At 42.2% G+C, this 64,482-nt stretch overlaps 1 protein-coding gene across 4 annotated transcripts; it reads left to right on the forward strand.

The window, feature by feature from the left end:
- The first annotated feature begins 1,328 nt into the window (after positions 1-1,328).
- LOC112216088 (msx2-interacting protein) lies at positions 1,329-47,882 on the forward strand. 4 transcript variants are annotated; one of them, XM_024375767.2, is made up of 15 exons: positions 1,329-1,740; positions 4,379-4,699; positions 10,277-10,891; positions 31,627-31,787; positions 35,202-35,402; positions 35,536-35,687; positions 35,797-35,922; positions 36,065-36,178; positions 36,307-36,420; positions 36,544-36,644; positions 36,763-44,584; positions 44,794-45,129; positions 45,298-45,492; positions 45,666-45,824; positions 45,971-47,882. In XM_024375767.2, the coding sequence occupies exons 1-15, from the start codon at positions 1,658-1,660 to the stop codon at positions 46,100-46,102; spliced, it is 10,632 nt and encodes a 3,543-aa protein (XP_024231535.1). In that variant the 5' UTR covers positions 1,329-1,657; the 3' UTR covers positions 46,103-47,882. The 4 variants fall into 4 exon arrangements, with proteins under 4 accessions (XP_024231535.1, XP_024231536.1, XP_024231538.1 ...); XM_024375768.2 differs by having other exon boundaries at positions 31,630-31,787; XM_024375770.2 differs by lacking the exon at positions 1,329-1,740 and adding an exon at positions 5,057-6,589 and having other exon boundaries at positions 4,571-4,699.
- The last annotated feature ends 16,600 nt before the right edge of the window (positions 47,883-64,482 follow it).

The raw sequence follows: 64,482 nt of genomic DNA on the forward strand, positions 1-64,482 counted from the left end.
GGGATCAGGAGTGGACCGGTCACCTCTGCTGAGGCGTGGGAACCCTGTCAATCCGGCTAGGGTGCGGGAACCTGACAGACTGGCTGAGGCTGGGGAGCTTAGAGATCCGGCTGAGGCATGAAAGCCTGATAGGCCGGCGGAGGTAGGGAAGCCTGGCGAGTTGGCGGAGGCAGGGGAGCCTGGCGATCTGGCTGAAGCATGAGAGTCTGTAGCGGTTCCCGGATCTGACGTCTTTCCACTGACACAAAAAAACAAAAAACACTCCCTGATGCTTCCCTTAGTTGAGGCATTATTCTGTAACGATGTGCGCTAAGAGTCGGGAAGCAAGTTCAGGGAGTGAGTGTTTTAATAAATGAACACAACATAATACAAAATAAGAAACACGAACAACGCACAGACATAACACAGACATAACACACGAAACAATAATGCCTGGGGAAGGAACCAAAGGGAGTGACATATATAGGGAACGTAATCAGGGAAGTGATGGAGTCCAGGTGAGTCTGATGACGCGCAGGTGCGTGTAACGATGGTGACAGGTGTGCGCCATAACGAGTAGACTGGTGACCTAGAGGCCGGAGAGGGAGCACACGTGACATCATCGAATATTGTAAGAGCGTTCATTGTCTGCCCCCTTTATTTATGCTACGGTTCTAACTTGATGTACAGGGAGAATACTGTAAGAACGGTCTGTCGCTGTAGTTCACTCATACCAAGGTAGTGGAATTCTACTCTACCAGTAACCATAATGTCCTTCAAGCCAAGGGGTTATTCTGTAGAAAACGATTTGCAGCAGGGTGAAACAATTCCATGACACATTTGAACATTCATCTTTCGTCATAATTAACTCTTTATTTTACATAATGCAATAATAATAAAGGCATGTACAACCGACAATACATAAGCCTACTTAAAAAAAATAATTCAACCTTATTAAGCACGTCAAATTCATGAAAATAATACATGTCTATAAGCTTATAAATTCCATATAAGCTTAGTACAACTGTCTAATAAAGGTTTTATTACTAAATGTGTTGTTTTTGTCATTTGCGTCTTTGTATAGTAACTGCAGTAACCTACAGTTTTCTATGTTTTCTTATCCAATGGATAATACACTATTCAATGTCACAATGTAAAACATGTTTCAATGGCCTGTTGTTGGACTGCTTTCCAGTTGCTGCCTGTGTGTGTGAAAGATTAATTTCATACCCTTCGTCTACCCAAACCCCAAACTCAAGCATTCGATACCCACGCATGCGCAAGACAAACGGCGATCTCAACTGAAAGCGGAAAAAAATAGTTCACACACAGTGCCACGCGTGCGCTGTGTGCGCCTCATTACGAGCAAGGGTGCTGCATCTTTTTAGGTAGCTACAAGCATTATTTCGACAGCCAAAGGTCGCATGGTGTCAGGGACGCGCCTAGTCACGGGAATGGTAATAGACCGCATGCTCGTACACCCAGATCGCGCACAGTAAAGGAAATCAAACAGAGTGCAATAATTGAACCTAATGGTTACATTGGATCAGAACAAACAGTTGATGATCTACGCACAATACTTTGCTGCGCTCAATTTCGCAACGTATTTTACTTTGTATCGGAAAAGATAAGGACATCACAAACTCTTCTGTATGATCGGGGGACAGGAGCGCACAGTATGGTCCGTGAAACCAGACATTTATGGGTGGGAAATTTACCCGAAAATGTACGAGAGGAGAAAATCATTGAGCACTTCAAGCGGTGAGTAAACGATCTTATTCCGAATATTTGATTGAGTAGGTCACAACTGTCAGCATCTGTCTGCCGGATTCCCCTAAAATCAGAAGATGATCAATCCTGGAGCGAATTGCCCAGGCAGTGACAGTAGATAGCCTGGCTAGGCAACTGCCAGCAAACCAGCAACACAAGCTCACAAAACTCGGATGAAGAGTAAGTCGATATATATTGTAGTTAACTAACATGAACGTACAAATTGCAATTTTATGACCCACACCTGCATTTCGCGGTCTTGTAAGCCATGTTTCCCACACCGTGGACTTGGAAATAGCCTAGCTAGCTAATTGCTTTAGCAAAACAGCTATAGCTAGCACCACTGAATACTCTTGCCACTGTAACAGCCTACCGGTTGTGGTGTGTTAAGACAGTGACTTGAATTGGGTTTACAATTTTATGGTTAGCCTAAAACTTGCCAGTTGCGGAGAGTGTCTCGTGCAATGGAATTCTAACTAAGCAAAAACAATTGAGGTAGTTTGTAGTTCCGCCAAGACTCACTGCAACATTGTAGCAAATATTGAGGTGGCTTGTGTGAAGTGATGCAGAGCTGACTCTCGCCAGCAGCATCATAATGTAACTGATATGGCGTCAATTAGCCTAATGTCATTAAATGTCAGTTACTATACCAGTTGACTATCAAAATAAACTGAAATGTTCATTGAATGTTGATTAGTTGTTATTCAGTTGATTAACATAACATTTGGTATAGATTACAGTGATATCCTACAATGTCACTAAGATTTCCTTCCTTTACATTGGTTGCATTCATAGGTTGTGTAAACAAACGACCATATGATGATTATAAACCCTAATGAAACTGCCAACATATAAGAAACACGGCTATATATGGCACGGATCATATTCTCGATTGTAGACTACATGTTGATATAGCAATTTTTAAATAAAAAAAAAACTTTATATAAAAACGGTAGGCTATTGTTGAAAATAATTATTTTTCACTACTGAAATGTAAAGGGCAACATTTTTGCCACATTGTTCCATTACTATTACTTCACATTGTTATCAGTATGTCAAATCAGATTTGACGGCAAAGGCTATCGTTTTTGTGCATTAAACATTTCCCAACATCTGAATACATTTGGTTCTTGTTTCGACGCTGTGTGCGCTCTCTAGCTCCATACTGGCCGCCAAGGAAAAAACAGCCTGCCTATCTTTCGATCTAGGCACGAGGAGTAGCCTAATTAAAAGATGTGACATCCATATTATTCTTTACGTTAGCTGAAGTGCTGCATTCATGTAACATTATGGCTGTCTATCCTGTGTTGTAGGCTAAATGGCGTATGTATTTCTGCTACGATTTCAAGCGCATTGTTTGCTATGCAGTGTATGTAGACAATATTCATCAGATCATTATGACTTCAAGAGTATCCTACAAAATACAGTCCGAAATGACGTTTATTTAGGCATACTTTCCTTTAATGTAATCCTTAGCCTTTGATGGTATTGTCAGATGCATGGCTTATGATAGCCTAACTGTTTTTCAAATCTTGCGGGGCATTTATGTCATGCTTATGATTTTAATGCATTGGTTACGTCATAAGAATTTAATATGCTTAGGCTATAACACGTATAATAAGACAAACGTTTTGGACAATTGATCACATACATATTGTTTTGACTTTTGAGGATGAAGCATTTTGTTGAGGGGAATGAGTGCGCGTGGGAAACACATTTCGGGGTAGTCTACTTACTCACTGCTCTTCAAGCAGTCTTTAGTTAAAGCTTTTGTAACAAGAAACAGCCAGCGTATGCAGGTGCATGACAGCTACATTTGTGATTGGAGTCCTTGAAGATGGGGGACGGCAGAATGAGGAAGCAGTGTGAACGGTTTTCTAAAATGGCGTCGGAGGGTATTCAATGTGGGAACTGGCATGACAGAGAGACTACACTTATGGGCATTCTCAGGGTGTCTTTCGGAAAATAAGCAGAAACAGATTTATGCTCTAGTTTTCATTGAATAGAAAAAAAAGTGTTGCATGGAGCTAAGCTCTCCAAGACTGCCAAATAACCCCAAACACAATTTTCTTTCTCCAGTTGGTTTATAAATGCCATAGGCTATAATAAAAATACATTTTCAGGCAGTAAACCATTTTAATTATAGGCTACATTCAAGGTAACGATTGAAATCATCACTTTTTTCCTGTATTTCTCTTAATCAAGCCTTTTTGGAATGCCATATTGCATAAAACATATTGCACCCACAAGTAAGAGGAAACCAGGAAATGTCACGTGTAGTTATGCTGCATTGTGCAGACCTCATCAGAGTTCCATCTTTGAATAGCTAGAAGGAGGAACTTTTCTCATAACTAGAATACATCCTCTATTGAAAAATGTATGTATAGTGCTATCTGCTTAACCAACAATGCATTATGAAAAAGAACGAATAATGTGTCACAAAGGGATGAGAGAGATCTGACTAGGTTTTCCCTTCCATTTCAATATTATAAAACACATATATGGTGAACAGTAGGGTCCTTTACCCATTGACTTGTTTCCATTTCCAATTAAATATGGCATACACCTTAAATCAATTAATTATTTGTTGCTGATCTCTTTTCCTTATAATTCCCCCTTTCCTCCATAGATATGGACGTGTGGAGAGTGTCAAGGTCCTTCCAAAGCGGGGGTCAGAAGGTGGAGTTGCAGCCTTTGTTGATTTTGTGGACATTAAAAGTGCCCAGAAAGCTCATAATTCTATCAACAAGATGGGGGATAGAGACTTGCGCACTGATTACAATGAGCCAGGCACAATCCCTAGTGCCGTGAGAGGGCTGGACAATAGCCTGTCCTTAGGCTCTCGTGGGCGGGATGTTTCAGGGTTCACAAGGGTGGCAGGGGACCTGGTGTATGTGCCCCCTGCATTGCTCCACAGCAGAGAGGGACGCTATGAACGCAGACTAGACGGGTAAGTGGACAAAGTTTCTCTGAACGCAGGGGGAATTTGGTTTCTTGTAACGCCTTACCTCCAAGCATATTCCACAATCTATTAATTTACTTGTTTGGGGGTTAAAGAGGAGAATGAGGGGGAAATAAAATAAGTTCATACGCAGGAATAAATCTGTAGGCATCCCTTCCAAAGTCCTCAGAGCGTCGCCATCGCTCATGGATTGATATCGTAGACACCAAGATAAACTGTAAATGAGCATGTATGTACATCATGCACACAATTGTATTTCTATGTGTGTAGTAAATAGCGTATTTGCTGTTGAGGATTATCTTTGTAAACTTAAACATTCCTGTGAGGTGGATATCCCATTTGCAGAGAGTATGGGGCATATTGGATATCGTAAATCTCCCGGGATTAATGGATGCTGGAGAGAGTTTGTTCCAGCGGCCTTCCCTGGAATCACCCTGATCTGGAGTACCATGCCCTCCTTGGTGGATTAATGGGTCATTTTTGTATAACAATTCAACCAAGAATACATATTGGCATATTAAAGACGCATTAATTAGTTTTTGGATTAGTAGAAATTGGGTTCTCGATCATTCTGCACCCATTCCAGTGGTGTTTTCAAATGCATCACTTCCCTTGTGGTCCGGAGTCATGTGGATAACCTAAACCGGATATGTATTCCCGTTGGATTAAAACTGGCCAATCACAAAAGGATATTCTATCATTCAATAAAGTTGTGGGTTTTCCGGTTTTGTGTGGGATTATGTTTTGTTTCAGGTTTTAAGAATTAAATGCTGGGAGACCTCTACTGTTGATCAACTTTGTAGAGAAATTACAGAAATGTTGAGCAAATTACAAACACTTTTTTTGAATTCTAACTTAATTTTGTTGGTGGTTCAAATTATTATTTTTAAATATTTTTGCTCTTGAAAGAGTGAGACTGTCCAATGGATGTAGGGGGAAGCATTAAACATAATTTAGAAGTTTGGACTATTTTTGGATCATACAAATCAATACAATTACATGGAAATATGGGGCTACCTGTCTTCTGGCATTGGATTACCTGCCTCCTGAATGTGGAAGTACATCTGTCCATCCTTGGATACAATTATTCCCAGAATCAGAACACATATCATCCTGTCAACTTCTTCCCAAAGAATAAACCTACTGCCTTTAAGGGAACTGTACATGTTCGGGAGAATCATTGGGTGAACTGGATTATTTCTGACAGGTAAACTGTGTTACAGTCAGATCATTTTTGCTTCAATGGATCTAGTTGGACTATTGCTCAATTTTGCACACAGAATGTGGCGGACTATTAAATATGAAGATGAAAGACTTTTCCATAAAATCGTGTGCTATGATGTTCCAGACTCATTGCTCATGGGGTATCAATAGAGCACTTTTTACAGAAGCTGGACAATTGGATATAATTTCTTGATTTGACTGGACTCTGTAGCCTAATTTTCCATGATTTTATTTTTATCAGTTATGTTTTATGTAACCATTTTTGAAAGGTTAGTTTAGTCCTATGACTATTTTCCACCACATCAAAATCTTGTTACAATTGGATTTGATTTTTGGATTATCTGATCAAAGCAAGTGAGGATTCCTGCCATACTGACGAGGATTACTATTTTGAACATAAACCTACCTATACTGTGTGCTTTTCTCTGTGGATATATTTTTACATTGACTCTTTTTGGAATTAGCGCTGCAAACATCTGCTTGGAATAATTTATTATCTTGGCTGCAAAGACTTTTGTTTGAACATAAACCTACCAGAATGTTTTTGATAAATTTTTATGCCCACCCTATTGGTTTTTCCTTTTTTTGCTCACAAAGTTCTGTCTCCCTAGATTGTATTTGGAATTGTAGGTCGGGTTACCGCTGTCTCAAAAGGTTGGTATATCCTGCCCTGTATATTTTAGCTGTTCTCTCTAACCCCTAGTTTGAACCCCTGTCTCTCTCCATATTTTTCACTAACAGAAGTAGCTGTTAAACATACGGTTTAACTGCTTGTTGTTATTTGCAGACTCTTTACTTTTTACATGCTGTCTCCCCTCACCTTGAACCTACCCTGCCCACTTCCCAGCTGCTAATCCCTGCTCTCCCTAGTCAACAGTACCACTTTGCTGAGGCATTTTTCACATTAAAGTGAAAAATGTAGATACAGGCCAGATCATGGTAAACAAAGAAGGAATCATGCACCTCCTCTGAATGCTTTTTAAACCATGAACAATTACGTCAGATTTAATAGTTGTATCAGTTAATCAAAATCGGATTATATTCAACCCAATTTTAATTGCTATTGTATTTTACATTTTACTGTCAGATTTGCCACCACTAAAGGGTTTATGCCAATGTTTAGATAGCTAGTCTCTCATTTGGTCTTGCTACATGATCGTTAGTAGCCTAACCTTGGAAACTTGTGGTCAAGTCCTTTTTTCTTCTGAGCCCAAGAGCAGGATAAGTCCAGGAACAGATTCCTGATGTAGAATTTATACTGAAAGCCAAATTATCCATTGGCTTCAGCAACCCTAATTGTCACAATGTTGCATGTAAAATCAGAGAACTGCGATTATTATAATTTTTTGTTGATCTAGTAGGTAGCATGACATATTCACACTAACCTCACAGTTTTTACATGATACTGGCAGCCACAAAGTAGCTAAAAATATGTCAGTGCCAAAGAACCGTTATTCCTTATGGCTATGGGCAGTGCATGCACTTGACAGCCACACACCTACTACAGTAGCTAGCTAGCAATCCGTTCGCTGTATACAGTACCAGCATGTGATGATAACAAACAATTATAGATAAAAATCTTGCCTTAATAGGTTGATTTATTTTACGATTCATGAATAATTCAAATTCCATGAGTGTCAGGACAATGGAGACACTGGCATTGTACACACATTTGAGATTCAAATATTCAGAAAGTCCCAAAATAGGTTAACGCGGTTCTGTCCAGATTTGGACTAAACAGCATAGTTTCAAATATCTACATGGAGGAGTTCACAAAAGTTTGCGTCCAAACCATAGAGCAGGGATCATCAACTAGATTTTGCTGTGGGCCAATTTAATTGTTGAGTGGATGGTCAGCGGGCCGGAACATCATTTCAAATAATTTGTAGACTGCAAATTGACCGCAAGAAGCCCAAAAAGATATAATATGATATTTTACTAAAACATAATCATTTTAAATCTTGCTTGCATTTGTATATGATTACGAGTCTCTGTTATGCTTGGGAATAATTGGGAACACATTTCCAACATTTAAACCGCTTGGGGTTGATTTCCCGGTGTTTTTAAAGTATTTTATGTCCAATATTAAATAAATACAAATATTTGCTCAGCAACTTAGGGTGGGGGCATATAGAGAATGATATAGGCCTCTAGTGACCATAAGGCTGTATTAGCATGGGCAGCGCCATTGAGGGCATCCACCATTTTAATTTAGTCAACTGGTTGGGACTTACAAATTCATTGACTGATCCCTCATGGTAACCTTGTTAGAGTCATGTCTAAACATGTCATCAGGAGGGATCAGCCAATCGTGAAGAAGAAAATATACTACTTCAAAATAAAGATTGCATGTGCAGCACCATTGAGGATATCACAGATGGTATAATGACACAGATACAAAGAGGATTCCTCTATATAGCTCTATTGTCCAACATGAAAACATAAATATGTATGCATTTGCTAACAGAAAAAATGCTAGTGGGCTCGATTGTTAAGTAATAGCTTATTGCAAATAAATGATAGGTATATTGGCCCTAAACCACAAACCCCAGAGGTGCCTTATTGCTATTATAAACTGGTTACCAACATAATTAGAGCAGTAAAAATAAATATTTTGTCATACCCGTGGTGTACGGTCTGATATACCACGGCTGTCAGCCAATCAGCATTCAGGGCTCGAACCTCCCAGTTTATAATTTCAATTAGATTGTATATTAGTTATACTTTGGTTTCTTTGAGATTGATAGACTCAAGCAAAGCAGAAGTTACACCGCCAGCCCCTTTTATACTGCGTTTCAATAAGTCACAGATTAATCTCATACGTATGAAAAAGGGAATTAATCATCTAAGTGTGTTTGCTACATTGTAAGCTGTTCCATTTTTAAGTAGACATGAATTGGGCTTTTTTATTCCTCTGCCCTAATTCACACCATTTTTAAATATTTGTTGATAATTCACCACTTCGCTAACTCATGCATTTTTTTATGGACCCCGACTGCCTCCTTATTGAGGTGGTGGTGTACCTGCTATAAGAACATAACTAATGAATAGAATTGTACTAATTTATCAGAGCAGAGGATATAAATCAATTTCAGTGTACCTAAAATCTTTCGATTGGTGTTTTAGACCATTCTGACATAGATGAAGGCTGTCACACCTTGACAAGCTACCAGTTAGGAGGTCTGGTGATTTTCTACTTTAGATAGCAAGTTGCAGTATCTTGCAGGATAATCCTCAGAAACTTCTGCATTGTACTGATTACATAATTGATTATGAATAAGCGCGGTATCTTTCTAGCTAGCAGCTACCCCTGTGAATTTAATTAAAAGATAACATAACAAATTGTGCAATAACATTATGATCTTAATTGCACAATACAGTGAAAACCATGTAATTGCGATATTTTAGGGTTATCATAATATCAAAATCTAATCCTGGACATCCCTAATGACAAGCTAACATGCGAGCTCAGTAGATTAGTATTGAACTATCAACTACTTGTCTAGTGCCTGAAATGCTCCTCAGTTCCATTTAAGAATGTATTCCATACTTTGAAATAGCTTCTCGTCAATAATATTTGTTGTATTGTTATTAGGGTTGCAAAATATAAACTGGAGCTAACCATCTTTGATCTGTCTGATCCTGCCCTATTAATGTACGGCTGTCCAGAATAGGAAAAATATATATTTTTAATAACGTTAGGTTTTAGCACTGCATCCATTGAAGTCTCCAGACTTTTGTTTTTCCACATCCGGTTGTGCTCTCTATTGTGTGGGTCATGAGAATTATATAGAAACTAGTTTTCTTTTCATTCTGCTTTTCTGTCGAGCACATGTAATTCCATGTACAAAATATCTACTCCTTTTATCTAGTTTTCATGACATTTTCCAATTGCGAAGATTTGGATGTTTGTCAAATACTAGGGGGAATCACAAACAAGTGAAAGATTAATCGCCATGCCTAGTTAGTAATTGTTCAATTTAATTTAGATAGAAATCAGAAAGTATCTGCATAAAAGTGACATTCTGCAAAATATAATGAGCCATATGAATTAATGAGAAATTTGTACAAATATCTAATAAGTAAAGTATGATATCAATTGATATGTTTACTGTATATTTTGAGTCTCAAATAAACAGAAACACCCTTTGAACACTCAACTTGACTGCTGTCTTAGTTATTTGATAGCCTGACACTTTTATTTACCACCTTGTAAAGCTCAACTAGTTGATTACTAATTAGTGTCAAAAAGCATAACGTTTCTCTCTCTCTCTCTCTCTCTCTCTCTCTCTCTCTCACTCTCTCCATTTTCCTCCTTCCATCCCTCTCCCTGTCACTCAGGACTGCTGAAAGTCGGGATCGAGCATATGATAACAATGCCTACGGACATCACGAGCGTGCTGGCAGTAGCTTTGACCGGCAGCGTCACTACGACTCAGACTATTACAGAGATACCAGGGAGAGAATGCTTAACACTGGCTCTGGCACTGCCAGTGGAGGTGTTGGGGCTGGCTCTGCAGGGGTCGGTGGAGGAGGTGTAGGTACTTGCGTCAGTGCCTGTGGAACAGGTGGTGGGGCTGGGACTGTGGCTGGAGGAAGTGGAGGATCTTCATCGGTTGGTGTGGGATATTATCGTTCACATAGCCGGAGCCCGAGCCACTTTGATACACCAGAGCCTCAATATGATACTCGTGCCAGAGAACCCTTTATATTGGGCAGCATAGATCACAGGGATCTGTACCAAGAAGAGCAGGGACGACATGGAGATCGATCTTACCACGACAGTCGCAGCCTGTCTCCACACTCTTCACATTCACGTAACCTCTCTCCACAAAGGTTCGCGAGTCCAGTATCCTGGCCTCCCCGCTCCCACAGTGGCACCGGCTCTCGCAGCCGTTCCTCCAGTTCCAACTCTGTCAGCAGCGTCAGCAGCACCAGCAGCAGCACCAGTGGCAGGTAGGTAGAGCGAGTTCTCATCAGTTTCACTGTCATGCATTCTGTCCCCTGTAGTTTATCATATGGTGTCTCTCAGTAGCGGCTCGTCCATTAGAGGAGGCGCTCCACTTGTGATTGGTCAAAAAAGTACAAATATATACAGTACCAGTCAAAAGTTTGGACACAACTACTCATTCAAGGGTTTTTCTTTATTTTTACCATTTTCTACAGTGTAGAATAATAGTGAAGAAATCAAAACTATGAAATAACACATATGGAATCAAGTAGTAAACAACAAAGTGTTAAACAAATCCAAATATATTTTATATTTGAGTTTCTTCAAAGTAGCCACCCTTTGCCTTGATGACAGCTTTGCACGCTCTTTTTTTCATTATTTATTTAACCTTTATTTAACCAGGTAGGCTAGTTGAGAACAAGTTCTCATTTACAACTGCGACCTGGCCAAGATAAAGCAAAGCAGTGCAACACAAACAACAACACAGAGTTACACATGGAATAAACAAACATACAGTCAAAAGAAGTATGTACAGTGTGTGCAAATGAGGTAAGGGAGGTAAGGCAATAAATAGGCCATAGTGGCGAAATAATTACAAATTACCAATTTAACACTGGAGTGATAGGTGTGCAGAAGATGGATGGGCTATTTACAGATGGGCTATGTACAGGTGAAGTGATCTGTGAGCTGGTCTGACAGCTGATGCTTAAAGTTAGTGAAGGAGATATGAGTCTCCAGCTTCAGTGATTTTTAAAATTATTTTTTATTAATTTGCAATTCGTTCCAGTCATTTGCAGCAGAGAACTGAAAGGAAAGGCGGCCAAACAAGGAATTGGCTTTGGGGGTGACCAGTGAAATATACCTGCTGGAGCATGTACAACGGGTGGGTGCTGCTATGGTGACCAGTGAGCTGAGATAAGGCGGGGCTTTACCTAGCAAATACTTATAGATGACCTGGAGCCAGTGGGTTTGGCGACAAATATGAAGCGAGGGCCAGCCAATGAGAGCATACAGGTCGCAGTGGTGGGTAGTATATGGGGCTTTGGTGACAAAACGGATGGCACTGTGATAGACTGCATCCAATTTGCTGAGTAGAGTGTTGGAGGCTGTTTTACAAATGACATCGCCGAAGTCAAGGATCGGTAGGATAGTCAGTTTTACGAGGGTATGTTTGGCAGCACGAGTGAAGGATGCTTTGTTGCAAAATAGGAAGCCGATTCTAGATGTAATTTTGGATTGGAGATGCTTAATGTGAGTCTGGAAGGAGAGTTTACAGTCTAGCCAGACACCTAGGTAGTTGTAATTGTCCACATATTCTAAGTCAGAACATTCCAGAGTAGTGATGCTGGACGGGCGGGCAGGTGTGGGCAGCGATCGGTTAAAGAGCATGCATTTAGTTTTACTTGCATTTAAGAGCAGTTGGAGGCCATGTAAGGAGAGTTGTATGGCATTGAAGCTCGTCTGGAGGTTAGTTAAGTGTCCAAAGAAGGGCCAGAAGTATACAGAATGGTGTCGTCTGCGTAGAGGTGGATCAGATAATCACCAGCAGCTAGAGCAACATCATTGATGTATACAGAGAAAAGAGTCGGCCCGAGATTTGAACCCTGTGCCACCCCCATAGAGGCTGCCAGAGGTCCGGACAACAGGCCCTCTGATTTGACACACTGAACTCTGTCTGAGAAGTAGTTGGTGAACCAGGTGAGGCAGTCATTTGAGAAACCAAGGCTGTTGAGTCTGCCGATAAGAATGTGGTGATTGACAGAGTCGAAGCCTTGGCCAGGTCAATGAATACGGCTGCTCAGTATTGCCTTTTATCGATGGCGGTTATGAAATCATTTAGGACCTTGAGCGTGGCTGAGGTGCACCCATGACCAGCTCAGAAACCAGATTGCATAGCAGAGAAGGTACGGTGGGATTTGAAATAGTCTGTGATCTGTTTGTTAATTTGGCTTTCAAAGCCCTTAGAAAGGCAGGGTAGGATAGATATAGGTCTGTAACAGTTTGGGTCTAGAGTGTCTCCCCCTTTGAAGAGGGGGATCACCGCTGCAGCTTTCCAATCTTTGGGGATCTCGGACGATACGAAAGAGAGGTTGAACAGGCTAGTAAATAGGGGTTGCAACAATTGCTGCATATAATTTTAGAAAGAGAGGGTCCAGATTATCTAGCCCAGCTGATTTGTAGGGGTCCAGATTTTGCAACTCTTTCAGAACATCAGCTATCTGGATTTGGGTGAAGGAGAAATGGGGAGGTTGCTATGGGGGTGCAGTTGCTTGGGTAAGTTGCTGTGGGGGGGTGCAGGGCTGTTGACCGGGTTCGGGGTAGCCAGGTGGAAAGCATGGCCAGCTGTAGAAAAATGCGTCGATTTATCGGTGGTGAGTGTTTCCTAGCCTCAGTGCAGTGGGCAGGTGGTACTCTTATTCTCCATGGACTTTAGAGTGTCCCAGAACTTTTTGGAGTTTGTGCCACAGGATGCAAATTTCTTTTTGAAAAAACTATCCATTGCTTTCCTAACTGCCTGTGTATATTGGTTCCTAACTTCCCTGAAAAGTTGCATATCGCGGGGGCTATTCGATGCTAATGCAGTACGCCACAGGATGTTTTTGTGCTGGTGAAGGGCAGTCAGGTCTGGAGTGAACCAGGGGCTACAGTGGGGCAAAAAAGTATTTAGTCAGCCACCAGTTGTGCAAGTTCTCCCACTTAAAAAGATGAGAGGCCTGTAATGTTTATCATAGGTACACTTCAACTATGACCAACAAAATGAGAAAAAATATCCAGAAAATCACATTGTAGGATTTTTAATGAATTTATTTGCAAATTATGGTGGAAAATAAGTATTTGGTCACCTACAAACAAGCAAGATTCCTGGCTCTCACAGACCTGTAACTTATTCTTTAAGAGGCTCCTCTGTCCTCCACTCGTTACCTGTATTAATGGCACCTGTTTGAACTTGTTATCAGTATAAAAGACACCTGTTCACAACCTCAAACAGTCACACTCCAAACTCCACTATGGCCAAGACCAAAGAGCTGTCAAAGGACACCAGAAACAAAATTGTAGACCTGCACCAGGCTGGGAAGACTGAATCTGCAATAGGTAAGCAGCTTGGTTTGAAGAAATCAACTGTGGGAGCAATTATTAGGAAATGGAAGACGTACAAGACCACTGATAATCTCCCTCGATCTGGGGCTCCACGCAGGATCTCACCCCGTGGGTTCAAAATGATCACAAGAACGGTGAGCAAAAATCCCAGAACCACATGGGGGGACCTAGTGAATGACCTGCAGAGAGCTGGGACCAAAGTAACAAAGCCTACCATCAGTAACACACTACGCCACCAGGGACTCAAATCCTGCAGTGCCAGACATGTCCCCCTGCTTAAGCCAGTACATGTCCAGGCCCATCTGAAGTTTGCTAGAGAGCATTTGGATGATCCAGAAGAAGATTGGGAGAATGTCATATGGTCAGATGAAACCAAAATATAACTTTTTGGTAAAAACTCAACTCGTTGTGTTTGGAGGACAAAGAATGCTGAGTTGCATTCAAAGAACACCATACCTACTGTGAAGCATGGGGGTGGAAACATCATGGTTTGGGGCTGTTTTTCTGCAAAGGGACCAGGATGACTGATCCGTGTAAAGGAAAGAATGAATGGGGCCATGTATCGTAAGATTTTGAGTGAAAACCTCCTTCCATCAGCAAGGGCATTGAAGATGAAATGTGGCTGGGTCTTTCAGCATGACAATGATCCCAAACACACCGCCCGGGCAATGAAGGAGTGGCTTCGTAAGAAGCATTTCAAGGTCCTGGAGTGGCCTAGCCAGTCTCCAGATCTCAACCCCATAGAAAATCTTTGGAGGGAGTTGAAAGTCCATGTTGCCCAGCAACAGCCCCAAAACATCACTGCTCTAGAGGAGATCTGCATGGAGGAATGGGCCAAAACACCAGCAACCGTGTGTGAAAACTTACAGAAAACGTTTGACCTCTGTCATTGCCAACAAAGGGTATATAACAAATTATTGAGATCAACTTCTGTTATTGACCAAATACTTATTTTCCACCATAATTTGCAAATAAATTTATAAAAAATCCTACAATGTGATTTTCTGGATTTTTTCCCCTCATTTGTCTGTCATAGTTAAAGTGTACCTATGATGAAAATTACCGGCCTCATCTTTTTAAGTGGGAGAACTTGCACAATTGGTGGCTGACTAAATACTTTTTTTGCCCCACTGTATATCTGTTCCTGGTTCTACATATTTTGAATGGGGCATGCTTATTTAAGATGGTGAGGAAAGCACTTTTAAAGATTAACCAGGCATCCTCTACTGACAGAATGAGGTCAATATCCTTCCAGGATACCAGGCCAGGTCGATTAGAAATTAGGGTTGTACTTGGTAGGTTCCTTGACAATTTGTGTGAGATTGAGAGGTTGAACAGGCTAGTAATAGGAGTTGAAACAATTTTGGTGGCTAACTTTTTAGAAAGAGAGGGTGCAGATTGTCTAACCCAGTTGACTTGTAGGCTCAAATTGTCGGACGGCCTGGGTGTTAAGCATATCCCAGTTTAGGTCACCTAACAGTACGAGCTCTGAAGATAGATGGGGGGACAACCAATTCACATATGGTGTCCAGGGCACACCTGGGGCAGAAGGTGGCCTATAACAAGCAGTAACGGTGAGAGACTTGTTTCTGGAAAGGTGGATTTTTTTAGAAGTAGAAGCTCAAATTGTTTGGGCACAGACCTGGATGGTATGACAGAACTCTGCAGGCTGTCTCTGCAGTAGATTGCCACTCCGCCCCTTTGGCAGTTCTATCTTGTCGGGAAACGTTATAGTTATTTCAGGATTTTTGGTGGCCTTCCTAAGTCAGGATTCAGACACGGCTAGGACATCCGGGTTGGCAGTGTGCTAAAGCAGTGAGTAAAACAAACTTAGGGAGGAGGCTTCTAATGTTATGGACCAGAAATCTGCTCCTTTTAAATCAAATCAAATCAAATCAAATTTTATTTGTCACATACACATGGTTAGCAGATGTTAATGCGAGTGTAGCGAAATGCTTGTGCTTCTAGTCCCGACAATGCAGTAATAACGAGCAAGTAATCTAACTAACAATTCCAAAAAAAAAACTACTGTCATACACAGTGTAAGGGGATAAAGAATATGTACATAAGGATATATGAATGAGTGATGGTACAGAGCAGCATAGGCAAGATACAGTAGATGATATCGGTACAGTATATACATATGAGATAAGTATGTAAACCAAGTGGCATAGTTAAAGTGGCTAGTGATACATGTATTACATAAGGATGCAGTCGATGATATAGAGTACAGTATCAACGTATGCATATGAGATGAACAATGTAGGGTAAGTAACATTATATAAGGTAGCATTGTTTAAAGTGGCTAGTGATATATTTACATCATTTCCCATGATTAAAGTGGCTGGAGTAGAGTCAGTGTCATTGACAGTGTGTTGGCAGTAGCCACTCAATGTTAGTGGTGGCTGTTTAACAGTCTGATGGCCTTGAGATAGAAGCTGTTTTTCAGTCTCTCGGTCCCAGCTTTGATGCACCTGTACTGACCTCGCCTTCTGGATGGCAGCGGGGTGAACAGGCAGTGGCTCGGGTGGTTGATGTCCTTGATGATCTTTATGGCCTTCCTGTAGCATCGGGTGGTGTAGGTGTCCTGGAGGGCAGGTAGTTTGCCCCCGGTGATGCGTTGTGCAGACCTCACTACCCTCTGGAGAGCCTTACGGTTGAGGGCGGTGCAGTTGCCATACCAGGCGGTGATACAGCCCGCCAGGATGCTCTCGATTGTGCATCTTATTAACATCTGCATTTTATTCTCTGTCCCCAACGCTCTAGGCGACCAGTTTTGATAGCCTTTAGCCGCACCCTCATTCTACTCCTCCTCTGTTCCGTGGGTGATGTGGAGGTAAACCCAGGCCCTGCATGTCCCCAGGCACCCTCATTTGTTGACTTCTGTGATCGAAAAAGCCTTGGTTTCATGCATGTCAACATCAGAATCCTCCTCCCTAAGTTTGTTTTACTCACTGCTTTAGCACACTCTGCTAACCCTGATGTCCTTGCCGTATCCTGGCTCAGGAAGGCCACCAAAAATTCTGAGATTTCCATACCCAACTACAACATTTTCCGTCAAGATAGAACTGCCAAAGGGGGAGGAGTTGCAGTTTACTGCAGAGAGAGCCTGCAAAGTAATGTCATACTTTCCAGGTCCATACCCAAACAGTTTGAACTACTAATTTTGAAAATTACTCTCTCCAGAAATAAGTCTCTCACTGTTGCCGCCTGCTACCGACCCCCCTCAGCTCCCAGCTGTGCCCTGGACACCATTTGTGAATTGATCGCCCCCCATCTAGCTTCAGAGTTTATTCTGTTAGGTGACCTAAACTGGGATATGCTTAACACCTCGGCAGTCCTACAATCTAAGCTAGATGCCCTCAATCTCACACAAATCATCAAGGAACCCACCAGGTACAACCTTAAATCTGTAAACAAGGGCACCCTCATAGACATCATCCTGACCAACTGGCCCTCCAAATACACCTCTGCTGTCTTCAACCAGGATCTCAGCGATCACTGCCTCATTGCCTGTATCCGCTACGGAGCCGCAGTCAAACTACCACCCCTCATCACTGTCAAACGCTCCCTAAAACACTTCTGTGAGCAAGCCTTTCTAATCGACCTGGCCCGGGTATCCTGGAAGGACATTGACCTCATCCCGTCAGTTGAGGATGCCTGGTCATTCTTTAAAAGTAACTTCCTCACCATTTTAGATAAGCATGCTCCGTTCAAAAATGCAGAACTAAGAACAGATACAGCCCTTGGTTCACTCCAGACCTGACTGCCTTCGACCAGCACAAAAATATCCTGTGGCGGACTGCAATAGCATCGAATAGTCCCCGGGATATGCAACTGTTCAGGGAAGTCAGGAACCAATACACGCAGTCAGTCAGGAAAGCTAAGGCCAGCTTCTTCAGGCAGAAGTTTGCATCCTGTAGCTCCAACTCCAAAAAGTTCTGGGACACTGTGAAGTCCAACAAGAGAGAACAAGAGCACCTCCTCCCAGCTGCCCACTGCACTGAGGCTAGGTAACACGGTCACCACCGATAAATCCATGATTATCGAAAACTTCAACAAGCAATTCTCAACAGCTGGCCATGCCTTCCGCCTGGCTACTCCAACCTCAGCCAACAGCTCCGCCCCCCCCCCCCGCAGCTACTCGCCCAAGCCTCTCCAGGTTCTCCTTTACCCAAATCCAGATAGCAGATGTTCTGAAAGAGCTGCAAAACCTGGACCCGTACAAATCAGCTGGGCTTGACAATCTGGACCCTCTATTTCTGAAACTATCCGCCGCCATTGTCGCAACCCCCATTACCAGCCTGTTCAACCTCTCTTTCATATCGTCTGAGATCCCCAAGGATTGGAAAGCTGTCGCAGTCATCCCCCTCTTCAAAGGGGGAGACACCCTGGACCCAAACTGTTACAGACCTATATCCATCCTGCCCTGCCTATCTAAGGTCTTCGAAAGCCAAGTCAACAAACAGGTCACTGACCATCTCGAATCCCACCGTACCTTCTCCGCTGTGCAATCTGGTTTCCGAGCCGGTCACGGGTGCACCCCAGCCACGCTCAAGGTACTAAACGATATCATAACCGCCATCGATAAAAGACGGTACTGTGCAGCCGTCTTTATCGACCTTGCCAAGGCTTTCGACTCTGTCAATCACCATATTCTTATCGGCAGACTCAGTAGCCTCGGTTTTTCGGATGACTGCCTTGCCTGGTTCACCAATTACTTTGCAGACAGAGTTCAGTGTGTCAAATCGGAGGGCATGCTGTCCGGTCCTCTGGCAGTCTCTATGGGGGTGCCACAGGGTTCAATCCTCGGGCCGACTCTTTGCTCTGTATATATCAATGATGTTGCTCTTGCTGCGGGCGATTCCCTGATCCACCTCTATGCAGACGACACCATTCTATATACTTCCGGCCCGTCCTTGGACACTGTGCTATCTAACCTCCAAACGAGCTTCAATGCCATACAACACTCCTTCCGTGGCCTCCAACTGCTCTTAAACGCTAGTAAAACCAAATGCATGCTTTTCAACCGTTCGCTGCCTGCACCCGCACGCCTGACCAGCATCACCACCCTGGATGGTTCCGACCTTGAATATGTGGACATCTATAAGTACCTAGGTGTCTGGCTAGACTGTAAACTCTCCTTCCAGACTCATATCAAACATCTCCAATCGAAAATCAAATCAAGAATCGGCTTTCTATTCCGCAACAAAGCCTCCTTCACTCACGCCGCCAAACTTACCCTAGTAAAACTGACTATCCTACCGATCCTCGACTTCGGCGATGTCATCTACAAAATTGCTTCCAACACTCTACTCAGCAAACTGGATGCAGTTTATCACAGTGCCATCCGTTTTGTCACTAAAGCACCTTATACCACCCACCACTGCGACTTGTATGCTCTAGTCGGCTGGCCCTCGCTACATATTCGTCGCCAGACCCACTGGCTCCAGGTCATCTACAAGTCCATGCTAGGTAAATCTCCGCCTTATCTCAGTTCACTGGTCACGATGGCAACACCCATCCGTAGCACGCGCTCCAGCAGGTGTATTTCACTGAACATCCCTAAAGCCAACACCTCATTTGGCCGCCTTTCGTTCCAGTTCTCTGCTGCCTGTGACTGGAACGAATTGCAAAAATCGCTAAAGTTGGAGACTTTTATCTCCCTCACCAACTTCAAACATCTGCTATCTGAGCAGTTAACCGATCGCTGCAGCTGTACATAGTCTATCGGTAAATAGCCCACCCATTTTTACCTACCTCATCCCCATACTGTTCTTATTTATTTACTTTTCTGCTCTTTTGCACACCAATATCTCTACCTGTACATGACCATCTGATCATTTATCACTCCAGTGTTATTAATCTGCAAAATTGTAATTATTCGCCTACCTCTTCATGCCTTTTGCACACAATGTATATAGACTCCCCTTTTTTTCCTACTGTGTTATTGACTTGTTAATTGTTTACTCCATGTGTAACTCTGTGTTGTCTGTTCACACTGCTATGCTTTATCTTGGCCAGGTCGCAGTTGCAAATGAGAACTTGTTCTCAACTAGCCTACCTGGTTAAATAAAGGTGAAAAAAAAAATGTTAACATGCATGAAACCAAGGCTTTTACGGTTACAGAAGTCAACAAATGAGAGTGCCTGGGGAATGGGAGTGGAGCTAGGTGCTGCAGGGCCTGGATTAACCTCTACATCACCAGAGGAACAGAGAGGGAGTAGGATAAGGTTACGTCTAAAAGCTATAAGAACTGGTCGTCTAGTGCGCTCGGAACAGAGTGTAAAAGGAACAGGTTTCTGGGCGCGGAAGAATAGACTCGAGGCATAATGTACAGACAAGGGTATGGTAGAATGTGAATATGGTGGAGGTAAACCTAGGCATTGAGTTACGATGAGATAGGTATTAGAGACATCATTTAGACCAGGTGAGGTCACTGCATGTGTGGGAGGTGAATCAAAAATGGCTAGCTAAGGCATATTGAGCAGGGCTGGAGTCTCTACAGTGAAACAAGACAATAATCACTAAACAAAACAGCAATGGACAAGACATATTGACATTAGGGAGAGGCATGTGTACCTTAGTGATCACGGCGATTCAGACAGCTAGCGGGCCGGGGCTAGCAGAAGCGCCTTAGGGGGGACGTCGCGATGTAAGAAGTTTGTTGAAGCCCCCTCAGACGGTTACGTTGGCAGACCAGTCGTGTTGGATTGGCAGGGCTCCATGTAAGCAGTAAAAGGGTCAAGGCCAATTAGCAAAATAGGTATTGTAGCCCAAGAAATTGGCTGATGGTCCTCTTCAGCTAGCAGTTCGATATGTTCTAGACAGCTAGCAGGCTAGCGGATGGGCCTTCAGGGGACATTGAGATGGAGGAGCCTGTTGACACACCTCAGGCGGATTACGTCGGTAGACCAATCGCAGTGGAATCGTTGGGGCTCCGTGTCGGTAGTAAAAGGGGTCCAGGCAAATTGGAAAAATATGTATTGTTACCCAAGGAGTGGCTGGTGGACCTCTTCAGCTAGCCAGGAGATGGGCCTAGCACGAGGCTAGTTACAGGCTCACTGGTGCTTTCTTTCGGGACAGAGACATTAGCCAGGGGGTAGCCACTCAGATAGCAGCTAGCTAGCTGCGATGATCCAGGTGAAAAGGTTCAGAGCTTGCAGTATGAAACCCGATATGTGGAGAAAGAGCAGTCCGGCATGCTCTGGGTTGAAACACGCTGTGCAGACTGGCAGGAGTTGACCAGGCTAAGGTTTGCTGATGACCGTTAGCCATGGCTAACTGACTATTAGCTAGTAGCTAGTTAACTGTCTAGCTTCTGTTGGGGATCCCGGTTAGAAAAGTATAGAAAATAGCAGATCCATACCACATTTGGTGAGGCGGGTTGCAGGAGAGTATGTTGATACTGAGGTTGAAATATTTAAAAAATATATACAAAGGAAGAAAGAAAATATATATACACGGGACATGACGAAGACAAAGACGTCTGAACTGCTACACCATCTTGGAGACAGGATTACAGGTCACAGCAGAAAGTATAGTGCATTCGGGTAGTATTCAGACCACTTTTTCATGTTTTGTTACGTTACAGCCTTATTCTAAAATGTATTTTATTTTTCTAAATCCTCTTCAATCTACACACAATACCCCATAATGACGAAGCGAAAACAGTTCCAAAAAAAATTTGATCCCAGTATTCAGACCATTTGCTATGAGACTCGAAATTGAGCTCCGATGCATCCTGTTTCCATTGGTCATCCTTGAGATGTTTCTACAATTTGATTGGAGTCCACCTGTGGTAAATTCAATTGATTGGACATCATTTGGAAAGGCACACAACTGTGGGACCTACAGTTGAAGTCGGAGGTTTACATACACTTAGGTTGGAGTCTTTAAAACTCGTTTTTCAACCACTCCACAAATTTCTTGTTAACAAACTAATGTTTTGGCCAGAATGGTTAGGAAATCTACTTTGTGCATGACCCAACACATTTTTCCAACAATTGTTTACAGACAGATTATTTCACTTATAATTCACTGTATCACAATTCCAGTGGGTCAGAAGTTTACATACAGTAAGTTGACTGTGTCTTTAAACAGCTTGGAAAATTCCATAAAATTATGTAATGGCTCTAGAAGCTTCTGATAGGCTAATTGACATCATTTGAGTCAATTGGAGGTGTACCTGTGGATGTATATCAAGGCCTACCTTCAAACTCAGTGCCTCTTTGCTTGACATCATGGGAAAATCAAAAGCAATCAGCCAAGACCTCAGAAAAACATTTGTAGACCTCCACAAGTCTGGTTCATCCTTGGGAGCTATTTCCAAATTCCTAAAGGTACCAAGTTCATCTGTACAAACAATAGTACGCAAGTATAAACACCATGGGACCAGTAAAACTAGTCCTATATCAACATAACCTGAAAGGCCGCTCTGCAAGGAAGAAGGCACTGCTCCAAAACCAGACTACGGTTTACAACTGCACATGGGGACAGAGATCGTACTTTTTGGAGAAATGTCCTCTGGTCTGATGAAACAAAAATGGAACTGTTTGGCCATAATGACCATCGTTATGTTTGGAGGAAAAAGGGGGAGGCTTGCAAGCCGAAGAACACCATCCCAACCGTGAAGCACGTGGGTGGCAGCATCATATTGTGGAGGTGCTTTGCTGTAGGAGGGACTGGTGCACTGCACAAATAGATGGCATCATGATGGGGGAAAATTATGTGGATATATTGAAGCAACATCTCAAGACACCAGTCAGGAAGTTAAAGCTTGGTTGCAAATGGGTCTTCCAAATGGACAATGATCCCAAGCAAATTTACAAAGTTGTGGCAAAATGGCTTAAGGACAACAAAGTCAAGGTATTGGAGTGGCCATCACAAAGCCCTGACCTCAATCCTATAGAACATTTCTGGGCAGAACTGAAAAGTGTGTGTTAGCATGGAGTCCTACAAACCTGACTCAGTTACACCAGCTCTGTCAGGAGTAATGGGCCAAAATTCACCCAACTTATTGTGGGAAGCTTGTGGAAGGCTACCCAAAAGGTTTGCCCCATTTTAACCATTTAAAGTCAATGTTACCGAATACTAATTGAGTGTATGTAAACTTTTGACCCACTGGGAATGTGATGAAAGAAATAAAAGCTGAAATACATCATTCTCTCTACTATTATTCTGACATTTTACATTCTTAAAATAAAGTGGTGATTCTGACTGACCTAAGACAGGGAATTTTTACTAGGATTAATTGTGAAAAACGGAGTTTAAATGTATTTGGCTGAGGTGTATGTAAACATCCGACTTCAACTGTATATAAGGTCCCACAGTTGACAATGCATGTCAGAGTAAAAACCAAACCATGAGGTCGAAGCAATTGTCCGTTGAGCCCCGAGACAGGATTTTGTTGAAGCAAAGATCTGGGGAAGGGGACCAAAACATTTCTGCAGCATTGATGTTCCCCAAGAGCACATTTGCTTCCATCATTCTTAATTGGAAGAAGTTTGACTGCCCGGTCAAACTGAGCAATCAGGGGACCAGGGCTTTGGTCAGGGAGGTGACCAAGAACCCAATGGTCACTCTGACAGAGCTCCTGAATTCCTCTGTGGAGATGGGAGAACCTTCCAGATTGACAACCATCTCTGCAGCACTCCATCAATCAGGTCTTTATGGTAGAGTGGACAGACGGAAGCTTCTCCTCAGCAAAATGCACGTGACAGCCCACTTGGAGTTTGCCAAAAGGAACCTAAAGGACAGGCCATGGGAAACAAGATGATCTGGTCAAATGAAACCAAGATTGATCTCTTTTGCCAGAATGCCAAGTATCACGTCTGGATGGAACCTGGCACCATCCCTACGGTGAAGAATGTTGGTGGCAGCATCATGCTGTGAGGGATGTTTTTCAGCAGCAGCGACTGGGAGACGAGTCAGAATCGAGGGAAATATGAACCTGTTAGAGCTTGAGATGATCTGCAGAGAAGAATGGGAGAAACTCCCCAAGAACAGGTGTGCCAAGCTTGTAACGTCATACCCAAGAAGACTCGAGGCTGTAATTACTGCCAACGGTGCTTCAACAAAGTACTGAGTAAAGGGTCTGAATACCTATGTAAATGTGATATCAGTTTTTAATTTTTTATATATTTGCAAAAATGTCAAACCAGTTTTTGCTTTGTCATTATGGGGTATTGTGTGTAGATTGATGAGGGTGAAAAAATAAATAATTTTAGAATAATAATCAATCAATAATCAATTTTAGAATAAGGCTGTAAAGTAACAACATTTGGAAAAAGTCAAGGGGTTTGAATACTTTCCGAATGCACTGTAAATGGGCCGCTGAAATGAGCGCTCAGATCTTCTGGACCAGGTACTCAACAGATGGTGCTTAAATTGGAATTGACAGTGTTTTAACTACTTGCAGATATGAAACAAACAGATATTACATTACCGTGTAGTTTTAATAATAAAATGGTCTGACGGTGATGTGGACATACTCTGTATTCATATCCCGAAAGAAAGAAATGATCTCACTACAATAAATGTTAATAGAAAGTTAGCAAAAAATAGATAATATCTTGCTATTTGTGGAATAATCACCATGATTTAACTCTTTAGTCATATCCCAGTTTACCTATTTACTTATGGCCTTGCCTAGTGACATGTTTTTAAAATGTTCTATTATTCTATTTTATTTGGAACGGCAAGCCACACAAAATTAAATGGGCCTATTTATGTAATGAATATGAATTCGGAGAACAAAAATATTAAAATATTAAAGCATTAGACCTCTCACTAAAGGATTCAGTCATACAAAAGTTAGAATTAAATCTGAACTGGCTCTCTAGCAGATTAGTAAGTACAGTGCCTTGCGAAAGTATTTGGCCCCCTTGAACTTTGCAACCTTTTGCCACATTTCAGGCTTCAAACATAAAGATATAAAACTGTATTTTTTTTGTGAAGAATCAACAACAAGTGGGACACAATCATGAAGTGGAACGACATTTATTGGATATTTCAAACTTTTTTAACAAATCAAAAACAAAAAAATTGGGCGTGCAAAATTATTCAGCCCCTTTACTTTCAGTGCAGCAAACTCTCTCCAGAAGTTCAGTGAGGATCTCTGAATGATCCAATGTTGACCTAAATGACTAATGATGATAAATACAATCCACCTGTGTGTAATCAAGTCTCCGTATAAATGCACCTGCACTGTGATAGTCTCAGAGGTCCGTTAAAAGCGCAGAGAGCATCATGAAGAACAAGGAACACACCAGGCAGGTCCGAGATACTGTTGTGAAGAAGTTTAAAGCCGGATTTGGATACAAAAAGATTTCCCAAGCTTTAAACATCCCAAGGAGCACTGTGCAAGCGATAATATTGAAATGGAAGGAGTATCAGACCACTGCAAATCTACCAAGACCTGGCCGTCCCTCAACTTTCAGCTCATACAAGGAGAAGACTGATCAGAGATGCAGCCAAGAGGCCCATGATCACTCTGGATGAACTGCAGAGATCTACAGCTGAGGTGGGAGACTCTGTCCATAGGACAACAATCAGTCGTATATTGCACAAATTTGGCCTTTATGGAAGAGTGGCAAGAAGAAAGCCATTTCTTAAAGATATCCATAAAAAGTGTCATTTAAAGTTTGCCACAAGCCACCTGGGAGACACACCAAACATGTGGAAGAAGGTGCTCTGGTCAGATGAAACCAAAATTGAACTTTTTGGCAACAATGCAAAACGTTATGTTTGGCGTAAAAGCAACACAGCTCATCAACCTGAACACACGATCCCCACTGTCAAACATGGTGGTGGCAGCATCATGGTTTGGGCCTGCTTTTCTTCAGCAGGGACAGGGAAGATGGTTAAAATTGATTGGAAGATGGATGGAGCCAAATACAGGACCATTCTGGAAGAAAACCTGATGGAGTCTGCAAAAGACCTGAGACTGGGATGGAGATTTGTCTTCCAACAAGACAATGATCCAAAACATAAAGCAAAATCTACAATGGAATGGTTCAAAAATAAACATATCCAGGTGTTAGAATGGCCAAGTCAAAGTCCAGACCTGAATCCAATCGAGAATCTGTGGAAAGAACTGAAAACTGCTGTTCACAAATGCTCTCCATCCAACCTCACTGAGCTCGAGCTGTTTTGCAAGGAGGAATGGGAAAAAATGTCAGTCTCTCGATGTGCAAAACTGATAGAGACATACCCCAAGCGACTTACAGCTGTAATCGCAGCAAAAGGTGGCGCTACAAAGTATTAACTTAAGGGGGCTGAATAATTTTGCACGCCCAATTTTTCAGTTTTTGATTTGTTAAAAAAGTTTGAAATATCCAATAAATGTCGTTCCACTTCATGATTGTGTCCCACTTGTTGTTGATTCTTCACAAAAAAATACAGTTTGAAGCCTGAAATGTGGCAAAAGGTCGCAAAGTTCAAGGGGGCCGAATACTTTCGCAAGGCACTGTATGTCTCATCCCATGTTCAAGAATGGCCTTTTTCCCTTTATTCAGATTTACAACCTCTAACTTTCAGTTATTTGAAAATGAAATAATCTCCAAAATATTGCTATTTTTAAAACAAGTCATAAGGTTTGTTGCAATTCCAGTTTAATCCACCAGAAATGACAAAACAAATAATAAAACAAATATTATGGTTAGACTCATATACTAATTGATTAAAAAAACATTATTTTCTGAAAAAAAGAAAAGGTCTAATCTTTTCAAATTATATCATAAATAGGACTGCTGGAGTTATGTCACACAAAATATATGCAAATGTCTGCTAACCAAAATTACAACCAACTAATTTGCAGCCTTACCACAAAAATTGAAGAGGCATGTGGAAGGGGGAGAAGTAAGGAACTTGTCTGTCGGCCGTGCATTAAAGACCAAAATTGGTTAAAGAAAATTGTGATGAATAAAAAAGTATACCATTTTCATTTAAGGACAAAAAACAGCTGTGCCTAACTCTGCAAATAGCACTGCTTTTGGAAAGTCATAGTCAATCGATCAATATTCTAATAATACTTTTAGAAAAAATGGTTACATTTACAATCTGTAGAAGCTATGAGAATAGAAAGGTTCTGAAATTTTGTGAAACATCACAGCACAGTTGAACAATATATGGCAAATAGAAATAAAAAATGGATGGTGTTAAGAGAGATGGGAGGGGGGTTGAGTGGAGCTGAAGTGTGGGACTTAAAACAACAAGATAACTAATGTAAAATATACTGTCTGTAAAATGTATATAGGTTGAACTTTTGTTAAACACCACAGTTAAACATATATGGCAAATAGAACTGAATGGTCTTCAGCGATAGATGGGAGGGGTTGAAGGTAGCTGAATGGGATTAAAAACAACTATTGTAAAATATATTGTGTCTGTAAAATATATATAGTATGTATCAGTTGGAAATAGAAGCCTAAGTGTTCTTGTCCATTAGTTTACTCCAATTAGGATAGGGGTGGTAGGGTTAAGGGAAAATAATATGTATATTTATTTACCAAAAGATATATGGTGAGTTGAGAATGATGCAGACAATTAAATTGATGGAAGCTACAATCTATTTGCAATATTAAAGAAAAAACAAACCAACAATCACAAAATTAATAAAAAATATCAAATTCCCAGTTCATGCTTCAAAATGCTTAAACCTCAACTTTAAGAGGTTTAAAAATAGGTTATATTTGATTTAACATTCCAATGACATACACTAAGGCATTGTTGGCAGAATAGATCGATGCAGTTCAATGCATGATTAATATAATTCACCAATACATTTATTGGAGTCCAAAACATATTGCTTTCAGGTTGTAAATCACATCTGGCCTGGTACATTGTTTGCTGCCTCCATTCGTGATGCACTGTTTCAGTTTCAATAACTCAATATTTTGGACATAAACAGACTAATGTAACTTTAAGGATTGGTATGTCAATACAATCAAACTAGCAAGGACTAACAAGTCAGTCATAACGTGGTTAATAGGCTAGCGTATGTAAGAATTTTCACCTCAAATCTAACTGCCTGTAGCTCAGGACCTAAAGCAAGGATATGCATCTTCTTGATACCATTTGAAAGAAAACATTTTGAAGTTTGTGTAAATGTGAAATTAATGTAGGAGAATATAACACATTAGATTTGGTAAAAGATAATACAAAGAAAAAAACATGCATCTTTTTAAATTTTTATTTCATCAAAAAAGGCCAATATATGACTTAAGAATCTAGGCGCTATTTAGATTTTGGCCACTAGATGGCAACAGTGTATGTGCAAAGTTTTAGACTGATCCAATGAAGCATTGCATTTCTGTTCAAAATGTTGCCCAAATGTGCTTAATTGGTTTATTAATATATTTTCAAGTTCTTAACTGTGCACTCTCCACAAACAATAGCATAGTATTATTTCACTGTAATAGCTACTGTAAATTGGACACTGCAGTTAGATTAACAAAATGTCTATGTCCTGGGAAATGTTCTTGTTACTTACAACCTCATGCTAATCACATTAGCCTACGTTAGCTCAACCGTCCTGCGGCGGTACACACCGATACTGTAGAAGTTTTAAGCAAAGTTGCTATTCCTCATTAAAGTTATTGGAAATGTTATTAATTTTTTTCCTTTGTTTCTCCTAAGTAAAAAGTTAATAGGAAATGGGATTCTTGAAAATAATGTTTTAAGATTTCTTCGTGGAAAACTACTTAACTTTAGGACAGCTAAACCCTTGTCTTGTGACAACTGGATACTTTTGCAACCGTGAACGTTTTCTTGCGCCACTGCCACAGACAGTCTGCTTCCGAACATTTAAATACAGCAAGAAAATGAATTAAACGCGCATTATCTAACTAGCTAGTAATTAACAATATATTACAATATTCTAGAAGCGTTAAATAGCTAGTGTTAGCTCGTCAATTTGTAAAGAAGAACTTGGCTAACTCAACTAGCTAACTTACCGGTCACGCAGTCCCTCTACCACTGTGACTCCTTTCATGGACAACACCTTCATTCCAGCTGGTCCACATGAATGGTCGATTACCACCCCCCCACCCCCGACGGGAGAGACAGACTCGGCCACTTTCACCCATCCTCTCTTTTTGGTCTCTGCAGTGACTCCGCAGTTATCGAGTCTCCCCAACAGCAACCTTTTCCTGGCTGCTATTTCCTCCACCATTAATTCAAGCTCTTGTTTGCTGAAATTGTGTGCTTTTCTTGGTTATCCATATTTGTTTTTGATATAACTGTGACATTTTTTTGTTTGAAGGGTTTGCGAGCCACCTAAAAAATGTATATTCTCGAGACATAAAGCAGATAAATAAATGTAATAAAATTGAAATATCAACACTTTATTATAATGGGCCAAATCCTATCATCCCTGTCACAGGTTTATTTATTGATTTCAAGCACGTCACAAATGTCAATGCCACATGAGAAGATATTTACAAAGTTCTTAGGAAAGATATTTACGAAGTTCCTAAGAAAACTATGAATTCCTAAGAACATTAAGGAATGCACTTACGAGCTATCATATGAACTTCTTATTTTTTTCCATAAGAAACTTCTTACGTTTTTTCTTAAGTAGTGTTTTGTGAATCTGGCCTCAGAGCCCGATACTATGAATCTGTTTTTTGTATTTTTGTATTTAACCTTTATTTAACTAGGCAAGTCAGTTAAGAACAAATTCTTATTTACAATGACGGCCTACCCCAGCCAAACCCGGACAACGCTGGGCCAGTTGTGCGCCACCCTATGGGACTCCAAATCATGGCCGGATGTGATACAGCCTGGATTCCGAACCAGGGACTATAGTGATGCCTCTTGCACTAAGATGCAGTGCCTTAGACCGCTGCACCACTCGTGGAGTTAGTGAGGTAACTTTGGTCAACTCGTTATAACTGCTGACACGAAAGTGGCTCACCTTGTAGCCAGATCAATTTCTATGGCAACAAATCCTTCAGAACTAACCTGCTTCGGGGCAGGCTAACTCTACTTATCCTGAATGAAGTGTGTGAGCCATGAGTTGATGACCAATCAAAGTAGATTCCCTTCCTCTCGGAGAGTGGGTCATCATCCCTTCATTCTTCGGACTATATTTGAGGAAGATGACGGATTTAAATATTTTATTAATCAAATGTTCTTGTGTGTAATTTAATTGGTTTTTTTTTATAAATAAATATTCAAATACATATCACACAACACATTTAGTAATGACAGGACTAGGGTTGCAAAATTCTGAAAACGTTCAATAAATTCCCTGATTTTTGCTATATCCCGGTTGGATGATTCCCGGAAACAGGAGGGAATAAGCATGATTTCTGGAAAACCAGGGTGTGCACTCAGCTGCACATGTGGTTTCAGGGAGAAATGCTACAGAGAATGTTTGGAGATGGCTGGTGCATTTTCTCACTGCCTACCTCTGTGTATGGGTGATAGCTCCCCCCCTCCGTGAGATCCAGTTGGAACTGGACATTTCTGGTCACTGCTGGCTCTCTGCCCACTCCCACAGGCCAGGCTCCATTAGCAGCACTCCGGGAGTGTTTAAGAGAAGGAGGAGGAGCAGCAGGAAACAATTGACAGGGAGAAGGCTGGAAAATAGAGAAAGGAATATTGGGGTGTACTATTAAGGGGAAATTCAGAAAGTATTCACTCCTAGACTTTTGTGTTCTAGCCCGATTATTTTGTAATTTATTTTTTTATTTATTTTTTTAAATTGACATTTTTTGTCATTGCCCTACACACGATACCACATAATGTCAAAGTGGAGTTGTTTTTAGAATTTTATTCAAATTAATAAAAAATTAAAAGCTGAAATGTCTTGAGTCAGTAAGTATTCAACCCCTTTGCTATGGCAAGCCTAAACAAGTTCAGGAGTAAAAATGTGCTGAACAAGTCACATATTAAGTTGCATGGACTTTCTGTGTGCAATAATAGTGTTAAACATGATTTTTGAATGACTAACTCATCTCTGTACCTTACACATACATAAGGTAAGGTCCCTCAGTCGAGCTGTGAATTTCAAACACCGATTTCACAGCACAAGCAGTCTTCTGTCCAAATTGCTCTCTATTTCCCCTATTGTAGTAGTTCTATGCTACTCTCCCAACCTTGGTTGTTAGTCAAGGTGATTTCATTCAAATCCATATGGGCATGACCTGCTGAACATTTTGAGAAATTGGAACAATGGTGGCCAATATTTCAAGCCTTAATGCACTCGTGGGATAATTTGTATATTAACCTGTGAATGGTTATGCAGAATATTCTGCTTCAACATATGAATAGGAAAAAACCCTGTATCAAAACAGATTTAATTTCATGTTGATGAATTGGGCCGATGACAGTGCCACTGCAAGACAAATAATGGTATTCCATATCTTCATGTTAGTTTAACCTTAAGTATTTCCAACCTCATACAGATGGTTGTTCAAACAAACCTGATTGTTGAGTGTGTAATGGATTGATGATGTTTATGATATACATCAGATCTGTGAGCTATATCAAAATATTTTGTATTTGTTCAGACAAAAGTACACAATTTCTGAATTAGAGTTCTTTACAGAGATTTACTCCTCTTCTTATGTCTGAGGTTCTGTGACATTCACAGTATGCTATTTTCCACTAAGCCTCTGTTCCTCTCTGGCAGCAGTGATTCCAGCAGTAGTTCGAGTGATGACTCCCCAGCACGTTCAGTTCAGTCTGCTGCCGTCCCTGCACCTTCAGCTCTGGCTTTATCTGCCGTTGACAAGGATGAGCCTCGAAAAAGTTTTGGTGTCAAGGTTCAGAATCTTCCTGTGCGTTCTACAGGTGAGGATTTGACCCCTTTTCTGCTGTCTATATACCATACATTGTCTAGTCTAGACTATAGGGTCAATATACTGTTAGGTTTTGGCAATAATTACATTTATTGAGTTAATGACATTGTTGTTGAGGCTCTTTGTACTGCAGATATGAATTAGTCACTATGTACAGTGTATTTGTAAAATATTCAGACCCTTTGACATTTTCCACGTTTGTTGTTACGTTACAGCCTTATTCTAAAATGGATTAATAGTTTTTTCCCTCATCAATCTACATACAATACCTCATAATGATGAAGAAAAAACAGTTGAGACATTTTGCAAATGTATTTAAAAAGTATATATATTACATTTACATAAGACCCTTTACTCAGTACTTTGATGAAGCACCTTTGGCAGCGATTACAACCTTGAGTCTTCTAGGGTATGATGCTACAAGCTTGGCACACCTGTATTTGGGGAGTTTCTCTGTAGATCCTCTCAAGCTCTGTCAGGTTGGATGTGGAGCGTCACTGCCCAGCTATTTTTAGGTCTCTCCAGAGATGTTGGATCAGGTTCAAGTCCAGGCTCTGGCTGGGCCACTCAAGGACATTCAGAGAAGCCACTCCTGCATTGTCATGTCTGTGTGCTTAGGGTCATTGTCCTGTTGGAAGGTGAACCTTCGCTCCAGTCTGAGATCCTGAGCGCTCTGGAGCAGGTTTTAATCAAGGATCTCTCTGTACTTTGCTCTGTTCATCTTTCCCTCAATCCTAACTAGTCTCCCACTCCCTGCTGCTAAAAGCATCCCCACAGCATGATGCTGCCACCACCATGCTTCACCCTAGGGATGGTGCCAGGTTTCCTCCAGATATGACGCTTGGCATTCAGGCCAAAGAGTTCAATCTTGGTTTCATCAGACCAGAGAATCTTGTTTCTCACGGTCTGACAGTCTTTATGTGCCTTTTGGCAAACTCCAAATGGGCTGTCATGTGCCTTTTACTGAGGAGTGGCTTACGTCTGGCCACTCCACAATAAAGGCCTGATTGGTGGAGTGCTGCAGAGATGGTTGTCCTTCTGGAAGGTTCTCCCATCTCCAAAGAAGAACTATAGAGCTCTGTCAGAGTGACTATTGGGTTCTTGGTCACCTCCCTGACCTAAGCACATCTCTCCCGATTGCTCAGTTTGGCTGGGCAGCCAGCTGTAGGAAGAGTCTTGGTGGTTCCAAACTTCCTCCCTTTAAGAATGATGGAGGCCATTGTGTTCTTGGGGACCTTCAATGCTGCAGAATTGTTTTGGTACCCTTCCCCAGATCTGTGCCTTGACACAATCCTGTCTCGGGGGCTCTAAGGACAATTGCTTTGACCTCATGGCTTGGTTTTTGCTCTGACGTGCACTGTCAACTGTGGGGCCTTATATAGACAGGTGTGTGTGCTCTTCCAAATCATGTCCAGTCAATTGAATTTACCACAGGTGGGCTCCAATCAAGTTGTAGAAACATCTCAAGGATGATCAAAGGATATTGGATGCACCGGAGCTCAATTTTGGGTCTCATATCAATGGATCTGAATACTTACAGTTGAAGTCGGAAGTTTACATACATTTAGGTTGGAGTCATTAAAACTCGTTTTTCAACCACTCTACACATTTCTTGATAACAAACTATAGTTTTGGCAAGTCGGTTAGGACATCTACTTTGTGCATGACGCAAGTAATTTTTCCAACGATTGTTTACAGACAGATTATTTCACTGTTTCCCAATTCCAGTGGGCCAGAAATGTACATACACTAAGTTGACTGTGCCTTTAAACAGCTTGGAAAATTCCAGAAAATGTCATGGCTTTAGAAGCTTCTGATAGGCTAATTGACATATTTTGAGTCAATTGGAGGTGTACCTATGGATGTATTTCAAGGCTTACCTTCAAACTCAGTGCTTCTTTGCTTGACATCATGGGAAAATCAAAAGAAATCAGCCAAGACCTCAGAAAATAAATTGTAGACCTCCACAAGTCTGGTTCATTTTTGGGAGCAATTTCCAAATGCCCGAAGGTACCACGTTCATCTGTACAAACAATAGTAAGCAAGTATAAACACTATGGGACCACGCAGCCGTCATACCGCTCAGGAAGGAGACGCGTTCTGTCTCCTAGAAATTAACTTACTTTGGTGCGAAAAGTGCAAATCAATCCCAGAACAACAGCAAAGGACCTTGCGAAGATGCTGGAGGAAACAGTTACAAAAGTATTTTATATCCACAGTAAAACGAGTCCTATATCGACATAACCTGAAAGGCCGCTCAGCAAGGAAGAAGCCACTGCTCGAAAACCTCCATTAAAAAAAAGCCAGACTACGGTTTGCACATGGGGACAAAGATCGTACTTTTTGGAGAAATGCCATCTGGTCTGATGAAACAAAAATAGAACTGTTTGGCCATAATGACCATCATTATGTTTGGAGGAAAAAGGGGGAGGCTTGCAAGCTGAAGAACACCATCCCAACCATGAAGCACGGGGGTGGCAGCATCATGTTGTGGGGGTGCATTGCTGCAGGAGGGACTGGTGCACTTCACAAAATAGATGGCATCATGAAGAGGAAAATGACGTGGATATATTGAAGCAACATCTCAAGACATCAGTCAGGAAGTTAAAGCTTGGTTGCAAATGGGTCTTCCAAATGGACAATGACCCCAAGCAAACTTCCGAAGTTGTTGCAAAAGGGCTTAAAGACAACAAAGTCAAGGTATTGGAGTGACCATCACAAATCCCTGACCGCAATCCTATAGAACATTTTTGGGCAGAACTGAAAAAGCGTGTGCAAGGAGGCCTACAAACCTGACTCAGTTACTTACACAAGCTCTGTCAGGAGGAATGAACCAAAATTCACCCAACTTATTGTGGGAAGCTTGTGGAAGGCTACCCAAAATGTTTGACCCAAGTTGATCAATTTAAAGGCAATACTACCAAATACTAATTGAGTGCATGTAAACTTCTGACCCACTGGGAATGTGATGAAATTAATAAAAGCTGAAATAAATCTTCTCTACTATTCTGACATTTCACATTCTTAAATTTAAGTGGTGATCCTGACTGATCTAAGACAGGGAATTTTTACTAGGATTAAATGTCAGGAATTGTGAAAAACTGAGTTTAAATGTAATTGGCTAAGGTGTATGTAAACATCTGACTTCAACTGTATGTAAATACATTTTTTTTGTTATATATATTCTTTAAACATTTGCAGACATTTCTAAAACCTGTTTTCACTTTCTCATTATGAGGTATTGTGTGTAGATTGATGATAACAAATGTTTGAATCCATTTTAGAATACGGCTGTAACGTAACAAAATGTGGAAAAAGTGAAGGGGTCTGAATACTTTCCGAGTGCACTGTATGCACCTGAAAGTATTTAGTCAAGCTTTTATATGGTCTTTTTTCCCTCTTTCAGATACAAGTCTGAAGGATGGCCTGTTCCATGAGTTCAAGAAGTATGGGAAGGTGACTTCTGTGCAAATCCATGGAGCTTTAGAGGAGCGCTATGGACTTGTGTTCTTTCGCCAGCAAGAGGACCAGGAGAAGGCCCTTGGCGCATCAAAGGGGAAGCTGTTTTTTGGCATGCAAATTGAGGTCATCATCTGGAATGGCCCTGGTGCGTCCACAACTGGTATATAAAGTGGCTTGAGTTTTTCCTAACCACTTAACCCTACCAGGAAAATCTCTGTGCTCTACCTTTTTAAACATGATTTATACAGGTTTATGAAAACATGAATTTCTCTTTTTAGAGACTGAAAGCGAGAATGAGTACCGGCCTCTGGATGAGAGGATAGACGAATTTCACCCCAAAGCCACACGAACTCTGTTTATTGGCAACCTGGAAAAGACCACCAGCTACCATGACCTTCTCAATATCTTTCAGCGTTTTGGGGAGATAGTGGTATGTAAAATACATTCTGCATGTTGCAGAGGAGATTTTGTGAGGAGGAATTGCCTAATTCAACACTGCCTCTATAAATTTAGTGTTGCCTTCCTTTCCATTCACATAGGATATTGACATCAAGAAAGTTAATGGTGCCCCTCAGTATGCCTTTCTACAGTACTGTGACATTGGCAGTGTTTGTAAGGCCATAACGAAGATGGATGGAGAGTACCTCTGCAACAATAGGCTAAAGGTGAGGACAGCATTATAACTCTCATTTTACACAAAACACTTATTCTGAATGTACAACTGAGATTGTAGTTGTTGATAGTAGTGACAGGAGTATTGCCAACAGGATAATATTGTTGATATGTTATTTATCCCTATTTTTACAGCTGGGATTTGGAAAAAGCATGCCCACAACTTGTGTTTGGTTGGATGGTTTAGCCTCCAACATCACAGAGCAGTATCTCACTCGTCATTTCTGTCGTTATGGACATGTTGTCAAGGTAAGCCTGCTGCTTATTCCTGTTTAAGCCATTTTCTCATGACACATTTAATTTCATTCCACATGTTAGCTAAAGGATCATATAGTTTTACCAAATTTATGTCATACTTCTCTCCCCTCCCACCACAGGTTGTATTTGACAGACCCAAAGGAATGGCCCTTATCCTGTATAAAAACATTGAATATGCACAGGCCGCTGTCAAAGAGACCAAGGGTTGGAAGATTGGTGGCAACAAAATTAAGGTCAGCAGAAAAAACATATTTTGAACTAGAATGCCTGTCGTTGGGGGGAATAGGCCAGATGATTGAAGACCATAGTCCAAACAATAATTGTTGTCCGCCTTATCAATTTCCATGTGTTTGCAGGTGGACTTTGCCAATCAGGAAAGTCAGATGGCTTTCTATCGCTCAATGCAGGCATCTGGGCAGGACATTCGCGACTTCTATGAAATCCTATCTGAAGGAAGGTTTGTATAATTTAGCTCTAGTTTTCTTTTGTCACAGATCCCCATTGAAAAATAATGATATAAATGATATATAAATAATGATTTTGGTTCCTGCTGTGTATATTTTTGTGTTTTTCAGTGATGAACGCAGGCCTCAATATGAGTTTGCAATTGAACGGCCATTCTTTGACAACAATGTGCGAACACCTGGAGGAGCCTTAATAGAAGACCCCCGTCGCAAGTTACCTGCCAGGAGCCGCGAGTCCTACACTGAATGGGACCCATACCAGGGAGATTTCTATGACCCACGTTACTTTGATGACCCGCGTGAATACAGAGATCACAGAGACCCCTATGAGCAGGACATCCGCAAATACAGTTACTTGCAGAGGGAGCGTGAGAGGGAGCGCTTTGAAACAGACCGTGAACGTGACCATGGGCGGAGGACAATTGAACACAGCCAGAGCCCTTCTCACCCTAATCGCCCTGTCAGTCCTACAGTGTCCCCCTCTCTCTCTGAGCGTCTACCAAGTGACTCTGATCGCCGCATTTGCTGTAGATCCTCAGAGCAAAGTGGCAGCTGCAGTTCACTCTCACCTCCAAGATTTGACAAGCCTGACAAGGAACACCCTGACCGGTATAATAAGAGTGATAAGCCAGAGAAGGAGAGATCCTTTGAAGTTGAATGTGGTATTGGCGGTGAAAAGGAAAGGCGGGCCGGGCGCAAGGAGAAAGGTGAAAAGGAGAAAGGCGAGAAGCTGAGGAAATTTAAGTTGCTATCTCCCAGTATTCCATCGCCTGAGACGGACCCTGAACTTGAAAGAGAAGGTAGTCCAGGCCTTCGAACCAAAGTCAGCAAGTTTCCTCCTAAGGAAAAAGAAGGCTCGGGCAAAGGACAGCTAGACCTACCACCTTGTGTGGTGCAGCTAACGCGTGTGAAGGAGAAGGAAGGAAAATCGCTTGGTCATGCTGTCCTAGAAAAACAAAAACGTGGGAACGACAGTATTCGGCTTGAATCACCCTCAAGTGACCAGAACAGTCCTCCCTTTCACATAAAGCCTCAAAAAGGAGCTATAATCAAGCATAGAAAGGTGCCCAAAGACAAAAACATGGCAAGACTGGTTGAAGTTGTAGAAAATGATGTTAAAATGAAAGCCAAAATACATATGAAAGCTGGCCCTGGGTTTGATGGTTCTAACTCTTTAGATGTTGAACGTCTAGCTGCACGAAAGAGGCGTTTTGAAGAATCCATGCTGAAGACCGATCGACTGAAGAGGGCCAGTCAGAAAGAGGAAGAGTGTGGTAGATTGGGACTCAGGAAGCCAGCTGAGGAGGAGAATGAGGGTGACAAGAGCCTATTGCAAATAGGGGTTCATAAGAAAGAGCATTGCAAGGCTAAATCTGAGAGACTTGTTACTGTTTTCAGTCCTAAAGATAAACAAGAGTCTGATATTGTCTCCATGGGAATGGGCCTTGGACTCAGTTTGGAACTTCAGTCACGACTTGGAGAGCCAACAGAAGATGACACCGATCCATTAGACCCACCCTGTCTGAAAATTGAGTTTTGGGGATCAAAAATCCAGAGGAGTTCAAGTCTCATGAAAATCTCTGATGATGGGAGTCTTGACCAGGACGCATTCAAGGTACAGCCGCAAGAAGACAATGGTGGGCAGGGTGTAGGACTATACAAAAGCAGAAGGGAGACTGAGGAACGACTTGCGTCTGACATTGACCACTCTCAGAGCTGCCAAAAACAAATGGAACAGAGCCAATGGCTTTGGCAGAAGCTAGAAGAGCCTGACAAATCAGATAAAACTGAAAGCCCACAAGGCAGCAACACAGAGGACTTTGAACGTTGCAGTCTGTTGCATGTGGTAGGAAAATCACGTCAAGATGTCACACATGATTCTCCATCTAACAAACGTAAGAAATCTGATAGTTTTAACTTTGACTTGCTAAGTGCTAAGAGAGAACGGCACTACAGGTCTTCCCAGGAATTAAATGAAGACCTTTGCCGGAGTGTCACAGCCTTTTCTGGCTCTGGTCACTTTCCCTCAAATGAAGTGTATGCTTCCCAGTTATCACAATCAGTTACCAATAAAGAGACTAAAGACTCTCCTAAAAAAGAGGACAAAGTCTACTCGCATGTAGATTCATTGAAATACAGCTTGGACGTGACACCCAATAGTCTCAGTTCCCCGAACACAGAATTTCCTAAGTCTAAGACAACATTGCTTGGGTGTGATGAGGAGCTACTTCAACGATGGGAGAGCGGAATCAAATCTGACTTCCTCAGAATGGACATGACCTTCCCCAGTAGCATTGTGAAACGTGAAAGCATTCGCAAACGTCTTGTGCGTGAACTAGAGCCTGGAGAAGTACAGTCAGATTCAGATCATGATGGGGAGAACAAAAACCACTCCACTAAGCCCAACACTTCACTGTCCTCTATCCTCAGAGAACGTGAAGAAAGGTTGACAGACCTGAATTTCTCAGGCTCCCTGGAGAAGAATAAGTTTTATTCTTTTGCATTAGACAAGACTATAACTCCAGACACAAAAGCACTTCTTGAGCGAGCTAAGTCATTGTCTTCCTCAAGGGAGGATAATTGGTCCTTTCTTGACAGAGACTCTTGCTTTGCAAGTCTTCACAGTAGATCAGACAAAGAAAAGGCAGAGTCTGCACCACGACCTATCCCGTCTTGGTACATGAAGAAGAAGAAGATTCATACTGACTCTGAAGGTAAACTGGATGACAAAAAGGAGGACCCCAAAGCAGAGGATCAGCAACGGCAGGAGCTGTTTGCCTCTCGTTTTCTTCGTAGTTCAATCTTTGAGCAAGATTCACGGCGATTGCAACATCTTGAGCGCAAAGATCCAGATCCTAAGTCGGGATTTGGTAGACATCTTTCCAAACAGGATTCTGTCGAAGGACAACCTGAGCCAGGAGGAGTGGACCTTCAAGAGCCCATAGTGCTTTTTCATAGCCGCTTTCTAGAGCTTCAACAACGGAAGGAGACCTCAAGGGACCACTTTCCACCAGAAATTGAAAACGTTGATGTGGTTGATAAGAGTGAAGGAGAAGTTCAGAATGAACAACAAGAAGGGTCTTCCAAAGTTTCAGAGTTCATGCAGAAGGCTGATATTAAATCAGTCGGCTCTTCTCTCATTCTACCAATTTCATTGTTTCTTCCTTCACCCAGAGAGATATTGCCACAGCAGGAGAAAGAGGCTGTTTTAACTTCCTCATCTGAACAGACTGTCTCACCAATTAAAAAGGAAAAAGTGGAACATAATTGTGATTTGTCCCCACCCCAATCTCCTCCACTAGTAGAGATCCAGCTACCATCCTCGATTGTAATCACACCCCTACAGTCTGTCCTTTCAGAGGCTGAGGTTAAAGTTGAACCTAGAGAGGAACTATGTGAACCCAAAGTTACAACTGAGAGCAATATTACAGTGGATCATGCGTCTTTCTTTGATGAGAAGCTTCCCACTCCTGGTGCCTCATTAAGTTGTTTTGATGCAGAGGCTGCCGAATTCCCTTGCTCTGCTTCCCCTAAGTTTGAAGAGAATATGAATATGGTAAAGATGGAGGTCCAATCACAGAAACCAGATTCTAAGTACTTTGATACACCTCAGAAATCTGATGCTTCCCATGAGGTTCACATGCCAGTTTCAGAGGCTGAAATGAAACCAGCAAAGCCAAGTCGCAAACAACCCAAGAGTAAAAGGGCTAAGCCAAATGTGTCCGAAACACAAATCCTGAAGCCCCCCGAAACAGTTGTCTCTGAGAAACCAGTTACCCGAAAGAGTGAGCGAATTGACAGAGAGAAACTGAAAAGGTCTTCATCTCCACGAGGAGAAATATCATCAGAGCCTATAACCAAGTCACCAGTTCATGTCCTTGACCCTGAGAATGAATCAAGCCTATTCCTCGGAAGGACTAGACGCCGAAATGTTCGGTCTGTTTATGCCACACCATCTGAAGGGGAGGCCCAGCCACCAGGTAAAGAGGTGGTGGAGTATTCTCGCGCCACACGTAAACGTGGTGTTGACAAAGAACCAGTGCAGCAGCTGCAGCAGGACACATTGAACACATCTACTAACACAAGGCGAGGTCGCCCATCCAAGTCACGCAGGCGAGGGGAAGATATGTCACCAGTGAAAGGAGACACACAGAAAGCAACCGAGGAAGACATTGATATCAAAGAGCCTGTGAACACTGGAGAGGGTTTAAGAATGTCTGAGGAGTGGCATTCACCCCGTATGCAGAAAGTGCAGACCACTAAAGTGTCTTCACCTACTGGAACCTCTGTTGGCAGGAGAGCAAGTAGAGTAGACAAACAATCTGAGAGTGCAACATCAACAGGAGAGAAGTCGGGTGATAATACTGAAGAGCCTGAGCCCAAAATAAAAGATGAGTCTGAAGAAGCAGGGACATTATTAGAGGAAGCAAAGCAATGCTTGCCAACACAAAAAGACAAAGATCTAACTGATCAAATCGCAAAAAAGTTATCTGAAGGGGACATTGAGAGGATAGAATCTACCCATGTAGAGAAAAGACAACAATCTGAAAAGAGTGGGAAAGTAAAAGCACCAATGTTGACACAAAATGCCAAATTGGTGACAGAGGATAAATCGCATTGCTTGAGAAACTTTGAGATTCGTGTAAGCGTAGATGATGTGAAAGGGTTGCTTTGCTCTGGGGAGGATGAGTCGGAATCTTTTGAGACCACTGTTAAAAAGGCCAAACCAGGAACACCAGATAAAGAAGAAACAAGGACTCAGTATCTGAAAGAAGCAGCAGGACTCAGCCCAGAGGAAAAGGAAGTTCTATTAGACCCTGAACCACCGGTGGACCCAGCAGCCGCTCTTTTGGCACGTCAGATGGAACTGGAACGGGCAGTGGAGAATATTGCCAAACTTACAGTTGAGAAACCTATTCAACCCTATAAGGAACCACCTGCAGAGCCACGTACCCTACTGCCCCCTGTCACTGTAGAAATGGAGGGGGAGAAGTCTGCTAATCCTGCCAGTGAAACCGAACTGGCTGCTGCCATTGATTCCATTACTGCTGAAGACATACCTACTGATACAGATGGGTTCACAGCTCCTCCCACTTACACTGCACTTGTTCCTACCCCAGAGCCCCTGGTCTCCCCCTCTGCCGATTATGTTTTGGAACCAGAAAAACACGTTATTGACCCAGACCCAGAGATGGGAGTTCTGATTCCCAGTGTCAAGCCCTTGATGCCAGATGTTAAAGCCTCTGAATCATCTGTTTCTGGGGCCTCTGCCCAAGATGATTCCCCTTCACCAGAAACACCCAAGAAAACAGGGAAAGCAGTCAGAGCTAAGACTCCAAAGAGGTCCAGGGGACGAAAGGCTTGTATCAACAGGAAGGGAGAGACTGCTGAAGATGTACCAGAAGCTGAGACCTCCCCTATCAAGCCAACAGAGTCCATTCCTGAAGACATGGAAATAATCAACTCTAAGGCAGCTACTGCTACAGCAACAGTGGATGTCACATGCACCATGACTGTGGACACCCCTAAGGAGGCAGAACAACCTGCTGTGGAACAACCCGTACCTGAAGAATCTGCCTTTCACGCTAGCACCAAGAGTCCTCCTCATTTCAAAAAGTTACAACTATCAGCAGTAGCCCCTGCTCTTTCTTCATCCCTTGCGCTCAAACCATATCCAACCCAATTGAATGTCCCTCCACCCCGCCCCGGCACAATGCCTGTTTCACCAGACTGGCTTCCCAGATCTGAAGAAAGTAGAATTCATGCTACTCCTGCAATTCAAGTTAATGTAGTCACTCCCTCTGCACAAGCAGTAACTGCACTTGGGAACCAGTCAGCAAATCCACCCATGCCTCCTGATACTAAGGCATCGGATATTGACCCTAGCTCCAGCACTCTAAGAAAGATCCTCATGGAGCCCAAATATGTATCAGCATCAAACAGCAATGCCATCCCTACTACAGTCTTAACAACAACGCTGACAGACATTCGCATGTCAGAGAATGAGAACTCGTCTGACACTATGACCGCTTGGAACAAGCATCTTAAAGACAGAACTTCGCCTTTGATACCACATCCCACATTTCAAAAACCTTCCCCGCTCACAGAGACCCAGCAGAACTTTGGAGAGAAGATAGTCCATTCAGTAATTTCTTCACCTACTACCTCTGTCATTAGCCGGATTCCAATGCCCTATGATACTGAGGAAGCACCTCGAATCTCCCTAAGTAACCGTAATGCTGGCCTATCTTTACCCAAACAGAAATTCGGATCAAGTATGAACGAGAACAATCGTTACCATGGAGTGGATGCGGCAGAAGATTTGAACAGCAGAGGATGGTCTGTAGTTGAGAGCACACCCTACAACACAGACTCCAGTCCTGGCCTCAGGGTGAATACATCACAGGGTGTGGTAGTACTAAGTTACTCAGGGCAAAAAACAGAGGGACCTCAACGGATCAGCGCCAAAATTAGCCAGATCCCACCAGCCAGTGCAGTTGACATAGAGTTCCAGCAGTCTGTCTCTAAATCTCAGATTAAGCAAGAACCGCTTACCCCATCCCAGCCTTCCACCCCCAAGGGACCCCTGACACCCACAGGGTACGGACACCCTGGGGTACTCTTAACTGGCCAGTCATACAATTTTCAGCCTGTCATCTCCACTATTAAGCAGGAGAGTCCTGGTTCTGACAAGTCAGAGTCATCATATCACACTGGACTTCAGGGTAGCACAGTAATGATGATTCAACCAAAGATGATTCAACAACCGGTCACAAGTCCTCAAGTATTGATGTACAAGAAAGGACTTGGAGTAGAATCTATACCAATGCTGGCAGATATGGCAAAGGCACACCAGACATCCAACCTCAGTCCAATCATGAATCCACATCACCCATCTTTGACTGGAAACCGTATGAGTCCTAGTCCCAGTACCCCAACTGATCAGTCAGTCCCACACCTCAAGCAAGAGCCCTATTCCCCTCGAACAACAGGCCACTCAACATTTGCCAAAGTTTGCCCTCCCAGCAACTCAATGTCCCCCCATGGCAGCTCTATGGTTTTGCATCCTGGTATGCCTGAGATGTCTCTGTACATCTCCCATATGCACCACCCCCACCCAGAGCAGTCTGTTATCATGACCCCAGTGTCGCATAGCGTCACCCAGTCAGTGTCTATGGGTCGCCTCTCTCACGGCGAGGTCAGGATGAACACCCCACACCTTTCTGGAATGAATTACAGAAGACGGGCGGGTTTCCTACCATCTTCCCACACTGGGCCCCCTCAGCGCTCCAACATGCCAGCCGTGATCAGAGACATGGTGGTGCAGTCCCACGTGGGTCTCACTCGGGGAGCCTCAGACTGCAGCGTCGAGGAGGACATAAGGCACTACCACCAGGGGCTGTGCAGATCCTCTACACCCCAGCTCCAGTCAGATGTGATGATGATGCAGGCAGAGAAACGGAGAGGGCTGCATCACGCAGGTCTACGTCTGGACCAGTACAGCATGGCCTCCCGAGACATACGGGACATGCGCATCCTGATGCACCATCAGCTAGGAGAGCACACCATCGCAGAGGGACGTCAGTCACAAACTCCTGAGGCAGGAGCAACCTCAATTACCAACATCTCTGCTGCTTCCAATAGTCCCTTGGTTGGAAAAGGCATGACACAGATGGGGAAGGAGACTCCCAAACCATTGGAAGCAAATATGTCTCACCCACCTCATACCGAGAGCAGCAGGATCATGGGGGTCCATTCATCCGTCCCTGTTATGGTGTCTCCTCATCATCATCCTCAAGGGGTTCAGCTGATTCATCCAGGTGGCGCTGGCTCCTTCCCAGTGTATAGGGATATGCGGGGCTTCCACTCCCAGTTTTCCAGTCACTCTTCGATGGGATTTAACCTGGCTTCCCGTGGCATTACACCTTCCCAGGTCAGAGAACAATGCATTCATGCTTACATTTAGTTCATTAGTTTATAAGCTTTCATCTGTTCAGTGTTTTTGCCAAAGTGTTTTCAGTTAGGATTGACTTTTACTATTACATTGTTTCTCTCATACATGGTTACTTCTATGCATGCAGCACTGTAGTCCTATTTGTTACTTATGTTTCTAAACATCTAGTTTTTTATTTGTTTCCTCAGGATGCTGATCTCAGCCACAGGGGCATGCTGTCTCAGTCACTATCTGCTGGGTCACTTGGTGGAGGATGTGAAACCAAATCGGACAACTCCCACCTCCGTCACACAACCTCCATGGACCTATCCCACATGCCCCGGATACAGAGGGACACCATTTCACCCTCTTATACATCTCCCATGGCTCTCTCCCGCAAGCAAGAGCTAGTTCTGCAGAAGGGCCCACCAGTCTTCATGTCGAGCCCTCCAGCAGCACCCCTCTCAAGTTCCTCGGAGTTGTGCCCTGAGGGTAAACTGGGGCACTCAGGATACCGGTCCGTCGATATGGTGCAGCTTTTAACGGTAATGAGGCTGATCATGGGAATTAGAACAATTACTAGAGGGGCAATACTGAAGACATTCAGTTGTCATTTGTAAGATTAGAATAATAATCTGTTTACGTAATATTGCTTGTTCTTAAGATTTAACCTATTTATCTGACCTGTCTTTGCTCTACTTTTGTTTGTGCAGACATACCCCATAGTGTGGCAAGGCCTGCTGGCACTGAAGAGTGACTCAGTTGCCGTGCAGCTCCACTTTGTCTCTGGCAACAATGTGCTGGCTCACCACTCACTGCCGCCCCTGGAGGGAGGTGCCCCACTCCGCATTGCACAGAGGATGAGACTGGAAGCGTCACAGCTGGAGGGCGTGGCTCGCAGGATGATGGTGAGATGCTAGCTGTTCGCCATTAAAACAATGCATTTTTATCACGATTCTTAGGACGCTCATTGGTGATATTTTCTTTTCAGGCAGCTAGTTGTCATTACAACTGTGAATGTAAACATGCTTAATATTTCAGTAGAAAAGCTCAACCGATTTGATTGGGTTGTTGTTTACAGGTGGAGAATGACTACTGCCTCTTGCTAGCTCTGCCATGTGGACGAGATCAGGAGGACGTTCACAGCCAGACCCTTCTCTTGAAAGGAGGCTTCATCACCTACCTACAGAAAAAACAGGCAGCGGGGATCATCAACGTCCCCAACCCCGGCTCTAATCAGGTATGTTGTGCATTGACTGTTATGCCATGTAAGCATCCATTTTCAAACAGACCTGTCCTTTCTGTATTCAAGTAAACATTAGTTGGAGATGGGAGTATGCTACTGGACTGACTTCAAACCATGTGTTTTGTCTATTCCTTCCCCAGCCGGCATATGTGGTGCAGATTTTCCCACCGTGTGAGTTCTCAGAGAGCCACCTGTCCCGGCTTGCCCCCGACCTTCTCAACAGTATCTCCAGCATCTCCCCTCACCTCATGATTGTCATTGCCTCCGTGTAATACCTCTCCATAAAAAAACTAAATTTTCTTGAACCCACCAGAACCAAGCCAACACCAGCCTTTTAGGACTTTCATCCAGTTTAGAAAACTGGAAATGCCTCAATTTGGATGGGTTTAAACATTTTTTGTTTTTAAAATATGTTTTTCTCTTCACCGAGTCCTTAAATCATCCTACCACCTCTGATTCCACAAATCTCTGCCTTTACTGAGAGCATACGGAAGGGTGGATTAGGAGTTTTGATGATCAATTCTATGATCATCCATTTCGCTTTTGCCATTGAAGGTTAACTGGATTGCGTCTTGATTTTCTAAGTATTGAAGGGGACAAGGGAACTAAATTAGAAGGATGGCTAAGGGATGTTTTTACTCTTATCTAAATAATGTTTGATTTTTTATTTTTTTTGCAGAATGACTGGTCGGAATTGTTTTCTATGTTGAGAAAACAAAATCAATAAGTAAATCAAAAACATGATATTTTTACAGATTGAGAAAAAAAGGACACATATAATAGACATGCTCCAGTGACCAATCTTTTGTACTGCTTTTATTCTTCTACCATCTGCCAATTTAATTTCCTTCTACTTCATTTCCAGTCAGCTTTCCTCAATGTTCCCCAGGAAGCTATATGGGAACTTTGAGTTGTACATGCCTCAACACGGGACTAAATATATATTTAAAGAATATAGAATTTTTATTTGCCTCCTTTTCAAGTCTAATGTTTAAAGATTAAAAAGATTTAGGGAGACCAAGTGGATTACATGACAGATTATCACTTTTAAAATTTTAGGGAGGGGGGTGGCAACTGACAAGGACACCAACAAAACTCAGTTCAGTGACATTTATGAACCCTTGTTTTTAGAATTGATTATGTGCCAAAATGTATTTTTCAAAGGGAAAATCACCACAATGTATCTAAATAATCTGAACCTATTTTCATACTTGAATTTGTATTCATCACTCAGATCTACTGTAATAGCCTCTGTTTTTGATTATATTTTCTTCATCAGCCCAACCTGTTACAGCCTACTGCTACTCCATTGTGAAATCATGTCCTCATTTCCATTGAGTACCATTAACAGTTCTATTTGATGTTGAATTGTGGATACAGTTTAGCAAACTAGTAAACATAGTCCTTCTCTCTCCTTGTGTCCTCCACTGCCCCCTACTGTTCCCCTGAAAATAATCCTGGATACCAATATATGTTCCCAAAGTCAAAAAGCAAATTACTAAATGACAGCTGTAGCATGCTTAACTTGAAGAAGTAAAGGGGAAACCAATCCATGAGGCAACAAATGTAACTTAAACTTTAAACAATGCCAGGAATAGATGTGTAAACTGTCCATCTCTCTTTCCTTTCTCTGAACTAGTGTCTCCCTGAGCCAATGCTGTAAATACTCATGTTCCCAATCTGTGCTCTTGTGTACTTTCCCGTATTACTGTCTCCGTTCAGGGTCCTCATATTCTGATTTGTGTGACAAAACAAGGCAGTCTGAAAGAGACGCAGCTAGTTGTGAACCGATGCAGAAAGTAAACCACGATTCTCAGTTTTTGTGCTGTAAATATTTCAATTACTGCAGGCTGAATACACTCATGGTAATGTTGAAGGCACTTAATTTTGATATACAAATGACAACTAAATACAACAAAAAAATCTTAAACTGTCTTTTGATCAAATCTTATTTCATAATTTGTGTATTTTGCTGTTCCTCTATGAGGACATTTTAAACTGTAAAATGGTTGTTTAACATACTTACAGATCATTAAATGGTCTGTCACTCTCGATTGGCGTTTTCTTGATTGTGTCAGTTGTCTTGGTATGGCTTGTTCCACTATAGATACATTACTGTATGATAATATAATGCCAACAGTTTATCATAATGTTATTACTATATGTTACAGTGCACCTTGAAGTCACAAGATGTCAGCATAGGCATTTTGTGTGTGTCTGTAGCCTAAAACCTACCATGGCCATTTTATGTTTTGAGTCTGAGTCCTGTATCTGCACTCGTAGTTCACAATCCTAGTTTATGTGGGCAAATGCCTCTCATAAATTTGTTTTTTAAGAACTGTCACAAATGTATACACAAGGCAACTGCTGTAACAAAATCAACAGTACATGCATAGGAGAGAGCGTAGAGAAGTTGAATTCTTAGTCTTGCAAGTCAGACATTTGTATCTGATAATCTGTAGCAATATTTTGAATTTATGTGAAGCAGTTTGAAGATTAGTGACTGGAAAAATTTCTAAATTGGGAATCGGCACAAGGGAAGGGCAGTTAAAGTTGCACTTTTGTACTTATCCTCCCCGAGGCCATAGGTCTCCATGGTTTGGAGAATTTTAAGACCCGTGCCTGAAAATGTGGGTTTCCTGCTGCTCCTGTAACATTCAAAAGCAACTGGAGAATCCTCTGAGGAATGTCAATGGTGAGATAGTGGTGAGATATTACTTACGGAAATGTTTGGCAGTCAGGCCTGCGGGGGACTCATATTTGGAGGTACTGAAAAGGGGGAAATTAATGGGGGACTGCCTGCAGCAAAGATCCCCAACTGTACTTCATGGTTTTATAGCCCTCAATTTCAGCCTACAAGGATGTTCTATATTTCCTAAATAATGGCTTCTTCCTGAATTGTCAACTGTGGTTTCTGGTAATTGAAACACTCATCCCCCATGCCTAATAAAATAATACAGAACTTTTCATAACAGTATATTGTATCAGAGCGAAAAGGGTGACAAAGAGATGTAGAAGGGCTGAGGTTGTGAAAATGGAGGTTCTCAAAATACATTGAGGTTGCCACTGGATATCTGAGGGAGTGCACGCCTCTGCTCTTTCATCCCATTATCAGCCTCAAAATGCCATCCTGTCATGTACCCTATACAGTAAATTCAGAAAGTATGCAGACCCCTTGACCTTTTTCCACATTTTGTTACGTTACAGCCTTATTCTAAAATTGATTAAATTGTTTTTCCCCTCTCCAATTAACACACTACTCCATAAAGACAAAACAAACAGGTTTTTATAACTTTTTGTAAATGTATAAAAAACTGAAATAACATTTACATAAGTATACAAACCCTTTACTGAGTACTTTTTTGAAGCACCTTTGGCAGCGATTACAGCCTCAAGTCTTCTAGGGTATGACGCTACAAGCTTGGCACACCTGTATTTGGGGAGTTTCTCTCATTCTTCTCTGCAGATCCTCTCAAGCACTGTCAAGTTGGATGGGGAGCGTCACTGGACAGCTATTTTCAGGTCTCTCCAGAGATGTTCAATCGGGTTCAAGTCCAGGCTCTGGCTGGGCCACACAAGGACACTGAGACTTGTCCCGAAGCCATGCCTGCGTTGTCTTGGCTGTGTGCTTACAGTCATTGTCCTGTAGAAGGACAGTTTTCGTCAAGGATCTCTGTACTTCCGTTCATCTTTCCCTGAATCCTGACTAGTCTCCCATTCCCTGCTGCTGAAAAACATCCCCACACCATTCTTCACCGTAGGGATGGTGCCAGGTTTCCTCCAGAAGTGACGCTTGGTATTCAGGCAAAAGAGTTCAATCTTGGTTTCATCAGACCAGAGAATCTTGTTTCTCATGGTCTCAGAGTCCTTCAGGTGCCTTTTGGCAAACTCAAAGCGGGCTGTCATGTGCCTTTTACTGAGGAGTGGCTTCCGTCTGGCCACTCTACCATAAAGGCCTGATTGGTGGAGTGCTGCAGAGATGGTTGTCCTTCTGGAAGGTTCTCCCATCTCCACAGTGGATCTCTGGAGCTCTGTCAGAGTGACCATTGGGTTCATAGTCACCTCCCTGACCAAGGCCCTTCTCCCCCGGTTGCTCAGTTTGTCTGGGTGGCCAGGTCTTGGTGGTTCCAAACTTCTTCCATTTAAGAATGATGGAGGCCACTGTGTAATTGGGAACCTTCAATGCTGCATAAATGTTTTGGTACCCTTCACCAGATCTGTGCCTCGGCACAATCTTGTCTCGGAGCTTTATGGACAATTCCTTTGACCTCATGGCTTGGTGTGTGCCTTTCCAAATCATGTCCAATCAATTGAATTTACAGCAGGTGGACTCCAATCAAGCTGTAGAAACCTCTCAAGGATGATCCTTGGAAACAGGATGCACCTGAGCTCAATTTTGAGTCTCATAGCAAAGCGTCTGAATACATAAATGAGGTATGTCTGTATATAAAGGTATGTTTTAAAAAATATATATAAATTTGCAAACATTTATAAAACCTATTTTCGCGTTGTTATTATAGGGTATTGTGTGTATGATGAGAAACAAAGTAATTTAATCAATTTTATAATAAGGCTGTATTGTAACAAAATGCAGAAAATGGGAAGTGGTCTGAATACCTTCCGAAGGCACTGTATATACAAAAGTATGTGGACACCTCTTCAAATTAGTGGATTCGGCTGTTTCAGCCACACCTGTTGCTGACAGGTGTATAAAATCGAGCACACAGCCATGCAACCTCCATACGTAGCACCATCATACAGTAGGAGGCCACCTTTCCAACAAGTCAGTTCATTCGATTTTTTCCCTGATAGAGCCGCCCCGGTCAACTGTAAGTGCTGTTATTGTGAAGTGGAAACATCTAGGAGCAACAACGGCTCAGCCCCGAAGTGGTAGATCACACAATCTCACAGAGCAGCAACGTCAGCACAAGAACTGTTCGTCGGGAGCTTCATGAAATGGGCTTCCCTGGCCGAGCAGCCACACACAAGCCTAAGATCACTATACACAATGCCAAGCGTCGGCTGGAGTCGTGTAAAGCTCGCTACCGTTGGGCTCTAGAGCAGTGGAAACTCGTTCTCTGGAGTGATGAATCACGCTTCACCATCTGGCAGTCTGACAGACGAATCTGGGCTTTGCGGATGCCAGGTGAACGCTACCTGCCCGAATGCATTGTGCCAACTGTAGTTTGTTGGAGGAGGAATAATGGTCTGGGGCTGTTTTTCATGGATCGGGCTAGGCCCCTTAGTTCTTAGTGCTACAGCATACAATGACATTCTAGAGGATTCTGTGTTTCCAACTTTGTGGCAACGGTTTGGGGAAGGCCCTTTCCTGTTTCAGCATGACAATGCCCCCGTGCACAAAGTGAGGTCCATACAGAAATGGTTTGTTGAGACATTGTGGGAGAACTTGACTGGTCTGCTCAGAGCCCTGACATCAACCCTGATTTGTAACGCCAACTGCAAGCCAGGCCTAATTGCCCAACGTTAGTGCCTGACTTCACTAATGCTCTTGTGGCTGAATGGAAGCAAGTCCCCAGGAAAGCCTGCTCATGATTTTGTAATGAGATGTTCGACAAGCAGGTCTCCACATACTCCTCTTCATCTTTTCCCATTGGCTGGAATGTATTGTAATAAGCATCAATAGGTTGACAAATATTTTCCCATTGACTGTAAATGTATTGACATAAGCATCAATTGGTTGACATGTATCTTTTCCCATTGTCTGTGATGTATTGACATAACAATCAAGCTTGTGACACTCATCTTTTCCCATCGAATGCAATGTATTGACATAAGCATCAATTGGTTGACACCAGAGGTCTTCTTTGGTTAAAAGGTTTGACCCGGACCCGAACAGACCCAAGGACAATCAGACCCAGAACCCGAATGGACCCGACGACAACTAAACCAAGACCCAACCCAGACCCAGTCTACAACAGACCGGATTGGACCGGAGTGACGAAAAAATTAGGTTTATCAGCCAAGTTGTTATTTTGGTTAATGAATAGGATTTTAGATGTTGGTTAGGCCATATATAAGTCAATAAATTAATCTTATTTGGGTCCACTCGGTCAATCAACGGTAGTTAAATAGACCCGAGACCCGATGACAATCAAACAGGACCCAACCCGGAACCGAAGCAAAAGTTAGAATTTTGGACCTGGACCCGCTCGGATCCGGGTCGGGTATTTGGTATTCGGGTTTGGGTGGACCTGTGAAGACCTCTAGTCGACACTCATCTTTTCTCATTGAATGCAATGCAACCCTGTGACACTCTTCTTTTACATTAAATGCAAGGTATTGACATAAGCCTCATCCTTGTGACACTCATTTTTTCCCATTGAATGTCATGTATTGACAGTCATAGTTTCCCATTGACCATAAATGTATTGACATAAGCATCAACCTTGTGACAATCATTTTTTCCCATTGACTGTGATGTATTGACATAAGCATCAAGTGGTTGAGGCTCATCTTTTCCTATTGGCCCCACAAAGCCTGCTGGGAGCATGGCTAATTGACATAAACATCAATTGTTTAATGCAAAACTTTTTGCAAAAACATGACACGATGACGTTTTCTCTTATTATAGAGGAAAAAGGGAGTGTGACTACGAAAAGACGTGAAGCACAAGCAATTTATAGTGCCTAGACAGGCTAAGACAAGGAATGTTAATTAAGGCCCAGCATGAGAAGAAGCAGAGACGCTGTGCTGAGACACAGTGTGAGGGGAGGACACAAAGCAAAGTGGAAGCTTAAGATGCTGCTCCTCTCCTCACCCCCCTCCTAACAGCAGCTATAGTACAAAGGATACAAGTTATGCGTCCTTAATGCTTGCTCAACCAACTTCTATCCTTTCAGTCTCTCTTGAATGCTTAGCCCAAAACATTACATTCCAAAGGCCAAATGTAGGTATTAAAAGAAAATACAAAGAATGTTGAAAATGCTGGTTTGGGCTTTTTCTGACACTGATAAGTGTTTGTTTTCTTTTTTTGGCTTGTTGCTATGACATTCCATGCAGGTGTTGTTCTGAATGTATTATCCACAGACACATTTCAACACATGATAAACAAAACTAGACAGGAAGAATTACAATTATGGAATGCATTTATGAAATGCTTTGGGCCTCTGGGTCTGTAAGAGATACCCTGAAGTTACATTATGTAGGGGTAAACTCACTTCATCTACCATCAATGTGGACCATCCTCCTGGGTGATGCAGGCATCCATTTTATGACTGAATGATCACCTTACCTAATCAGGTTCCGTCATGCAAAGGCATAAAAATAAAAGAATGGGATCAGTGGTTCTACAGCATTGCTGCTTAACAATCTGTGAATGTGACTCTGGATGCAACAGAAAATAATCCTTAAAACCACTGGAGAACTCAGATTGACATTTTAATTGTCTGAACAATAACTGTTGCAAGACCTAGCCTGAACCATTAGGAAGAGGTCTAGAGTGGGGGCAGCAAATGTGCTCTGGAGTGAATTGTGACCCCAAATGATGAATGGGATGTTCATTGTTCAGTAAGCTCTTCATTTGGGGGATCAGACCAAAGCAGCCTGCGTTTTACATGTTTGACTTGTGGATACTCTGGGATGGGAGATTTCAGCGGCATGGCTCACCCCTCCCTTGACTGTGTGTGGGAGGACTTGATAATAGGGTGGTATGGAGAATTCCAGGTCCCTGTCTAAAACGGAGTAATTTGAGGGAGTATGTTTTAAAAGAACACCCCCTCACTGCGCCTTTGTGATAGCATGAGCACGGCTAACACCACAGCTACATACAGTCATTAAATCCAACTTTTGTGAACAATGGTAGTGGAGAAAATAAATGTTATGAGTAAACACTGTTGGTGGCAATTGGTCCCCGGGCTCCCATAGTGAAAAAGCTGAAATTAAGTGTTTTAACATTTTATTTTCAGGACAACCAGGGCTACAAGTAGAACACAAAACAATTTGACATAAACAGTTTCATTCATGAGTTTAATTGACAAATGTCAATATACAAATAAAGTTTGCCATGAACCTGATAAAAATGCATTTATAACAATGCTGCAACTACATACAGTGCCTTCAGAAAGTATTCAGACCCCTTGACTTTTTCCACATTTTGTTACGTTACAGCCTTATTCTAAAATGGATTAAATAAAACAAATCCTCAGAAATCTACACATAATACCCCATAATGACAAAGCGATAAATGATATTTTTTTATAATTGAAAATGTATTACATTTTGTTTCCATTGATCATCCTTGAGATGTTTCTACAATTTACCAAAGCATTTCTGCAGCATTGAAGGTCCCCAAGAACACAGTGGCCTCCATCATTCTTAAATGGAAGAAGTTTGGAACCACCAAGACTCTTCCTAGAGATGACCGCCCGGCCAACCTGAGCAATCAGGGGAGAAAGGCCTTGGTCAGGGAGGTGACCAAGAACCCAATGGTCACTCTGACAGAGATCTATAGTTCCTCTGTGGAGATGGGAGAACCTTCCAGAAGGACAACAATCTTTGCAGCACTCCACCAATCTGGCCTTTATGGTAGAGTGGCCTGATGGAAGCCACTCCTCAGTAAAAGGCACATGTCAGCCCATTTGGAGTTTGCCAAAAGGCACATGAGAAACCAGATTCTCTGGTCTGATGAAACCAAGATTGAACTCTTTGGCCTGAATGCCAAGCGTCATATCTGGAGGAAACCTGGCACCATCCCTAGGGTGAAGCATGGTGGTGGCAGCATCATGCTGTGGGGATGTTTTTCAGTGGCAGGGACTGAGAGACTAGTCAGGATTGAGGGAAAGCTCAACAGAGCAAAGTACAGAGAGATCCTTGATGAAAACCTGCTTCAGAGTGCTCAGGACTTCAAACTGGTTCACCTTCCAACAGGACAATGACCCTAAGCACACAGCCAAGACAATGCAGGAGTGAATTTTTTATTTTACCTTTATTTAACTAGGCAAGTCAGTTAAGAACAAATTCTTATTTTCAATGACGGCCTAGGAACAGTGGGTTAACTGCCTGTTCAGGGGCAGAACGACAGATTTGTACATTGTCAGCTCTGGGATTTGAATTTGCAACCTTCCAGTTACTAGTCCAGCACTCTAACCACTAGGCTACCCTGCCGCCCCAATGTCTTTGAGTGGCCCAGCCAGAGCCTGGACTTGAACTCGATCGAACATCTCTGGAGAGACCTGAAAATAGCTGCGCACTAATACTGTCCCATCCAACTTGACAGAGCTTGAGATGATCTGCAGAGAAGAATGGGAGAAACTCCCCAAATACAGGTGTGCCAAGCCTGGAGCGTCATACACAAGAAGACTTGAGGCTGTAATCGCTGCCAGAGGTGCATCAACAAGGGTCTGAGTACTTATGTAAATGTCATATTTCAGTTTTTTATTTTTTATACATTTGCAAAAAATTCTAAACTTGTTTTTTGTTTTGTCATTATGGTATATTGTGTGTAGATTGATGAGTAATAAAAACATTTACTCAATCCCATGTTTCATGAGCTGAAATATAAAGTCCCAGAAATGTTCCAAAAGGCTTACTTCTCTCAAATTTTGTGCACAAACTTGTTCACGTCCCTGTTAGTGAGCATTTTTCTTTTGCCAAAATAATACATGCACCTGACAGGTGTGGCATATCAAGAAGCTGATTAAACAGCATGATCATTACACAGTTGCACCTTGTGCTGGGGACAACAAAATGACACTTTATAATGTGCAGCTTTGTCTCACAACCCAATGCCACAGTGGTATCAAGTTTTGCGGGAGTGTGCAATTGGCATGCTGACCGCAGGAATGTCCACCAGAGCTGTTGCCAGTAATTAAATGTTAATTTCTTTACCATAATCTGCCTCCAACGTCATTTTACAGAATTTGGAAGTACGTCCCTTTTGTGGCGAAATCCCCATTCTGGTTGGCTGGACCTGGCTCCTCAGTGGGTGGGCCTATGCCATCCCAGGCCCATCCATGGCTGTGCCCTGGCCAGTCATGTGAAATTCATAGATTTTGGCCTAATTTATTTATTTCAGTTGACTGATTTCCTTATATGAACTGTAACTCAGTAAAATCTTTTAAATGTTTGCATGTTGTGTTTATAGTTTTGTTCAGTATAGTTTGCAGCTCAAACCGTTCAGACTTTACAGTTGTTGCTGTGAGAAGAACCGTTTTCAGGATCTACCCTTGTCTCACAAACACTGCTCTAATTCAGCACCCTTCAATTGCACAGGCTAATGGTTGGTATCGGTGGATGCAGAAGAAATAGAGAAATCCAAAATCATCCGGCTAGGTACTCCTGAGGCATGGTCCTAGGGCTCAGGTCCTCCGGGAGGGGAGGGAGAGAGAGAATTAGAGGGAGCATGCATAAATTCACATAGGACTCCAGATAAGACAGGAGAATCACATAATGTTTAAAAGGGGTTAGAAGCACTAAATCACTCAGGCGTGAAAGTGGGACTCGAGGTTAATGTCTTAAGTTGTAAGTCAAGATGAAGACCTCTTAAGGATCCGCCCCTTTTTTTCCCATTTTTTGCCTAAAATGACATACCCAAATCTAACTGCCTGTTGCTCAGGACCTGAAGCAAAGATATGCATATTCTTGATACCATTTGAAAGGAAACCCTTTGAAGTTTGTGGAAATGTGAAATAATGTAGGAGAATATAACACATTAGATCTGGTAAAAGATAATACAAAGAAAAACCCATGCATTTTTAAAAATGTATTTTGTACCATGATCTTTGAAATGCAGCCCAGGCGCAATTTAGACTTTGGCCAATAGATGGCAGCAGTGTATGTGCAACGTTTTATACTGATCCAATGAGCCATTGCATATCTGTTCAAAATGTTGTATCAAGACTGCCCAAATGTGCCTAATTGGTTTATTCATACATTTTCAAGTTCATAATTGTGCACTCTCCTCAAACAATGGAATGGTATTCTTTCCCTGCAACAGCTACTATAAATTGGACAGTGCAGTTATATTAACAAGAATTTAAGCTTTCTGCCCATATCAGATATGTGTATGTCCTGGTGATTTTTTTTGTTTCTTACAACCTCATGCTAATCACATTAGCCTATGTTAGCTCAACCGTCCAGCTGGGGGACACTGATCCTGTAGAGGTTTTAATGTTGTTGTGAGTTCCTGATAAGCTTCTGGTATTTATCAATCTTGGGAATATTTACCAATCTTGGTTCTATTTTCTCCTTTTATTATTTATATAATCAGTTAATGAATGGTATTTACGGCTATTGCATGTAATTAGTAATGGGCAATTGAATGCAAAATGTTATGGAGAGTAACATAGATTAAGGAGTTTACAGAAAGGCTCCAGTCTAAGAGCCTTGATATGAACACAGACAACTTGAAGAGAGACAGATGACAGGCTGCTTGTAGTAGCAGAATAATAGTAGAAGCAGGAAGTACAAGGGAGCAAAGGTCATGTGTATAGATATACACACAGTTTATGCAGTAATGCAAAACATCACACAGCCTAATACCACTAATACTGCATTTGGTCTCTGACTCATTCTTTCAACATCTGGCTTTTGGCCCATTGTTCTCAGGACAACATGGCTATGCCTCCATACACTCCTATATGTACAGTTTAATACCTCCCAGTCCTCTTTTGTCCCTATTACCTGGTCATAAGAGAAAGGTGTCAACCCACAGTTCATACTGCATGTATGACACATCCAACACGCTTTCCTTTAAGTGAGTTCACATCTGGAGGCCTTTTTGTCAAAAAGGTCAATATTATCATCTAAACATGATAGGACCAGAGAAGAGAAGAGGATGAGGTGATCGTTCCTGTAACGCCTGGGGTGTAGTGGGGAAGAAGTCAGGCGCAGGAAGCTGAGAGTTCAGGGTAGCGCTAACTTTTAATGCACCACAACGGGGAACAGACGCCAACCAAAACAAATGCCCCAAACACGGGGGACTTAAACAGTCCAGCAAAAATCCAAATAGACGTGTACACATGTACATCAAAATAATCCCTCACAACCAGCAGGTGGGCCAGCTGGTAAATAAAGCCCAACCAATCAGCCTAAACTAAACACAGGTGAAACCAATAAACAGAAAAGGGGAAAAAAGGGATCCGTGGCAGCTAGTAGGCCGGTTACGACGACCGCCGAGCACCACCTGAACAGGAAGGGGAGCCACCTATGGTAGGAGTCGTGACAGTTCCACTTTCTCCAGTCAATACCCCAATACAATGCCACAGGAGGAATTGCGAACTCTAAAGGGTCATGGTACACGTTGTAGAGTAGACTTAGGTTGGGACAGGAAGGGAGAACTCCAGGTATGGGTCTTTACCAGGTGACTCAAGAGTCAACATAAATACATAAAAACTTGTTATCATCTGGTTTCATCAGCTCCTTTCCTCCCAGGCTGAAATTTGATCTGGGGCCATATGTATCAAGCATCTCAGAGTAGAATAGATCATTTATTTTTCATTGGTTAGGCATCTTTACTTTATAAAAATTGGGTACTTTTTCCACAACCGACTACAACAACTATCAACACTACAACTTTGTGTCATTCTTACTTTCTGTAATGGTCTTACGTGTATGCGCGCACACACACACACACACACACACACACACACACACACACACACACACACACACACACACACACACACACACACACACACACACACACACACACACACACACAGTGGGACACAGACACAGAGGACACAGGATCAGACGCAGTGCAGCGCCCCTGGGTGGAGAGCTATTGGAGGGGAGTAGGAGTCCATGTAATCTTATTCATTGTGATCTAAAAGGCTGAACTGATCCTAGATCAGCATTCCTATTCTGAGACACTTTGTGAATAAGGCCCCTGAAACACAAGTAACAAGCAGATATGTATTATATGATTTCTCATCACCTCTCTTAAGTTCTTGTTTTCTTCTACTGTTTCTTCACAGTCGGTTTGGATGGTAATGAAATGGAATGTGGCTCTGGAGGAACTTGTGGAAGTGATGTCGAGTGTGCTCGTTTCACTTTCAGGGTTTAAATAAAATAGTGTTTTTGTAGTTTTTCAATTCTGTGGATACAGTACAGCCCCCTTCTATTTTGGCTATAACTGTTCCAGAGTTGAAATCCAATATGCCAGTGACAATGTATGAGTGTGAGAGATTGTATCTGTTGGGTTCTTACTGTAGGTAGATGGTGACGCAGGATTAAAGTCACCTCAGGTTATTTTTCATTTTGTAATTCCTCAAGCGGGGTTTTGTGCAGGGCTCATCAGAAAAAGGGTGGGGTGGGATGGTAGTTAAGGGGTTAGGAAGGGTCACCAACATTTACTGGATCGTTGCACCCATGTATTTGTTTATTGCTGGTTGAAAAGTTCTCTTTTTTCTTTCTGCGTCACAATTTGTGGTGACCACCGTGGCATCAAGCACAACCGCAAGTTTCATTTTCTTCTCACATCGCAAGACAGCCAAAGTGTGATTTGATATCACTGTCGCACGATGCTAGGAATTTACTGTAGAAAGTCAGGTGTTTAGTGAATTGACATCGGGTTGGATACAAAAAAAACTTGATGTTATTTCATAAAATCAACTCTACCTCTCAAACAGCTTCCATTCCGATTTACAGTACACTGTGGATTAACCGTGGTTTAGGCAGTTATCATGGACTGGTTTATTGTCTGTTTTTTACACAAAAATGTGATTTACGCCACAATCGTTACAGACTCACTGGGACACAGTGTTCCGACTAAGATCTTTGGACTCCATAACAGCTTAATCCAACATCCACAACACCACTGGACATGTCTCCTGGGAGGCAACTTGTCTGGTCTTGACACAGCAATACCAAAATATCCATTTGAAATTATGTTACTTAACTGTGACTCTTCTCGTGGGTTTCACTGAATCACTGCCGTCTCAAACCCATACACTTCACATGCCAACCTTTTCCCAGAATTTCATCATTCTGTCTTGTCTTTGAGAAAAGACATACAGGTTTCTCTGCGGTTTGGAACTGGGAGCTGTTGAAAGAGAGCAGACAAGCAGGAACAAGCTTTCTGAGACGGGCTAGAGGAGTGACAAGCTTTGATATGAGCTGCCATTCCAAAGACAGCTGTCATACACACTACTTTCTTCCCCCAGCACTGTCTAACTACCTAAGTCCCATTGACCCTTAATTAGCTTAGCACCCACATGGCTAGCACCCACGACACCTGTTTGTATGCTCGCGCCCCTTTCGCCTCAATGGAAGTTACAGCTGTATTTGGTCACCTAATAGTTGAAATGTACTCTCCGTTTTCACTTGCAGAGTAGCATGAAAAATTGAGTGTGTGTGTGTGTGTGTGTGTGTGTGTGTGTGTGTGTGTGTGAATTGATACCTCCTCATCTGCAGGTTCTAGCCACACACACTTACCATGTCCTGCTTTGTAACCCTAGCCTTATTTGGCACTATGTTATATACAATACAGTACACAAGCCTTGTTATGATGGGAAGATGACATGGTTGAAAGACATACAGTATAAACACATCACTTAGCTCAATCAAAAAGGCTGAAATATTTTAATGTTTAATAGTCTTACCAAGTAATGACGTAAGCAGAAATGTTCACCAACCCTGTTTCTCCTAGTCTACATAAGCTCTGTACATAAGACAAATTGCTGTAGAGCAAAAGTACCACTCTATAACACTACAACCAGTGGTGTAAAGTACTTAAGTAAAAATACTTAGTAGTTTTTTTGGGCATCTGTACTTTACTTTATTATTAATATTTTTGACAACTTTTACTTTTACTCCACTACATTCCCTAAGAAAATAATGTACTTTTTACTCCTTATATTTTCCCTGGCATCCATAAGTACTCATTTTGAATGCTTAGCAAAACAGGAAAATGGTCTAATTCACACACTTATCAAGAGAGCATCCCTAGTCATCGCTACTGCCTCTGATATGGCAGAATTATTAAACACAAATGCTTAGTTTGTAAATTATGTCTGAGTATTGAACTTTGCCCTTGGCTATCCGTAAATTTAAAAAACAAGAAAATTGTGTCGTCTTATTTGCTTAATTTAAGACATTTGAATTGATTTATACTTTTACTTTTGATACTTAAGTATATTTAAAACCAAATACTTTTAGACTTTTACTCAAGTAGTATTTTACTAGGTGACTTTTACTTTTACTGGAGTCCTTTTCTTTTATGGCATCTTAACTTTATGAAAATTGGGTACTTTTTCCACAACTGACTACAACAACTATCAACACTACAACTTTGTGTCATTCTTACTTTCAGTAACAGTCTTACGTGTATGCACACACACACGCACACATAGCAATCCGAACACATTATTGACACCACACCCCTTCTTTGCCAGGAAGTGGGTGCCGGTAGCATATGGAGAAGGGTCAGACATGCCTCACATGCCTACTTCAGCAAACTGCAGACCACTATAGGCCTACAGGGGCAACGACAAGGACAGGTGTTGCCTACCATCATGACATCACTGCTCAGCATCATCAACCATTCAGCCTAGAAACAACCCTAAAGAACCTGGCACTGTAAAAACTACTACATCTCTCTCTTTCTTTTTCCCCATTTTATTTTAGCTAATTCTTTATTTCTCTCTCTCTTTTGGTCTTTCTCTTCTTCTTTCCCTGTCTCGCTCTCTCTCTCTGTCTCACTCTCTTTCTCTCACACAGACACACAAACAAATGTGCACGCACACTCGCACCCACGCACGCACGCACAATAAAAAGGTAATATGGAACGGAATCCACAAGTTGCTATCAATGAACACCATTCACCCTAAGCCCTCCGGAGTCCATCTCACATATTCTGGATGTGCTTTCTCAAGTGCACTTCCTTCAAGGCATTGTCAAGAATGTCCTCTGACCCCAGTAGTGTCATCCAAAATGTGCAGTTTTATAGCTAATCTCATGCTATTCTACACATTTGGCATTGAGGCTGAGAGAATTTAGCATTTTTAAGCTAATTTCCTGCTATTCAATTATTATTTTTTCCACATTAAATTACCAGAGGGGCTATGTCATAAACCCTCAAAGTTCCCAAATGTGGTGAAAATGGCAGACATATTGTTCAGGGAGAAATCCAAAACAGTCTATTTGGAATGAATGGCAATAATCATAATCCTGATTTTACTTATGCAGGAAAATAAAACAAAGGCATGTGATATATCAGAAATTGTCTAATAGAATTATTGTCAACCTATTATATGATAGAACATCAGTACTTGTTGCATTTACAACTGGTCTAAGTCCCGTCGCTTATGCGTCCAGAGCCTTGACAGGTGCAGAGAGAAGGTATGCACAAATAGAGAAAGAACTACTGGCGAGCACATACGCGTGCGAAAGGTTTCATCAACAGGTCTATGGACAAGACTTCGAAGTCCACAAAAACAACCACCAACCATTGGTGTCAATCATGTCTAAGCCACTGAATAATTGTCCAATGAGAATCCAGATAATATTTATCAGACTGCAAAAGTATGATGTGAAGATGATCTATACCCAGAGAAAGTTAATGTTTGCCGCCGACACTCTTTCTCGAGCAGTTGACAAAAAAGAGAGCTTCGACACACAGAAAAACACTGAGATTCAGTGTTCCTATCCATCCTATCCCAGGCCAACACTGGGATAGGATAGCCCACACAGAAAAACAACTGTCCAAGGAGAATATAGGATTACTGGATGTGCAGAGCAGAGCAGAGCTCACCATTGTGGATGCCGTTGTGTTCAAAGGCAACAAGATTGTCATTCCCATGACACTTTGCAAAGAAATGCTACAGAAAATACACGAGGGCCACTTGGGTAGGGAAAAATGCAAACGACAAGCACGAGAAGTAATATACTGGCCAAAAATGAACCAGGAAATCAGCCAGAACACTGCTTCATGTGAACTGTGTTTGACCTACAGGCCAAAGCAGCAAGCAGAGCTGCTAATGCCTCATCCAGTACCCAACAGACCCTACTACAAAGTTGGAGTTGATCTTTTTGACTGCAATGGCAAAGGTCACATTGTTGTTACCGACTACTACTCAAACTACCCTGAAGTAGCAACACTGCCAACTACCTCCAGCAAAGCTGTAATCAACTACCTGAAATCAGTCTTTGCAAGACATGGGGTTGCGTCTGAAGTGTACTCGGACAATGGCTCGCAGATCTCAAGTTCCAAATTCCGATCGTCCGCTAACGACTGGGGATTCTGACACAACACCTCCAGCACCAACTACCCAAGGTCCAACAGCTTAGCAGAGAGTTCTCTCAAAATTGTCAAAGGTCTGCACCGCTGCAGAACAGACTATCACCTGCACAAATGTTGATGGGACGTCGCATCAGAATGAATCTACCCATCCATGAGAACTTGCTAACACCCAGAGGTGCTCATAAAGTCAAACTCGTGAAGGAAAAACAGAAACAAAGACAAAAACAGCGACACGACAAAAGTGCATATACTTTCTAGCTGAAGTATATGTTCATTAAAAGTAGTTAAACCTACACACCGGTTTGTCATTATACAAGGAACAAACATAACATTTCCCAACTCTGGTCCTCGAGTACCCCAATAGTACACAGTTTCATTGTAGCCATTGACAAACACACCTCATTCAACTCATTGAGGGCTTGATGATTAGTTGACAAGTTGAATCAGGTGTGCTTGTCCAGGGTTACAATAAAGATGTGTACTGTTGGGGGTACTGGAGGATCAGGGTTTGGAAACACTGTAGAATAGTATATCACTGAGAGGATATTGTTCAACCCTTACTCACCCTATCAGCCTTTAGAAACCCCACAGACAGTTAGCTCAACATTTTTTACTTTGGTCTCATTGTATTAAAATAATACTTGTCTAATGAGGAACTGAATAGCTGTAAGTCTGACAGGCAATGGAGAACAATGTCAGATACAGAGCCAAAAACAGGTATTGGAAATGTATGTGAGGATTTGATCATTACTGTTCTGCTATAGATACGTTTCAACACAGATCCAAAAGTTGCTTGTACGCGACTGAGAAAAACTGTAATGGAGAAATGCAATCGTCTAAGAGGGATACACTGTGACTCTCACTCGCCACTCTCCCCCTCTCCTCCCTTCATCTCTCTCTATCCCTTGCTTACTCCCTCCACCTCTCTTCTCTATCTCTCTCTCTATCTCTCTCTCTCTCTCTATCTATCTCTCTTTCTCTCTGTCTTAAATATATATCTAAAGAGAGAGAGAGCGGAGGGATTTTAGGTTCAAAGCTCACTAATGTGGCATTTCATAAGGCTCAATGCATTCTCCCTGGTGTGAGGGGCTTTGTGAAACCAGAGCCTCGGGGTACGGGGAGGCGGCATGGGGAGTGAGGATTCACACATGGCTGGGAGAGAGGGAGAAGCCCAATTTTTTCCCGCAGAGTTGGACCCACAGGTGTCTAGGAACATAAAGTCAATAAAATCTTAATGTTCCTAGACAGGTGAGACTCTTGCAAAATCAATGACACACTGTATTGTAATCGTCTATTGTGAAGACAGCATTGAAAGGTAAATATCTACCCAGAAAATCTAACAGGTTCACAAAGTATTCAGGAGTTTTTTAGTGAAACAATGGTTTAAAAAACTACAAGATACAGGTAAAAAAAATCCATATTAAATGCATAGTATTCTCACACATATCACAC

This window comes from Oncorhynchus tshawytscha, linkage group LG16, assembly GCF_018296145.1.
Source record: "Oncorhynchus tshawytscha isolate Ot180627B linkage group LG16, Otsh_v2.0, whole genome shotgun sequence".
NCBI lineage: Eukaryota > Metazoa > Chordata > Actinopteri > Salmoniformes > Salmonidae > Oncorhynchus > Oncorhynchus tshawytscha.

Excerpts from the sequence above, each read along its gene's own strand:
- LOC112216088 (XM_024375767.2), top strand. The coding sequence starts at position 1,658 with ATGGTCCGTGAAACCAGACATTTATGGGTGGGAAATTTACCCGAAAAT. Across the intron at positions 31,788-35,201 it reads TCTTCCTGTGCGTTCTACAG|ATACAAGTCTGAAGGATGGC; the intron begins GTGAGGATTTGA and ends TCCCTCTTTCAG. Across the intron at positions 36,179-36,306 it reads GTTATGGACATGTTGTCAAG|GTTGTATTTGACAGACCCAA; the intron begins GTAAGCCTGCTG and ends CTCCCACCACAG.